Source organism: Brachyistius frenatus, unplaced genomic scaffold (genome assembly GCF_029030835.1).
Source record: "Brachyistius frenatus isolate BFR_SWC_R1_liver_20210118 unplaced genomic scaffold, ASM2903083v1 Contig_11, whole genome shotgun sequence".
Lineage (NCBI taxonomy): Eukaryota > Metazoa > Chordata > Actinopteri > Embiotocidae > Brachyistius > Brachyistius frenatus.
Window position 1 is genome coordinate 7,499,771 of NW_027210610.1, and position 70,059 is coordinate 7,569,829.

The 70,059-nt window shown below is 39.6% G+C and overlaps 7 protein-coding genes across 8 annotated transcripts in view; 4 read left to right on the plus strand and 3 right to left on the minus strand.

The window, feature by feature from the left end:
• Window positions 1–13,942: 13,942 nt before the first annotated feature.
• Window positions 13,943–21,179, minus strand: LOC138616738 (carbohydrate sulfotransferase 3-like). 2 transcript variants are annotated; one of them, XM_069691262.1, is made up of 3 exons: window positions 21,018–21,179; window positions 16,355–16,570; window positions 13,943–16,194 (listed from the first exon to the last, which is right to left on the minus strand). In XM_069691262.1, exons 2-3 carry the CDS (start codon window positions 16,432–16,434, stop codon window positions 14,976–14,978), a joined length of 1,299 nt encoding a protein of 432 aa, XP_069547363.1. In that variant the 5' UTR covers window positions 16,435–16,570; window positions 21,018–21,179; the 3' UTR covers window positions 13,943–14,975. The 2 variants fall into 2 exon arrangements, with proteins under 2 accessions (XP_069547363.1, XP_069547364.1); XM_069691263.1 differs by having other exon boundaries at window positions 21,009–21,179.
• Window positions 21,180–22,157: 978 nt separating this feature from the next.
• Window positions 22,158–27,150, plus strand: ghitm (growth hormone inducible transmembrane protein). Its single transcript, XM_069691903.1, has 9 exons — window positions 22,158–22,236; window positions 22,618–22,777; window positions 23,480–23,582; window positions 23,804–23,915; window positions 24,026–24,167; window positions 24,344–24,452; window positions 24,672–24,860; window positions 26,231–26,402; window positions 26,513–27,150. Exons 2-9 carry the CDS (start codon window positions 22,661–22,663, stop codon window positions 26,601–26,603), a joined length of 1,035 nt encoding a protein of 344 aa, XP_069548004.1. The 5' UTR covers window positions 22,158–22,236; window positions 22,618–22,660; the 3' UTR covers window positions 26,604–27,150.
• Window positions 27,151–30,720: 3,570 nt separating this feature from the next.
• Window positions 30,721–44,021, plus strand: LOC138617144 (cadherin-related family member 1a). The gene is made up of 17 exons (XM_069691904.1): window positions 30,721–31,161; window positions 31,615–31,710; window positions 32,084–32,229; window positions 32,318–32,368; window positions 32,780–32,869; window positions 33,030–33,116; window positions 34,331–34,447; window positions 35,390–35,533; window positions 35,625–35,703; window positions 35,855–35,955; window positions 36,070–36,273; window positions 36,705–36,857; window positions 37,137–37,301; window positions 37,991–38,058; window positions 38,972–39,200; window positions 40,142–40,396; window positions 42,368–44,021. Exons 1-17 carry the CDS (start codon window positions 31,101–31,103, stop codon window positions 42,908–42,910), a joined length of 2,589 nt encoding a protein of 862 aa, XP_069548005.1. The 5' UTR covers window positions 30,721–31,100; the 3' UTR covers window positions 42,911–44,021.
• A 2,294-nt stretch (window positions 44,022–46,315) lies between these two features.
• On the minus strand, window positions 46,316–48,432 carry LOC138616739 (leucine-rich repeat, immunoglobulin-like domain and transmembrane domain-containing protein 2). The gene is made up of 3 exons (XM_069691264.1): window positions 48,323–48,432; window positions 47,338–48,119; window positions 46,316–47,103 (listed from the first exon to the last, which is right to left on the minus strand). Exons 1-3 carry the CDS (start codon window positions 48,430–48,432, stop codon window positions 46,316–46,318), a joined length of 1,680 nt encoding a protein of 559 aa, XP_069547365.1.
• Window positions 48,433–50,204: 1,772 nt separating this feature from the next.
• Window positions 50,205–53,436, minus strand: lrit1b (leucine-rich repeat, immunoglobulin-like and transmembrane domains 1b). Its single transcript, XM_069691266.1, has 4 exons — window positions 53,315–53,436; window positions 52,508–52,968; window positions 51,928–52,233; window positions 50,205–51,788 (listed from the first exon to the last, which is right to left on the minus strand). Exons 1-4 carry the CDS (start codon window positions 53,434–53,436, stop codon window positions 50,722–50,724), a joined length of 1,956 nt encoding a protein of 651 aa, XP_069547367.1. The 3' UTR covers window positions 50,205–50,721.
• Window positions 53,437–59,181: 5,745 nt separating this feature from the next.
• rgrb (retinal G protein coupled receptor b) lies at window positions 59,182–63,537 on the plus strand. Its single transcript, XM_069691267.1, has 7 exons — window positions 59,182–59,534; window positions 59,892–60,048; window positions 60,643–60,764; window positions 61,571–61,724; window positions 61,884–62,001; window positions 62,629–62,741; window positions 63,081–63,537. Exons 1-7 carry the CDS (start codon window positions 59,459–59,461, stop codon window positions 63,217–63,219), a joined length of 879 nt encoding a protein of 292 aa, XP_069547368.1. The 5' UTR covers window positions 59,182–59,458; the 3' UTR covers window positions 63,220–63,537.
• A 5,853-nt stretch (window positions 63,538–69,390) lies between these two features.
• slc18a3b (solute carrier family 18 member 3b) overlaps window positions 69,391–70,059 on the plus strand; it is a 2,445-nt gene continuing 1,776 nt past the window's right edge. The window contains exon 1 of the mRNA XM_069691905.1: window positions 69,391–70,059. This exon is cut by the window's right edge and continues 1,776 nt beyond it. Coding sequence (XP_069548006.1) covers window positions 69,947–70,059 — 113 coding nt within the window. The 5' untranslated portion in view covers window positions 69,391–69,946.

A 70,059-nucleotide genomic window follows, 5' to 3' on the forward strand; every position in this document is an offset into this window, starting at 1 on the left:
GACAGAGATGACCGACCTTTACCAAAAATCCCCCTTGTAATTTGAGCTCAGTGTTGTTCCAGATGAATTAAGTGCGAGTCAATGATTAAGCTATGAATCTATCAGACACTTGGTATGGGAAAGTTTTCGGGAGGACCAGCTTGCCCCGGCTCAACAATCATTAAAACGTGCTGACAGCGATGGGAGAGCAAGTTCCCACTTTGATCCGATGACAGACCTGAGCTCAGCCCTAACGTCATCCTCCTGCTCTCTCACTCTGAGCTTCAGCCAGCAGACGCCTTCCACTCAAAATCTGGCAAATACACACTTAACATAACCCTCGTATGAAAAGTATTATGGCGTATGAAGTGCATAATCTAGTGACTGCACGGATAACTGTGTTGCTTTGCTCTTCCCATGCAGATTTGTTTGGGACACAAGGTAGCAAAATAAAAAGTACAGATATTGAGACCAGTTTGTTTTTCTCTGTATCTCTTTATTTGAATACTTTCAACATTCATTAAGATGTTATTATTTATTATTCAACATCTAACAGTCATGCTTATCAATATCTTTTTATTCATTGACTGTAAGCAGACTGTTATTCTCGTTGATCTTTTCTTTCTGTTCTTATTATCCAACTTATCAAGTTTGTATAAATAAAACAAATGTATTAATTATACACACATAGCTCTGAATACTGGCATCAAACAATTATTTGCCATTAGTAATGAAAATATAAAATTTTAGTCTGGCTTTGCTACATACGTTTGAACTCTGTCAAAGACAGAGGCAGAGTAAGAGAGAAGTTTCTGTGAAGTCTTTGCGTGTTTGTTTGTAGAAAACTTTATTGTTTCCTTTGAAAAGATTTATCAGCAGCCTGAATCGTTTCCTGGCTTGAGCCTCAGCAGTAGATGACAGTGGTGTAAGTCAGCGGTAAGCAGCTGCAAGCAGCTGCACTTGTGTAGAAATTAAGGTCTTCTGGTGCCCCCTAGGGGCACATAGAGGAGCTCGCAGACAGCTCTGTGCCTCATGAAAGACTTATTTGATGGCATCCTTTAACATACGAGTACAGTCATAATCAGGGAACAGAACTAAGGACAGCAGGGCGGATATTAGGGTCAGATTTTATGTGAGTATATTGCTCAAAACAATGCTATACTAACTGTATGTATGTAGTTACTTTAGTTTGTTTCAGTTAATACTGTCTATAATGCAGTAGTGAACATGAAATATTGTTTTCTGACTGCTTCTTTAAAGCTGGTTCTTTAACCGTCCGAAAAATAAATGTAATTGATATTCTAAAGACAATCACAACATCAGTTTAACAGTATGGCTTCTATTACTTATTTAGTCCAGCAGCAGAAAACAAGGCCCGAACAACAAGGCCATTGGTAAAAAAAAAAAAAAAAATCCTATTGAACCACAGTATGGAGCTTCAATTCACTGTAAAAAGACGAAACAGCAGAGTGCATTAGGACACAAAAATGCTCATAACATCTGTTTCCTTTGTGATACAAAGGATATCGCTTTGTAGCAAGCAATATGTGCCATCAGTGACTGGTGGAATAATATTTGTGTTCCCCCCTCAAACAGACACACTGTCACAGAAGCACTTGTCTACATTTTGTAGTTGCTTGAGGAAAATAATTGCCTTATCTGCAACTGTCAAAATGATGAATGCCCTGGAGAGCACCGAGAATTGACTGATGGAATTGGGGGAAAATCTAATCCCTGATCTGAACACTTTGTATAATACATTAACCCCTCTGGTACAATAGGCTGCACAGAAACAGATTTGTATAGACTTGTAGAAATAAATTCAACAGAGGCTAAAGGATCGATAAACGTCAGGAGTTATGGCCTCGTCTGTACCGAGTCAAAGGGAGCGTCATGAAAACATGAAGTGTATTAAGATGTATGCAGGAGTTGTCCAAGAGCAGATGCAAAAAAAAAAATAGATCATAATGCAAAAATATCTGCATTATATGCCACATATAAAAGTATAATTGATATGGATATTAGAAAGTTTTAGTGTCAGAGCAGCCAAGGTACATAAGAAACAAAGATGATCTATTATACCTTTAAACAGAATAAATAATAAAATAAAAGCTAAGAGTATTGGTAAAAAAAATTTTTTAAAGTACTCTTATAATATATAATATATATTGAATATACAAGTTATGTATAGTTTCTGTATTTTACCATGAAGTTTTAGTTCATAATTATTAACCGCATGAGACATGAGCACACATAAACATCAATCAGGTATTGATGGATTTCATGAGGAATAAAAAAAAAAAAAGTGACAGATGATTGACAGATTTCCAAAATACAAACAAACAAAAGAACTAGTTATCTCCAATAAATATGTATTTGCTAATAGCATAGAGATGTATACTTTATAGGTAGTACATATAGAAGCAAGATTCTTAAAATGAAAAGTTGAAGCAATTCAAAATCACAACCAACATAATCAATTTAATGTTCAGCGCAATGAATCGTGTTCCACTGTAATGTATGACGTCTGACAAGTCTCCCTTCAGTTGTTTATTTTTAATCACCATATGTTTGGAATCAATACAGCTTTGTAAAACAATATGTTCAAATTATGATCATACAATTATCACCCAGCCACAAATATGTCCTGCGCAAATTAAAACATTTTCACTAATAAGAAAAGGAAAAAGAAGACAATGTTTTACTACGAAACAAAGAAGCACAGCTGAATCTTTCTGCTTTTTAAAAAAAAAATTGTATCAAGGTGTCTGAATGCAATTTTATCTTAATCTGAATATGTGATGGTCAATGGCAAAGAAAATCTGAAGAATAAGAATTCAGTGCTATAAATGAGCACACTGTGATATGCACAGGAGAGAGATGAAATTATCTTGTACTCTTCCTCTAACGCTCCACGAGCAGCAGAGTGGAAATCTCACCCAGATAGGAAGGGATATCTCTCCTAATTAAAAACGATATTAACTTTTCATAACCTAATGTTCCTAAATGAAGTTTTCTAAAAAAAAAACGAATAGCTGGCGCCTACCTGTGAACGAGTTCTCCCTCTTTTTGGTCACACTTGGGTGAAATACATGATCCCCAATATTAGGAGAGAACATACCTGTAACAGGTTAATGACCTCACACTTTCCACACCATTTCACTTAGCGGGCCATGGCCAGGAAAAGCTAAACGCTTCACTCCCAGTTCACTGAATTATGAATTAGCCAAAAGGTGAGGTGATTAAAGATTCAACATTTCGTGGTTTGACCAATAGATGGTCTCCTCGCTGAGCTCTGGTGGGATCTTGTCAACCATTAGCTGAGAAGTGTCTTGATATCCATTACGGAGGGCATAAATATTGGAAGAGGAGAACAAATAATCCAGATATTACCAATCAAAGTGTTCAGAGAGATATTACTGTCTGCAATATAGATAAAAATCAACAGCACAATCTTCATCCATATACATTAATAAATTAATAACCCATTTGAAAGCATTGACTCACGAGGGCGTTAAATAATTTGTAATGAAATATGGGAAATGTTGTCTTTCTTGTCCAGTTACTTAAAAATGTTTAGTTTAAGAAATTCAGCAAATTTCTTAAAACGTTACCTTGAATTTCATCAGAACTAAAACTCACTGGTGTTTTCAAACCATCCAATGTGGCCGAGGCGTGTCAAACCTCTTCAGCCTTATCCGTCCTGTAACAAGCGATGACAGGTCACATGGCACAAACTGAGATGTCTGAATAATTTGAACAAATGCTAAATCATTGCAAAGCAGCCGGAGAGAGATCAGCAACATGAAAGTGAAGTGTTTGTGCTTCCCCAAGGCTCAGTGGCATCTGTTCTACATGTGTGCTGTAAAAAACATCCATGCTTCACTATATTAATCCCAATTAATTGTGCTTGTATTGGAGTAAATATTTGACTTTGAAGTGCTAAAGAGTTTATTCGGGTTCCTTTCCGCAAAGAAATCTATGTGTCTGTGTAGCACAGCATAATGGGATTTATTTATTCTTTAATTTTAACTTCAGAAACTCTTTTTGTAAAACCCCGGCCGCGTCCTTATGGCAAAACGTGTTTGTCCTAAGTACAAATCAACAGAATAAAAACAGGATCCTTAATTCTGTTGTAAATTGGAGAGTTGTGAGCCTAATTACGGTCTGTGGGTTCAGCCTGAGGCCACCAGGGAGAGCTGTGCCTGTTTCTCAGAGAGTCACTGGAACAAACCACTCCAGCAGTCTCAGCCTCACCATAAGGAAACTAATGATCATCCTGTCTGTCCAAATTACCTTTTCTTTCACGTGAAGCTCTACTATTGCTCCACATTTGACCCTGAACCACAAATAACGTCCCCGTGAGGAGTGGATGGAGATGCTGCTTTTTCTGCAATCGTGTAGCCCCTAAAACAACTTTTGATGTCTCAGATGTGATTTCATGAAGCGGAACACACTGTTTTTTAACCTGGCAAAGGAATTATGTACATGAAACCTCTGCAGGCTGTGAGGTTGTTGGGGTCTGTTGCTTCTACTGGCCATTAACTAGGGATTAGTGCTGGTGGGGCACACATCCCTTTGAAGAGGTAATTCCTCACACTTCCTTGCTATAGAAAATCAGGAAGCAATCATAGAAGAAACCATGCAGATGGTCCAGACAGGGAAGCCCATCACCATTTTTTTTTTTTTTTATTCAGTCACAATTAAGACCTGGAGTAGCTCCGGGCCATTGTGCAAACTTAGCACATCAGAAAATTCAAGGGGACATCAGCATTAGCAGGAAATGCTCCGAGCCCGTCACACAGTCATGCTTAAAAAGTGAAGCGGGGAAAGGCCAATAGTGAGATCAAATGTTTCTTCTTTTTTTTGTTTTGTTCTTTGTTTACAAGCTTGTGGAGTCATTCTAACTCAGCACAGCCCCTTCACAGTTTCCCATATATCTGTCAACACAATATACTTGAGCGTGTGCGAGGCTGTAAATTAGACTATAAAAGTTGTTGCAGAGGAGATCATCATGATGTCACATAGAGATGCTGAGAACTCAAGAAATATATACTGTATATGTTAGTAAGAGTGATGAATGGGAGTGAGTTATTGTGCAGCGGCTGGAAAAAGAACACGTTTTAGTTATTAGCGTTCTATATTGGAGACCTCTATTACTCTGCAGATATCTCAACAGGAAGCCAAGCCTTTTTTTATTTTTTTTAATTTTTTTGGACATACATTTTTAAAATATGTGAAAATGATGCGTGGGTTATATTTGAACTTTACACATTTCTTAACAGTAAAAACACTTTAATTTGCTTTGTGCGAAGAGGCCACACAAAACAGCAGGTTTGTGTTTGGTTACCTCTGGTGGTCCCTCTGGTAAATTGTTAGCATGTCGTCCAAGCCAACCGTACAGTGTTGTATATAGCTCTGAGGGTTTGTCGGCTCTTTCCGAGCTGTTTCTGTATTTTTGTTCTTAAATCACTGACTGTGTAAAACCAGGCACAGCTTAAATTGAAGGTTGGAGACTGCACTTGCATCTAAAGTTTGCACATAAACTGGGAGTTGTGATGCAGTTTTGAAGGGCCACAGTTGTGCTGTGGTGCCTGCAATGGGTGTTTACTCACTTTAGTTTGACGTGCAGTCAAAACACAAACATATGAATTATCACTTTTATGAGGTGCAGTTATTCCCTCACAGCTTTGGTTTCTCCCAGTGAGGAGTCTATAAAGACATTCACTCGGCCCACATTAGGTCTATTTTATCTCTGATTACGCCCTTTTAAAAATTAAAGAGAAACACTGATTGATACTTCAACAGTCTTTCCAGTATCTGGTGGTAAACTAACTGTAAAAGAGATGTCGCCAATGCAACCCTTAAAAAATAAACAAGATAATAAAAGCTAGAATGTTTGTACAAAAAAAGGACATTTACACTTTTATTATCAGTTTTGGTTTTTCTGTTTATTTGTAATCATGTTTGCCTACAGAAACCAACACAAATGTTGTTATTTATAATCAATGGCCCCTATATTATATTATATTATATTATATTATATTATATTATATTATATTACTTAAACTGTACCTTTTCATGTTTCAGTTCAAGTTTCCTTTCAGATGAAATAAATATAATTGAAATTGAAACCACGTTTTGTTGGGGGGGTCGCTAACTACTTCTGCATACTCACCGATTTCAACCATTCAAATTTTAAATTGTTCAACTCTTTCAGGACATTTATGCTAACATTCAACTTTTTTCAAACATTTCTCATTTTCAAAATATTAAGCATTTTTTAACGTATGTTAATGCATTTCTTTCTTTTTTTTCTTTGCTATGGCCAAGAACCGGGCCATAACGCAACATTTACAAAAACAATATATAATGCCAGTCAAAACATTTCAACATTTTAGTTTTTGTCATAAACAGCAACAGCATTCTTCATAAAGAATGTAGGTAAGATTGGAGGGATATAATTTAGAGTAAGGGATTTAATTTCCAAAACTTCTTTGTCATTTAGACTATCAGTAGTTGTAATGCCAATCCTTTCGTTCCAGTGTCTTTTTGTCCCATTAGTCACAGGTAGGGTTGAAGTTCTTATGCAGATCATTCAAATGAGTACCAGTCAAGTGTGGGCATGGGAACTGCCTTATCTTCCAGTGAGTAACTGGTCATTTACGAGCCATGTGGGAGTCCCCCCCGTGCCTTGTAGCTCCTCAATAGCACTTTGTTTAAATTTTAAATTTTTACATCAACTAATCACATATCTCGCAATTTATCATATGAGTTACATTTATTAATGCTTGGCAAGTGCTATAACAGCTTTAGGTAAATATACAATTATTTGACAAATCTGACATGTTGTCATCTCAGACCCTGCAGTGTATTTTAAACTATTTTTTTTCATGATATAAACTCTGAATAGAGGTGACAGTTTTCACCTTCTCATATCAACTGTACCAAATTCCCTTAATACAAGAAACTAAGTGTTCCATCATCTTCAAAGTTGAGCTTCAGCTCTTGGAAAAGTAAAGAGAGGTGTGTTACCCCCTCAGAGGGGGCCTCCTTCCTGCACAAACTCACCGAGTACCAAGGTGGTTGAAAGAGGGTAAATATGGGTAGGGAGAAGGGGCACTTGAACTTTTTATGGCCAAGGACCAAAAATGAAGTTCAGGGTGACTGAGGCTCAGGTGATGGAGAAAGTTAGCGATCCTTGGCTCCTTCTGTCCACATGTTGAAGTGTCCTTGAACAGTAAACTGAACCACAAATTGAACCTGATTATTGGTAACCTGGCAGCTATTGAACCAAGAATCATTATATTCTTAATGTTGAGAGTAACATGTAATGTAAATGTAAAGAGAGTAACACAAAAACCCTACAGTGTCTGTCATCACAAGATAAATGCTTTGAGTCCTACCACAGTGCTTCGCATCTGTCGTCAGGCATTAATGAAGGGTCCTGGCCTTACCACCTGCTCTGTGCATGCTAGTGCCACACAGATGTTTTTGTAGCTGGAGGGGACATCTTTCTGAGGCCAGCAGTGGTTGTCCTGTGTGGTATGTGCGGCACCCGTCCAGTTTGCCCTGCCTCTGTAATAATAATAATAATAATAATAACAGTATAAGTCTTCTCTGTTCTTTGTTGAAAAGTATGCACACCTGAGTCTGTCCTCAGAGGGACACGCAGGTGCACCGCAAAAAAAAAAAAAAAAGAAGAAGTTTTGACTCTGCTGCCCAACAAAGGTAGAGAGCACTAACTGTAGACAGTATCAGGCTGGATAGCAAACTGCTTAACAGGTCGCTTTTTGGGCTAATTATTTCCCACCATCAGTACCCCTACCTACAACATCATCATCCCCCTCAGCCCCTCTGGCATTCTGCCTTTGGATGCTGTTCACTACATACTCAAAGAAACAGCAGTATCCACAAACAAAGTTTATTTTGTCAACAGTCCTTTATATTTGGTATAAGAAACACATTTTTATTGTGACCAAATATAGCCTTTAGCACTGGAGTCACCTCAAGTGACATGATACACAGTCCTGGTAATGAAGTCATAGTTTTTCACTGATCAACAGGTGGCAGTAACACGCAGCAGTGTGCAAAGACAGGAAAGAAGAAAACCAGGAAACATGAATGCTGGTTTTAAAAAATATAAGGAAGAAAATGCTATTTGTCATATCTCACATATATTCTGGTGAGTAACACGAAATTTAAACGTAACTTTTGTCTGTTTACCAGAAAACTTCTGTGGGCCCCTTTAAATCTTGGTTGTCAATAGCTACAGCATGGAAGTCTTTAAAAAAAAAAAAAAAAAAAACAGTGTGATTCTTGTTATATTTTTGTTTTACGTAAATTCTAATAGAAATTATAAAGTAATGTTGCTGTAAACCAGCTTGACTTTAAAACGCAATCCAAAGACATAACTGGGATAAGAACAATGTGGTTACATATTGTAGGTGCCCTGTGCAGAGCGGAGCTCAATTTTTTGATAAAAATCTTGCAATAAAAGAAAGTAAATGTTAGCTCGCTTGAAGCCTTGGCCTCTTTAGAGAACGTGTTTTTCTCCAAGGGGAATTTTACCGGCACTTTATCTGCACCCACCAACCATATGAGACCACAGCCTTGTGCACTAGAAATAAAGCGGCTTTGTATAGGAGAAATGGCGGAGGCAAAGGTATGAAAATGTTTCCTTCCTGCTGCTGCAATCACAGTGAGTGGCCACTGTGGAAAAGGGCTGACTTATTTCCTCCCGTGTTGACTCCTCTCACGGTTTTACACAGTGTATATTTAGAGGAGACAGAGATAGAACAGGACAGAGGGAGAAGAAAACCATGAAGGGCTTTATTGTCTGTCTATGGTATGTCTCTATTTATTGTGTCATTGTTAGGAGAGGATCTGATTGGATGTCCAGGAAATACCTGCCCAGATTGTTGTCCAGACAGCATGTGGTTTGATTTCCTTTCGCCGTCACGTACATCTATTTAAATAGCTTTTTAAGTGCATGTTTGTAACATTAAGCTTGACAAATGACCATGTGGTCCTCATTTTTGCTCTTTTAGGAATTACGTGCTGGCCTGCTGTGGCATGGCACACAGGACAGGGGTGGGTTTAGTTATTTTAACTCTGTGGTTTTTGGTCAAATGTGGACATAAGCATATCATTAATACAGCACACAGCTTTATTTTTGTCACTGACCGATATTAAAAGTATCACAGTATAATAGATATAAATAAATCTATTTAATGTTTGCTATGACATTTCCAAAACATCCCACAATAGCGTGTCACAGTCTGTAATTATCATTCAGCTTATAATAAAAAATAAACTGTCTACATTGGCTATATAATTGATTCTTTGCTTCTGTAGCTTTTTTAAGAACAAATGCATGACAGGTGGGAATGAACGGCTACGATTCTGTTTCTCCACACGCTTTTCCTACATGTAAAAATGGACACTCTGTGCCTGCTTCCAGCGGCCATTCTGGTCCCCCGCACAAACATTTTTCAGCATCTTTATTGGATCCTTTCATCTGTGGCAGCCATGCAGTAGCATCACATGGTCGGTGCTCACATGGCATCTGTTACGTCAAAAAAGGAAGAGGCCTGTCATTACACTGCTGAGGCTGGAGATTAATCTAAAATTGGTAAATGCATCAGCACCACATCTTATGGGAAATGAGGAGATTTTGTGTTGATGCATAATTTTTCTCATTAGCCACCCCTGCACCTTCTGCTCCTTTTTAGCCCTTAACTGTAGTGCCTGTTTTGTTGTGACTATTGGTGGCAGTAGAAAAGGCACTTACTCTGTTTTTGGAGCAAAGCCAGCAGAGTGGGACAAATGGAGTGACCCATTCAGTGGCTCTAAATTTTTTTAAAGACCTCTTCGCTCTAGCTTGCTGCTTGACACAAAAGAGGGTATTGATAGAAAAGACTTGAAGCTTTGTGAGAAGGCAGTTCCTTCACGAACTTCAATTCAAAATGCAAATGGTGGCACCTACAGTGGGCCCATTTTATTTTAGCCATGTTGTATGTTAGTAACAAACAATAAAGACTTGGTTTAGATAATGCTGGTTTATATGGTATTTTGATGTAGACAAAATTGGAGGGACTTTAATTTAGCATTTCTTAGCAGCTCTATACAGTATTCAATAATGTAAATGTCCCTACAAATCTTGTTGTCTAACAGGAGCACAATGTTAAAGGCGTAGTGTAGTAAAGTGTAGTAAATACCAAAAAGTCTTTATTTTTCTGGCATGGTGGAAATTAATTTTGAGGTTATAAATTCTCTCAGAAAGGAACGTGAATCTGGGTTGGAAATTTATGATGGGTGTGTTTCCTCACAGAACAAAGAAACAGTAAGTAAATACGGGAATGACACCTATTCACTGAGAATCAGAGCAGCACTTTGTCATGTTGTTTTCTTTGCACCACCTGCTGACCTAACCCCCCCAGTATTTACTTTATCTCTCCCCTCACCCACAAAGACATTGTTTGCATTGCAGGGAGCTGACTGAAGCTAAATGCCAAGCTAGTTTGCCAAAACCATGAAATGTTGAAGTTGTGTTAAACCGTAACGGACATCTAAATTTAGACAGCGTGTAATGCTTTATGTTTTCTTGTGGGATTGGGTAGAAGGGTTGGCAGTGCTGTGCATAAATACTGAGGTCATAATCAAAATGATAAAGGGTGTTCCAGTAAAAACAAATCTAAACAATATAAAACCAAGTCGGGAAGTCAAATTCTTTTATTGTATTTGGACAGAAAATCCCTGGTGTTTATCACCCGTCACATGACCTACGATACTCTAATCAAATGTTTTTGTGACCAGAGATCAGTCAACTACAGGCCAACAAATACAAAGTGGTCACAGCATGACCACAAATTTGCTTGGCTCTTTATACGAATTCACATTTTTCTTAAGATGTTTGATTTTTTTAGATTCTTTTTAACAGCAGATTTTTAGCAAATACCTCAGAAAGAAAAAAAAAAATCAAGACTTTATTGTTTTTAAAAGTGGGCACTGCATTTTTTTGAGCAACCACATTCATCAGAATTATTGTTATTTTGTTTCTTTATGCATTTTGGTGGCTGTAATGGTCAGACAGCTTGAACCTCTTCCCACTTTTCACATGTTTTGCAGAGTCTAAATCGAGAGAAAATGGGCATCCATTTCCGTTCTGTCAAAGGCTTTTACGCTGTGGTCAACCGCAATGGAGTCCTTATGAAAAAGGAAAAGTTTAAAAGGGTGTCATATCTACAATATTTAAAAAAAACAATTACTGAATAGTTTTGTGAGACATGATAGAAATACATTGTTTGACGAAACAGTTGCAAAGTTATCACTGCCGGATGATCACAAGGACTAAAAATAACCTGTATGTAGATACTTTAAGTCTATGCTGTTACAGTCACTGGTGTATTTCGACACAGCTTTTAGAAACTTTGTTGAGGGTACACACTTCTGTGCAACTCTGCAAAAGAACGCAAACCACCTCAGATCTTTGATGTCTGTGCATGAAAAAAAATTTACAGCACTCATAAATCCCCAGGTTACCATTTCCTGTTTAAACGCAGAATTAGAAAAATGGCTGGCTTTAATAACATAGAGACAGTTTGCACACTTTTGATCTATTGTCAATAAATGCCAACATATATAATGTTTTGATTTTTATTTGAAACTGTGGGATTTTGGCCAAGAAGTGCTTACTACGCAAAGTTTACCACAGAGCTTAATGCAACGTCTGCTGATACGCTGGAAAACTGCCCATGTGGATTTTATGTAGAGTTGGAAAATTGTCAAAGATGAGTGAAACGTCAATATTAGGGACCTTTCCAATACGTCAGCTTTACATGACAGATAAAACTGTTTAATTTGTCTCCACAGTCTTGTACAGTGAAATTCTTTCCACACTCCCTGCACTGTCACTCATTATCACAGGCAGCAACCTGAGTTTTATGAATTGCATTCCTCAGTGTGAGATCATTTGCAAGAGTATTTCGATTTATGTCTCCTCCTCCACAATCATTATCGCCTACAACAGTACAGTTTTATATGTAGCTCTCAGACATGTCTGAATTACCTCAATTTTGTGTCTGGTTATTCCAGATCTTACGGCACGCTATCATTCGCAACTCCTCGGCTCAGGCTGTTTTGCATATTTCAAACCCCTCACGGTTGATGTGGCAAAACACCATATAACAGAGCCACACCCTCGTGGCTACCTAAATACTCTCATTTTACTGCTGAGCAGGGGTCTGAGAAGGCTTTAATTCAGTGGAAAGTGGTTATTCTATATTTGCCCCAACCCTACAGTGACTCCACCCTCCACACGTCCCACATAAAGCCACTCCAGTATGAGAGTTTATGAATGCTGAACCTCTCCTCATTAGGTTTGGTTAGGTTTGCAGCAGACCTGGCAACACTTGTTTCAAAAAATAGAACAACCACCTTAACCAGACAATAATCTGTTGATACGAGTGAATTTACTTTTAATTTGCTGAGGTGGCACAGCTCAGCCGTGTGTGAAAGCATGGATGGACAAATTTGAAGACAACAAAGTCACTATTTTGTGTAAAAAGAGAATAAAGTTAGAAAGAGAGAAAGACTGCGTTAACGACTGCCTCTCTGCATTTCTGTAAGCGGGTGGGGTCAGGTGGACCAAAATGACTTGGACCACATGATATGTAAAGTTGGTAATTACTAGGTTGGGAGACTTAAATAGCCGGCCCGCAGTGGTAAACACACAAGAAGTCGAGTCAGCTGCCTCGGCAGTTTCCTTCCTTCATGGCCTCCTGAGTGACAAACCCGTATTTGTGTCGAACGCTTAAACATTGGGTTAGATCGGACAACAAAGACACAAAAATAGAGAGGAAATCAGAGAACGGTTGTGTTTCGCAACTGAAACTATGTAATTAACAGTGAATATTTGATTGACAGATTTTTTTTCTTTCGATTTCTGTTTTCTTTCGATTTGCATATTTGTTGTACAGTAGGCCTTTTTTTTTTTCTTCCTATCTATAACCTTTTATGAGAAGTTGAACTGTTAATGGATCAGACAATAGGAGCACAAATTATAGAACTGCTCTGACTTGAGGAGAAATGCTACTGACTGTATTTTCCTTTAGCTCCTCCATGATGTTTTCTTTTAAGTAAAATGTCTCCATAACAATTGTATAGCTTGTTATCAAGTTTGGTATCCTTGGTAAACCTTGCTTCCCATGGATATCTGTACCATGCATGATCCTACTGCCTTTGGTCCCTTAACTTATGGCTTTACCATGAAACTATCACCTTTTAATACACACATTTATGTCCCCCTCAGGATAAACAATGGCTTTAACTTTTCATGTAGTGCCCACATCAGGTGAAAATTTCAGATAGTTAAATCATTTGTTTTATGACCAAATGACGATGGTGGACAAAGCACCACTGTATCAAAGTCCAGACTCTTCAGTGTTCAGACTTTGAAGGTGTCAGGGAGGAATCAGTTTAAATGTTGTCATTTTTGGAACTCAAGCAAAGCAAATATTTTCTGAAGGATATTTCGGAGTGAGCGAGTCTTCTTGTGCTCATGTTTCCTCTTTGCAAATTTAGTTTTCTACATTGGTATACAGCCTGTATGTACAAGCAAACCCACTCTAAAACTGAATGAAGTATGATTCATGCAGGAGAACTGTTTCCTTGAATTGTATTAACAGGTGTTTAGTTTATTTTAAGCCACCTGTATTTCTCTCACATTGATCTGCCACATTTGCTTCTTGTGACATTATTATTGTTTAGCTACTGCCTGGTTGACAAAATGGGCTATGCTCATGCTCAATATGCTATTGTCAGCTGAATGTAAAACTGTTACATTCAATGATTTGTAAACTAAATTTAGATAATTCAATGATTTTTTTAAAAACAAATTTTGTAATGGATGCGATATAGTCGTGTCAAAAGTGTACCCTCCTCAAAAATGAAATATTCTACAGTCAGTGCAAAAAATGGTTTATTGCAACAAACAAAATTCAAAAAGAACAGACTCAACATCAGCAAATGGTCTGGCAGGCCAGAGTATCAGGTTCTCTGATTATCACCAGCCAAGAGACTTGTGTCAACGGACTTTGACCTGCCGCCAAATTTTGCACAATCCTGCAAACCAGCTGCAGTTGGAATGTTAGCATACAGTAGCAGTGTAAACATGTTTTACGTGATGGGTCCTTACAGTCCTGAAGACAACTTCAAACAACGCTTGGCCAAATTGCAAACATGAATGTACAACAAACAACAATATAGGTGTGCATAAAAAATAAAAAATAAAAACCTGCAGAGGGGCAAAGAACCTGTGGAGCACATTCAGACTTGGAGTCATAATGACCTTTTAGCAAAGTGAAGAAATAAATAAATTAGCATGGGACATTATCACTAAATCTCAAGAAAAAGAAATTCCCTGGCAAGACAGCTATTTCTTCTGAAGGCCATGAGTATTGCTATACAAAGCAGTTCCTCTTTTTTTGGCCACATTTCTTTGGTACAAAAGCAGCTTTTGTTGCTAACTCAGGAGTGACTGGACGAAAACAACTAATGGAGCTTCCTGGAAGTGTTTTAAACAGCTCATTATTGTTCACAAACCCACAGCTATCTCCCTTTGGATGTTCCTATATTAGCAAAGGAATTAAATATGGGACGGGCTTGCAGGATGAGCCAACAGCACTGTTTATGTTGGACAGAGAAAATAGTGTGAAGTGCAACAAGTTCTTGTTTTCCCCATGCTATTCCCATATGTAAAGTTACATTATAATTCCAAACACTTTTGCTTCAACACTTAGAAGCTTTCTGCTCCACAATCCATTTTCTTCATTAAACTATTTTAAATAGTAAAAAAAAACTTTAAATAGCACGCTATCAGAAAAAAATATAGCTCTGTATCAGGATAAAAGATCCTAATAAATATAATTCAATGTGGAGTTTTTAAGAGGTTGATTTTTCCTGCATCAGGGTTTAGAGTTCATGACCGTTAAAGTCTATAAAACGTTGAACACTTTATCCTCAATTAGACTAACAGACTTATCTGTGAGCATCTCTTCGCTGCTCACAAATTTGTACCCAAAAAGCTTCAGTGTTGGTCCACAAACTCTCTGTACAACTTGTGCTATCTTGAACGGCAGACTGAACCTCCATTTCTCGACTTGTTCGGAGGAGTTTTTCTGCGTAGAGTACACACCACTGGTCTCCTTAGAAGCCTGCGTGTTCTTCAGGATCCAGGATTTCACTTGTGGAGTGAAGGGGATTCCAGTAAACTTGTACATCTCCGTCGCCTTCCTCATGGGGAACCGAGCGATGTCCTCGTACCGCACCAGCATGTAACGCCGGCGCAGCCACGGCGGCTGTCTGAGGCCGACCTCGGCAGACATCCTGATGTTGTCGCAGTTCCCTTTCAGCTTCCTCACCTCGTCATCATCGATGGGCACATCACCGCCCATGGACCACTCTTTCCAGTTCTTGTATTTGGCTGCAAAGGCCACCATGCGTGAGGCCAGTACAGCTCGAGGATCTCGAACCAGCTGAATGAATTTGACGTCGAGGCGTGGGTCCTCAGCCAGAGGACGGAGAGTCTCGAGCTGGCGTACCCTCACTGACTTGATGGCTCTGTGCTCCTTCTGGAGGCAGGACTCAGACGCCATGGTCAGGTTCAGGGGCCCACAGCGTCTGCTCCTGCAGTGATATCTTTCAAAAACCCCTTTGATAAAGGGGCTGCAGACAGACTCCTCACACAGGGAGCTGCTGGACTCCCTGCGGAAGAGGGCTGTGGTGATGTGGTCCACAGGGAGAGGGTCAATGAAGCTTTCCAGCAGGGAGAAGTCGCACAATAAGAGCTGCTGGAGCACATCCCGGTACGCCTTAGCTGCCGCTGTCGCATTGGTGCCTCCGGTATCCAGAGTCAACATCTTCTCCACGTGCCACAGTGGCTCGAATAGGTAAAACATGTTGTCGCCCTGCTGGTTGAAAAACTCGCCCACAAACGAGGAGCCTGTCCTGGTGGTGGCCAACAGGAGAATGTGTTTCCTGCCCCTCGTCATCACCTCTTGGTGCTCGCTGTAGTTCTCCAGGCGCCGCTTCATCAACATGAAGTCCATCTTGTGTGAAGGGAAGGAACCATTGTGTTTCAGCAGCATGTGGGAGAAGCCACTGGGCTGTAGAGGAGTCTGGGGGGTCTGCTTTAAGGCAAGCTTATCTGACACCCTGAAAGTGTGAGAGGAAACATAGCCTTGTTGGTTAAACTCGACACCTGCAGCAATTTTGGTTGCTCAAGGAGTTTTAATATCAGTTTAAGGCTCGAAAAAGAAAAGAAAACTGCTGGAAGTCACAAAAGCTGTTCCAATGATGACTGAAATGGACTTACCTTGAGATAATGTTGTTTTCTTTCTCGATGATAACAAGTGCCACAAAAAAGACGATGGATATTGTGTATTTGATCCTCATTCTTGGATGTAGCTGTGCCAGGATATGTTCTTACAGACTGCTTCTTAATAGGTTCTGCCAATCTCGCACGCCTCCAGTTGCCTTCTTAAAGAGCCTTCCAGTTATTTGTATTCCCCGCTGTAGGCAATGTTTCATCCTGTAAATGAAATGAACATCAACCTGTCAGTTACACATTTTACACATCGGAGGACAGCTACGAGCAGCTGTTTTGTCTCAATTGTTTCTGTTAGAAGACTTTTTGTTATTTGTTTTAACAACTCATGAAAATGGGGAAGCTGACATGAGTGTTGGAAATGTAAAAGTGCCCCGTCATAGAAGTGATCGCACAAAGCCTCTTCTCTTTCTTAAGACTCCCTCCTCGGTTAGTAAAGTGTACAAAGCATTTCTGTATTATATTCTGCAAAAATAAGATGGAGGCATTTACTAAGAGGAAAAATTATCCTATTTTAGGAAGATAAGAATAGAAAATAGCTGAGTGTTTTACCCTGGAATCTAAGCCAGTCTTTGCCAAGAGGAAGTCCTTGTTATCTTTAAGTGCACCGGTGCATTTTAGGAACATGCCCACCCACCATGCAAGACTGTGGGCTGGTGCACGTAGATAAACTGTGTTTATAAGTTAGTTTGTTGAAGCTACTTTAGAAAATGAGCAAAAAAACAACTGTGAGGGCACAATGAAATATGAAAGACAGACTGCAATGAAGCGCAATTTTGTCCATTAAACAGGAATTCCACAACTGCAAAGCTACTTGCCAAAAAAACTTAAAAGAGTTTACTGGCTTGGAGCGATTTATCCTTTACCTCCCACAAATTATAGGTAACAGCAGCCTGATGTCCCAACTACCAGCTGCTCCTCCATGTCAACTCTGACAGGATATCTTGAACAGAGGCCCTCAGTGGCCAGAGCTGCTGGTAGCTTTTGTGCGTGCGAGTGACACATGTCCGAAAGCGAAGAGGTGTAACAGTGCAGTGATAACATTGAAGGGGAAAGCCTTTTTGTCACATAGCCATAAATTATAGTGTGGTGAGCTTGGAGGTCATTACTTGTAGAAGTCTGTAGAGGACAGGCAGTGGGTAGTCATAGCAAGATAAGGGTGGATTTAATGGTGCCTATTTGTGAATAGCTTGCACATTCCTGAAAGATTAATATTAGTTCACTTTTAGGATAATGGCAGCTTGAATCAGATCCCTGACTAATCTTCTGATTTTAGCATAATCCTGCCTACCTTGTCTGCCTCTGAATGGGTCAATAACACAGCCAGAGTAAATGAGACAGCCTCCAACCTGAGGAAATGTGCAGAGCATCATCAAGCTGCTGCTATTAATCGGCACAGCCACAAGCAACAGACCAACCTTTTCACTTAACTGCATCCAACTATGTTTAATACTAAACACGCCAGACTGTGTGGGAAAGTCCCGATATGTCACCACATTTTTTCTGAATTCTGGTGAGCTTTAAAGTTTCTCTGTACGACATCTGGAGGTCCGGGTATCACGTCCTGTTGCGACCTCTGTCCTGGGCCAGTTTTGAGCACAGAAGACGGTCCAAACGACTGCAGTCTAAACACAGGGAATGGTTGGACACTGCCTGTGAAATTCTCTGAGTGGGAACGGGAAGTTTACAGCTCCAATAGAGCCCTGTTGACGTGGAACGCCGTGTAATGAAAAGGTGAACAGCCTGTCTACTGAAGCACGTTTTCACTGAGGGGAAAAGTCAGCTCTGTCTTGCACCACCCTGCCGCATGCCACAGCCACAAAGGTCTCTTTACACAGGAGTGACTCTAAACCCCCCTTCTGGGTTGAGATGCAGAACATAAACTCACAGGTCATGCACACGTCACAGGGTCAGTGACTAAGCTCCTGGATGTTACAAGTCATGTAGAACTGGTCAGATGTTGACTACACCAAAGGAAATTACCACACACCACACACGCACAGTGGTCGTTTTCCATTGAGCAAATACAGTCACAGTTTGTCTGAGTAAACCAACACCAGATCTGAGCGCATGTACAGTCATAGTACATCATATGTGTGTCTGGGCTGTCTTTTTAAATGTACCTGAACAAATTATGACAAACATCCAAAAAAAAATGTGGCCAAATGAATAAGACATGAGTGGATGGTTATTGACAAAGATTTAAAGCACTCTCTTTAGAACACTGTATTTTTGAGTGTGTAGTTCTTCACATATATGATATCAAATAAACAATAAATATTCTACATCAACAATTCATCAGGAAAATAAGTAGTCTGATGTTTTGTCATTTATATGGTAAATTAGATGTACACCAATTATCTCAGCTTACTGCATCTGCTGTGTAAAGTAAAAAAAAAGAAGAAAGAAACACATGAGCTGACATTCTTGAATATTCACAAACCACTGAGGCATATGACACATTTGATCATCTGCTCATAACAAAACCGCCACTGCACCATTTATCATCTCGTTATAAATGCTTTTAATAGCTGCCTCTTATTTAATGTAAATCTTATGTGAAGACAAATTAAACACCAGCCACACAAACCCATTCTGCTGGAGACTATATTGCAAATGTACATCATGGTATAGATGTAGTAGTAGTAGATGTATAGTAGATAAAGGATTTTTTTTTTTAATTTTATTTACTCTTTGCAATACAGTGTGATGATTACAAAACAATGATAATGTGTGTCTTATATATATGAGAAACAGACTAGAAAATACAAGATTTTTTACATTTTCATCAATGATGGCATCCATCTTCATAATATTTCTGGGTGTAGTAAGTCATTGTAGGAAGTTCTATAAACACCAAAGAAACATTATTGTTAAGTACTGTAAACTAAATTTTACTCCACTCTATTTATTTGGTAACTGCAGTAACTTGGGACTTTTCAAATTAAGATTTTGCCTAGGAAACCACATAAACAATGTATAAAAGAAGATTTTCTGTCAATGAAACTAGATAATTGGTCAGAGTGGCTCATTAAAATACTTATAGTTTGTTATTCAGAGGATTAGCCAAACACAGACATTCACATCTGGTTATTTGATCTCTAAACCGTTTCTGTATTTACTTGCATAAAGTATTAATATCTGGGCATTTCGGAGGTGTGTACCTTGGCCACTTACAGGGAAATTAAGGTGGGCTGTGGTCAATCATTATCTATTTGTTAGGGAAGTTGGATTTTTGTCGGTTTCAGCTAGAGTTACTGTTGCTATGCTTACCAACAGTTTAATGAGTCCAGTGCTGTGTTCGGATTGTCCACTACAGTCTCGTACAGGTATAGTGGGCAAGTCCAAACACAGCCCAGGTCTTGATTTTAAGTTGTCACCAATTGCTACTAATTAATGAGGTCGGGCTAGAAACATTGGATAATAAACTGTTTATTTAGTATGCTGTCAGTCGCGGTGTGGGAGAGGCCAGTGGTGGAAGAAGTATTCAGATTCTTTACTTAAGTAAAATTACTAATTCAGCAGTGAGAAAATACTCCCTTGCGAGTCCTGTAGATATTAGAAGCAAAATATAGTTAAACTATTGAATTCAAGATACTAATTTTGTCCCTGTGACTGATATTTTATTGTAAGCAGCATGTTTCTGTTGCAGCTGTTGGAGTTTGGTGTCCCTAGTTTGAACCAGGGACATCAGATAAAATGGGTCATGTTTGGACTTTTTCTCAAATCAGTTGATTTTCAGGGAGATATTGGATCATTTGAACATTGTTAGTTCAGAGTGAAAATCACTATTTGGGGCAGCTGTTAAAATGCTTTTTGTAAGTCATCAGAGGCCAAAAAGATTGAAACCATTGGTTTAATATTTAATAATGTGTTGTATTTTAAAAGCTTGTCATATTATCCATTGTGTCAAATTTTCATCTTAAAAGTAAACCTGTCAAATAAGTATGTTATTTCCTTCCATGAAATGCTCAACATTCTACTTCAAATTTTACTTAAGTAAAGTATTGAGTAAATATACTTACTTACTTTCCACTACTGGTGGAAGCAGCCATAACTGGTTAAGGATAAGGGTAAGCCAGGGGAAAGGTAAGAGGAGACATCTCACTTCTCCAAGAATGTATACCCTAAGCAACTTCACTGTTGCTTAGGGTGTATGGTATGCAACAAGTTCAATTGTAGGGGAGATTCATGATTGTTGATCACATTGTTTGAGTGTAATGATTTTGCACTTGGACAGTTGGATGTAGAGGTCATGCAGCACATTTACAAGCCAAAAAGGCATACATGCACTGCATTATAATTCCAGAGCAGTGATTTGAATTCACTGTAAAACACAAAAACTGTGGAGGAAAATGTGAGTCTTCTAATAAGGTTAGGTCTCTGAGATCATGTGCTGTATGTAAAGGTCTCAAAGACAAACTGAAATCATGCCTTCTTGATTACAAAAAAAGACCCTTAAGGAAAAGTCACAAGTGATTTATTTGTAGTGGCTTTGTTCTGCTGGTATTACTAAAGTTTTAATTACGTTTTTTTTTAATTCATTAAAGTTTAACAATCCTGCCTTGTTATGTTGTAAGTTTGGTTCTGGTAATCTGTTTAGTATCATTTAAATATGTAAAGGAACAGATTGTCCACTCACCATACCCACCATTATGATGAGCTGGGGTATCTGAAGGCGTCCCGCTTTTCATCCGTGAAGTCAGCCGTCGTCAAAGAGCGACTCCGGAGAGAAAGTAATTCCATTACTTCCCCAAAACCACCTCACTTGTGAGATAGATAACAATCCAATCCAGGAGATGTAGCCGGACTAGTTTCACTGAGTAAACCCAGTCGATCAGATGGAATCATGTTTGAGGAGGCTGCAGGTCAGGCTGCCCGGCGAGCTGAATGACAAGTCTATTCAACAGTTGCGACTCACTGAACCACAACTTTGGTCCAAAGGAGCGGAGCTTCAGGCAGGAGGCGCACTGCCACGGCCCTTCACTGACTCTCTGTTGAACCGGGGGCAAAACAAACTTCGGACACATAAACCATATAATAAACTATGCGGGGCTGAACAGCGGGGTGCTGGCCTAAAACCTCCATTAGATGTTGCCGTTTTAGGGGCCAATTTGAGGTTTTAGTAGTTACTGATGTAGTCACAACAAAAGGGTGAGCACTCCACCTAGTGGTGAAAAGAACAATGTGCGTCTCAATTTCTGTACCCATAGACCAGGTGGATTAAAAATACATGATCGCAAAGCACTCCTATTTTAATGTCATGTTGTGTGTTATATTGTATGCCAGTGGTTGTAGGTTAATGATGTTGAACTTTATTTATATACCAATTTTACTTATTTATAGCACACGAATTAGACTACAAAGTGTTTTATTAGAAAAATACAGAAATCCAAATCAAATAACAATAACCCTAAACCTTTGTGTAAAATTAGGTCTCAAGAAGTAACATGCATCCGGCATCTGAAATTATGAGTAACTTTACAATGTTATGAATAATGAAAACATTGACAGGAGTCATTCTGAATTATTTTCCACATTGAATACTTTCCTGATGAAACACGTTTTACTTTATACGTATTTAAGCAACACATTAATTTGCAAGGCTTCGCTTTTAAAGGTGTATTTTTACTTGCAGATGTTTTTATTTGAAATCGGATCCCGGGACCTTTTTCTTTTTTTTTTTGCATTTTTACGGGATTATAAAACGCTCGCTTGAGTTTGAACTACAATTCCCATCAGATCTGTCGCGTGATGATGACGTCCAAAGTGGGACCTTTCGCGAAGGTTGAAAAAAAAACAAAAAAACAATTGCGTCAGAAACTTGCGCACTTCTTTCCGGAAAGGTGCACGACGAGCTTAGCTGCGCGGTATGTAACGTTTACTCACCGTTAAGTGTATTATAGTGAGTATTCATGTCACACTATTAATGTGGATAGTTAATTCATGCGGTTGGACGTTTTACTGTAATAATGGAGGGCTCATTGACGACGCAGCTAACTGCTAACTAAGCGTGTGTTTAGCCGTCAGCTAACTCGGTTATACGAACCTTCAATGTTATGACATTCAACGTTTTATCTATTTACTGAATTGTCTTTGTTGTTGCTACATTACTGCAACTGTAGCAAAGCACTCGCTGTCACCGCAACAATGTGACGTTTGTTTAGTGCAGCAGATGGACATTTTGGATATTTATTAAGGCGACAGAGTCACAACAATATATCACAAGATGCTCTGTTTTGTCTTTTCAGGTTGATAACGGGACAATAAATTAAAAAAAAAAAAAAAAAAAAAATGACCATGTTGGTGGCGAGGCTGACATGCCTGAGGAGTCTCCCGCTCGCCGGGCTCCGTCCCGGGCTGACACAGGGCTCTTCTGCCCTGAGATCACCGCTGCTCAGGCCCCAGCAGGTGACGGAAAACACCTTCCCCCCCTCCCCCTCCCCCTTCCTGCAATTTAAGTTATTTCTACTACTTGTACTAAGATTAGACTAAGTTAGAAGAAACTCTTATTCAAATTTGAGTCACCTCAGCCCCACTAAGCTTGTTTTACAGTACATCCAAAATCGGTGGTTTTCTGTTCCTTTTCAGTCAGACATATGTTGGTCTCGATCATGCATGCTTCTCCTTTGGCTGATTTAAAGACAAGAACTCGTGAATACAAATAGACAAAGCGTGGGGGAAAAAAAGAAAAAAGAAAGGAGTTGTTATATAAACAGGATCAGGATACCGATAGCTCGGATTTTATTATTCGCCTCAACCAGGTGCCTCAGTGGGAACGAAGTAACTTCACGGTGCCTAAATACTCAGACCGACTGACCTCGTGATTCCAGCATCCGATATGTTTGCATCAATTCAGTGGTCTCGTACAAGGCTAAAACACTGATCAGTGATTAGTGGTAGTTCGTGTAGTTGCACCCGACCTGATGTTTGATAAATATTTGTTATGATTAAATGATAAAAAGCCATTTGTTAAATACAACTCCCTGCGTACTCCCTGATTGTTTTCAGTTTTGATTGATAAGGCCAAGTGTGAAATCCCAGCTCTTAAACAACAATTCCAGGTTTGTGTAAAGTTTTTTTTTCTCTTCCCCCCCCCCCCCCTTTCATCAGGGTTTTTCCTCAAAGGCCAGATTTGGGTTCCGCCGTGCGAAGACAACCAAAGACCAGCTCAAAGAAGCAGCTTTTGAGCCAGCAACAGATACTTTCATCAAAAGTAAGAGCTATGATACATACCACTTATTTTGAGTTGTACTTACTGTTACACAAGTCTTGTGTTTTCCACCTTCCCAAGCAGACAGCTCAAGTGATTTGAGCCCTGCTGTAATGATAAACTGCGTGATTACTGTTCGGTTTCCCAATTATTTTTTTTTAGAGTACAAAAAAAAAAATCAAATAAAATGATTCTTAAAGGATTTTTTTTTATTTTGTCCCTAGTTGACAGCATGGGAAGAATGGTTTTGGCTGGAGGTGCAGCAGTTGGCCTTGGAGCGCTGTGCTACTATGGACTTGGCATGTCCAATGAAATCGGTGCCCTTGAGAAGTCAATGTGAGGAGCAGCTTTTTAGTACCGACAGCTCTTTAATGTCATTTTGAATCCCGGATAAGTAGAAACATGTGTTTCCTACTATCTAAAGGCCCCCTTTCCTCTCCGTGCAGGATCTGGCCTCAGTATGTTAAAGACAGGATCCACTCCACCTACATGTATTTTGCCGGCAGTATTGGACTGACAGCTCTTTCAGCTGTAGCTGTGAGCAGGACCCCGGCACTCATGGGTCTGATGATGAGAGGGTCCTGGCTGGTAAGCTTTATAACTCAAATGGATCCAACAGATCCTTACAGCATTGTAACTTGCATTTTAGATAAACCTGAACACCTTGGAGCTGGTGCAGTAATACGAAGTATAGTGGCTCTGATGTATTTAACATTTTCAGATGAATTCATTAATACGAATGTTTACTGTTTGTTCTAATCCAGGCAATTGGGGCAACTTTTGCGGCTATGATTGGTGCCGGCATGCTGGTCAGGTCCATTTCATATGAGCAGAGCCCAATGCCCAAACACCTCGCCTGGATGCTCCATGCAGGTATGCAAGTTAAAGTCTTGTAAAAATGAAATATTCTCTTATGTCGTCCTGTTATTTCTGCTATGTAGTTGCCACCATTGGCCACTAGGGGGCAGTCATATCGAGGCTCAGAGTAAACAGCTGCTGTGGTCTTTAAACCTCTACAGTGTATGGCACCAATCTGTTCTTGTTGTTTTGAAATTGACATTGAGTTGTCCTTTTGTTGTACTTATTGATAAGGTGTGATGGGTGCGGTCATCGCCCCCCTTACTCTCCTGGGAGGGCCTTTGATGATGAGGGCCGCCTGGTACACAGCAGGCATCGTGGGAGGTCTGTCCACTGTGGCCATGTGTGCTCCAAGTGAGAAGTTCCTCAATATGGGAGGGCCTTTGGCTGTCGGCTTTGGAGTGGTGTTTGCCTCCTCTATTGGTAAGTACCGTACAATTTCAGCTCATAAACCGTCTCGGCAACCTCAAGTAACAGTGAACAAGTGGGTGTTCAGACTGTCGGGTTGGGTCCATTTTTCAATGCCATCATCCATCGCCGAAGGGCTGACAGTTGTCACGATGGGAGCCTGGTATTACGATCCCCATGTAAATAAGTAAATGCACAGGTATTTCAAAAATGGATGCGTCCTTGCTCACTCAAGCCTCCATCCATGCGCCCACCGTAAGCAATATATGATGTATTTCACCTCTCTAAATGTCTGAAAATACTTCTGTGAGTTTGTAATTCACGACCTGAACCGCAACCGGATGGGTTCAGGCTCAGATTATTTACTTATTCTAGCAGGTTTAGGAGAGTCAGGTCGTGCACTGCAGTGGATAAATGAACTCTGCAGGGGAGCGGGGACGTGTGTCCAAAATGACGCGAGGTAAACCCAAAGGAAAAATAAAACCTAAACCCAAAGAAGCCTTCGGGGAAGCAAGCGTCACGTAGACGGCTTGTGCTTTTATTCAGTGAACAGCTGCTTTGTCGCTCCCACTTCAGTTTATAGACTAATGTCTGTAATATTCATAGACTAATGTCAAGTGTACATAAACTGCAAGTTTTCCATTTGCAGTACAACAGATGACACTCAAAATATAGAAGTGTGATCACCTCGGTGAAATGTCACCAAGTCAAGTGGCATGATATGTTCTTGGTGAATGCACATTGTTTCATTAAATGCCTCATAAAAGACTAAAGGGAAATATTAAATGCCAGCTATTGGCTTTTTTTTAATATATTTTTTTTTAACATGATTATGTCCCCGTAGTCTAGTGCCACGTGAGAAACATCATTTCTTCCTAAATATAGAACAAATGAGTAAATCGCACTGAAAGTGTTTGTTTTCACACAACCAAACCAAGTGATTAATGCAAATATTTCTTTCTTGTCGTCACACAATAACAGAATAAAGCGGTGAAGAAAAATGGAACAGTAACGATGACACATCAGATAGTGAAATAACATTTACAAAAACTGTAAAAATTGTGGATGGATGTTATTTAACCCTTTCCAAAACAAAACAGAAAAGCTTTAGTGTGAGGACAATTTGTTTTGGTGTACAATTCAACAAATCTACAGGATGAGTTTTGCTGCAGTTATGGGGGGGGGAAAAAAAAAAGCTTTAGCACTTATGACCAAGTACCATTTCTGTGGTGGCTCACTGTCTGATCACATCTGTTTTTCAAAATCAAGCACTGAGCCGAGCAGCTGAATGCAGCTAAACTATTGATTATCACAAGATGACCAGCAAATGATTTATTTACGTCCGTCTGTTAGCTTTCTCACAGCAAATGTTCTGTCTTTCTCAGGATCCATGTTCCTGCCGCCCACCTCGGCGTTCGGAGCAGGCCTGTACTCGATTGCCGTCTACGGAGGCCTGGTCCTGTTCAGCATGTTCCTCCTCTATGACACGCAGAAGGTCATCAAGCGAGCGGAGACGCACCCGCTCTACGGCGTCCAGAAATACGACCCCATTAATGCGTGAGTCGCTCTGGGAATTAAAGTCCACTTCTTCCTTTTTGCCGCACAGTTCTGTTGTTACTTTTAACATCGTGTGGATCTCATTCCATGTATTTCTATTGCTCTTCCAGGTGTATGGGGATTTACATGGACACAATTAATATTTTCATGAGGCTGGTGATGATCCTGGGCGGCGGCGGCGGCGGCGGCAGAAGGAAGTAAAACACCAGCACGAGTTCAGCTGCAGTTTTAAGCTCTGAATAAAGTCATGTTCGTTACTAAGCAGCATACACCAGGTGTTATCTTTTAGAGACCGCTCTTATGTAACTGGTAGATCAAGGCTTTGCGGGGTTTGCACTCTGTGGTGCATGTTTGCCAGTCCATGTAAAGGATACAAATTATTGTACATTGTTAACACGGAGACGGAGCTCTTACCTTGATTTTGGAAGTATCCTGGGGTCACAGATTAATTAAATCACCTTTGTATTGTTCTTTATGTTTTCTATTTATTTGTACTCGCTGGTGTTTCTGTTTTGAAAAATATTTAAAAGTTCCAAAAGTATAGTAACAGAAATGTCACATATGTCTGTCGTAGACTGGCATTCACAGGACAGAAAATGACTATGCTTTATGTTTCTTGCTTCAGAAATTCGCCGATGTTGCACTTCTGCGATGAGTTCAAAGGTTCATATACATTAGTTCATATAGTTCTGCAAAAAATACAGTAATTTCAACAGTGGGATCACTTAATAAAATAAGTCAAAAATGATGTTTGCTGTTGTTGTAGATTTTGGAGGGTGAGCCAACATGATACCCGATACAGACCTTTTCACAGAAGACATTATGTTGTGTACCTGTAGGAAAACAACAGGTCTTGTATGATATTATTAATGACAGTTGAATTCTCTTTAGATGCTTCAGTTCCAGGCTCTAGGTATTGTTCATGCCGACATACCCACAGAGAAATGTTCCCATTCTTAGCGTTCACCCTAACAGTGACAAGGAACAGATAACCGTAGTGCTATTAAATTAAACCTGTTTTTATCCATCTTATTATTCCCTGTTAGTTATTACTTAAGATACATCATGAAAATGATGTGGTCCCCAAAAGTATTAGGACAGTTCCAACTATTCGTAAAAGTCCATGATTGTTCATTAGGTTATTTTATATATAAGATAATATGATCAATTATAATGTTAAATACGTATTTGATCCACAGAAAAACACATTAATCCCAGTTAACCACGGCATAAAATTGTCATCCTCTAATTTTGTCAGTATTTTTTTTGCAAGTTCATGTTGGGCGAGCAATGTTTGGAAAGTAGGGGATTTTTTTTTTATAACAGTGGGTGACTCTGCCTTGTTAATAAATTCTTAACCATCTGGCACTTATTAAATTAAATTTGCCAAACCTTTTAACTGAACGTTACAAGTGGGCTCGGTGACCATCAAAACCGCTGACATCGAAATAACCAGAGCTGTTGCTCAGATTAGTTGTTGTGAGTCGCGGTGTAAACTTTAGTTCTTAACCTCTCCCCGCTGCCACCAAATCCTCCCAAACTGACTTAACTTTAACATTCGTTATCCACACTCTTAGCGGTTCGGAGCAGCCTGGGGGGACTGGCGGGGTCCACCTTGTATTTCGGTGTAAACAGAGTCGGTGTGTAGCAGCAGATGACAAAGGCTTAGCCTAGTAATCCTCTTGTCCACCATCTGGCTCCTCCTCTAGAATTAAACCTTCAAACCAGGGCACTTGCAACAGATGCTAACATCTGTAAATGTGCAGGTGCCTCATTAAAGCATGTACACGTGGAGCGCCCAGCTGCCAGGCGGTGTTTTAAATCTCTCGGATCATGCTCATGTTTAGGACGCGTATGATTCATATATAGCGTGTACTGAAAAAAAATCCTGCAGATGGGAGGGTTAAAGAGGGCGGTAATGGATGAGACTGGCCAAAGCTTCAGCATGCGGAGATCTGCCATCACTGGGGATAACAGTTGCCCTCTGTGAGTCATTTTCAGATTGATGACCAATATTTGGTTAGGGTCCAAGGTTTTCACTGCCTAAAATAAGCTGGAGGCTGTCTGTGTGTGTGTCTGTATGTCTGTGTCTCTGTGTGTGTGTGTGTGTGTGTGTGTGTGTGTGTGTGTGTGTGTGTGTGTGTGAGTCAGAGAGGGAGGGACGCTAACAAATTCAGTGGACAATAAATCTGCCTTTTGTGTTATAGCTTCACCACTTCAACCCACAATACTATAAGAACTCAGACTTCACAAAGACTTTGTTGAGCTGTTTCCATATTTGTCATATTTCCTGTATTCTGTACAGTTCTTGTTTTTAAAAAAAAAATTACATTTAGCTGCATTAGCAGCGCATTGTAAGGATGGCTTACGCTCGATATATTGGTCTATACTCATCCTCTCAACAAATTGACACATCTTGCACACAGTGCATATATTTTGGTTCTCCAACTATGTATCTAAATGACTTTAAAAGAAGTCAGGGAGGTTTCTATGTTCTCAGGGTTGTAAGTTCCCAAAGTTCCATGTTCTCAGGGCTCTTGGTGCCAAGGGTTCTATGTTCCCAAGGCCCTATGTTCGTAGGGTCCTTTGTTCTCAGGTTCCTACGTTCTCAGGGTCCTGTGTCCCATGGCTCTATGTTTCCAGGGTTCTAAGTTCCCAAGGTCCTATCTCTTAGAGTCCTCTGCTCTCAAGGTCCTATGTTCTCAGCTTCCTACATTCCCAGAGTCCGAAGTTCCCAAGTTTCTATTTCCTCAGGATCTAAAGTTCTAAAGATCCTACAATATATCCCCAGGGTCCTAAGTCCCCAAAGTCCTACAGTATGTTCCCAGGGTCTTAAATTCCTGAGGTCCTCGCTTCCCAAGGTCCTATCTTCCCCGATTCAATCCGAACCCACAATAGCCCATGTCATATTGAGTGAAAAGAGAGCCGTGGAACATTTTTCCAGGTTCCCGTTATGTCCTATAGAGAGCTGGGGAACCTGGGTTCCTAATATTGACCATTTAAACATGAGGTACTTTGGACCCTGGGAGCCCTCTGACTTCTTCCATAGCACAACCACGAGGGTCACCTTTGTGTTTTTTAGGGAAATATTTCTACAACTACTGAATAGATTACCATAAAATTTAGTTTAGACATTTATGTTCCCCTCAAGATGACTTGCAAGAACTTTTACGAATACTTCAGATGCAGGTCTATTGGCCAAGTGTGTTTACGCTTGTTTAGGGGGAGAACATACGTAAAGCAAAAGATAAGCGAGACATAAACACACAACCGATATAACAAGCAAAGAGGTGTGAAAGAACGCCACTCTAAAAGGTGACATCTTGGTTAATGTTTACTTCGAGTGCATGAGTACATTTTTCTGATGCCGTTGTTCTTGTAATATCTTGAATGCAGGAGATCTACTTGAAAATCTGCATTTTTATGTTCCCACAGTTCTTCCAAGTACATGTTTTTTTCTGCCTTAAATGTTTAGCATTCAGCCAGAGACTATTTTCATACCTGTGAACACAGGAAGCACTCGCTCCTCTCAATTAATATGTACAGTGAACACACTTTACTGAAATGGCAGTCAAGCGTTCACTCGTCTGACAGCTGCTTGTAAATGGATCTATTGTTTTTTTTTTTGTTAAAATATAAAAGGTGCAAAGCGCTGCCACTGCCAAAGTGGAAGTTGTGTTCCAAAAAAAAAAAGTATGACATTTCTGTCTCATGACTGTCATCATGGGGGCAAGATCAAACGTTCATTTTTTTTTTTTTTTTTTATCAGATAAGCCGTGTTTTTTTGGTTTTTTTTGGCCTGTAGCTCTCATATTATTTGCTGTGTTTTGGCTTTGACTTGTTTAAGCTGCCGGTGATTCATACCAGGATGATGTCTCACAGGTTTAGACATTTGGTGGCAAACAACATCTGCAGCATGACATACCTTCATTAAGATTAATTACAAATATAAAGTAGGCTTGCAGCTTTTAAAATGTTAAATCAAACAATACAGGCTGATAAGAAAAACATCCCTGTGTGCCACCTTTTGTGCACCTGAGGCGTAATGATTGGCAGGTCACTTTGGTTTCCTGGTGAAAGTGATGTGTGAAAGCCTCTTGGAAATAAGTGCATCAGAGATTCACAAGTGCAGCTCAGGCTTGTGTTGGTCATTGAGCTGCCAGAGAAAGTGTCCACAGGAGGCTTAGGCTATTGGGACTCACTGTATGTGACTAATGAGTTCTTTGAAACCCTTTAAAACACCGGGGACCGGAGCCAAATGTGACATGTGTCTCAAAAACAAATGTGTAGCACAGAATCAGAGCGGGTATTTCAGTGTGTCGTTTGAGGTAATACTGAGAGCATCACTGATTTTCAAAAGTCTATTTTTTTTTTTTTTATCTCGCAGGAAATTATGGATGCGGTCCCTCGTGTAAATCGTCAGGTGTGCCGAGATGTGATGATCACGCCACGTTGTGTAAAAACCTGAACTCTCTCCACGTGCGGTTTTTCAGGAGAAATCAGTGCGAGAGCGGAGCGGTAGAAGATGTCTGCGAAGGGGAAGGGATGCGTCACTGGATTAGTGCCTGAGAATCCGTCCCAGCCTCTCCTCTCCTGAGCCTGCTGAGACGCCTCCAGAAGGGCAAGGCACTCATTGCTTCGCTTTCCCTCCAACCAAGCCTTCCACATGGTCCAGCCAAGCCTTACCTCCCCGCCAGGATGAAGAAAGAAAAGAAAACGCACGCTTTACTGTTTCTCCTCCTGCTCCGCGTTACTTTGGGTAAGGCTTTGCTTTTCTTTTATCGTCTGTGTGTGTGGGTTAAGACTTCTTGCCTTGCTCTTAGCTGGTTAATCCTCTAACGCACGTCCATCTTAGTGTGGACTCTACATGCCGCTTGTACTTCATTCATGTCTGTGTGTAGTTACCTTTTTCTTTGCATTTTAACACTGCAACCTAAAATGCAAATATATTGATGATTCATCTTTATTTCTCCCTCCTGCTTTTGATTCCCGCCCTTTTTTAGCAAGTGAGTGCAACAGTTCTCAGTTATAATGAATGTAAACATTTCTATTGAAAATTCATCAAAGTGTAAATGTGTGCATGTTATTTATGTGACATTTTGTTTGCATTTTACTTTGTATTAAGTAGCATTCTAATACGTTAGGTCATTGTTTTATTATTTTGACTTCTGCTCAAATAACTTGGTGCGTGTTTTTCTGTTTTGTCATAAAGGGCAATCAGACTACGCTCCATATTTTTATGATAATGGACCCAGCAGTACAAATGGAAATATGGCCTTGTTCAGCGTCTCTGAGGATACACCTGTTGGTAAGTCTCACTTGCGGTTTGATAATGATTTTAACGGTGATAGATTTGGGAACATCTCGGTGCGAGATGTTGTTCAGCGTAGTTAAAGGTGTGCGTAAGTGCCGAGGTGTGATAAAGCGATCACACGTGGTTTTCAGGCTCGAGCTAATCACTGTAAAACCTTCTGGATTGTGACGTACACCGAGACTTACGGGAAGAAAACAATATGGGCGTTAGCTCATCAACAAACGTGCTGCTTGCATGGAATAACAAACCCTGACAAATGAAACAAAAGGCTTTTGCACCTTTGATGCGTGATTTTAACGACAATAGAAATGTCCTGGTTTTCCTGCGTTTGATAGTTTGTTGTCTGTGTCTCTTTTTTCTCTCACAGGAATGCAGATCTATATCCTGAACGGCACAGATCCGGAGGGGGATCCGGTACGGTACGGTCTGACTTTTGAAAAGGGCGCCAAAGAATATTTTAGGGTGGACCCCAAATTAGGAAACGTGACTCTGATTCAGGAGCTCGACAGAGAGGTGAGCCTCTTAATGAAGACTCTTGTTCTGAGTGCAAAAAACAACAACAATCTGACTCAAACTGACAATAACATTCTCGTTTTCATAGGAACAAGATGAAATCTCGGTGCTCGTGAGCATAACGGATGGTCGCAATAAAGTACGTTTTTTTTTATTGATTATATGATATATTTTTGTTTATACTGTATTGTCGTTAATGCATTGCCGGTTTCATAACCCCCAATCTCTAATATTTCTACAGTCATATTATAAAACTATCATTTCATTTTAAAATCAAATAAAACAAAACTCTCGGAAAGAAAAAGAGACACAAAAAAAACATAGATATGTGAAAAACATATATCTCCTCCAAATTAAGAACCACACAGAATGAAAACAATGCTTACACTCTGTGCTCACGAAACAAAAACATGTAAATATGCATAGAATATTTTTCTGACTCCTTGGTTGATTATTTATCTCTGGAAAAGGTTGTTGTCTTGAAATAAATTCTCTTTAATGCAGATGTTTTTATTTACATTTTGAGAATTTGTTTTCTTGTCGCTCTCAGGTTGTTGAGACAGTGAGAGTGTTTGTCATGGACACCAATGACGAAACACCTGAATTTCAAAACCTGCCTTTCATCATTGATATTCCAGAGGTATGCAGTAGTATATTAAATAAATACACGTGATATAATTTGATTAAAAGTGTAAAGGCCTTCTAGATGTACTGTCAACAACACCTAACTCTCAAACAAGTGATGGTAATTAAGACTAACGTGAGTTTAAATGTTATCAAATCTCCGGTTTCTGTTGCAGGACACAGCTCCAGGAAGTAGCATCTACAGAGTCCAAGCAGTGGATAAAGACATGGGCTCGGGAGGCAGTGTTTCGTACTATCTACAGGTAATTTGACAGCTTCATTGTTATGTAGATGAAGCACAGCTGCGACCCTGGCAACTTAAAAAGATGGGACATTGAGCACTGAATGAAATATGCTTTTGAAACTGAATTAAAGGCTGCCAAGGCTACCACTGACTTTCAGGAACAAACTGTAGGCTTTGTGTTGAATTTTAAACGTTACATCTAAATTCATTTTTTTTGGTGGAAAGAGTTTTTCATGTGCACCTAATTCAAATTCACAATCCTTCCAGAACCAAGTATCTCCCAAAACGTTCACGCTTTTGTCTTGTATTTCTCGGACTACTGCATCTATCTTTACAGAAAAAGCCCGTCTCTAAAACGCATCGGCTCGGTTTTTCCAGCAACACGTGCACGGAAAAGTGACCTAATGTAAATTAGGCTAGTTAAAGCGATTTTAGCCCCATTGCACATGGCATCCAGCTGTATTCAGCGTTAATTATAAGACCTTTCACTAATCACATACAGAGTTATTTATAGCTTCTATTTATAGCCGCACACATCTTCTGACCTTTTAACTCTAACACCCTGAAATCGGCCAAGAGGTTTATCTTTAGTTCTCAGCTCAGTTATTTAAAAGTGTTAACAATAATTTCTTTTGACAATATCCTGTTATTTTTTTCTTTTTACTTCGGACTTTATTTGCTGCTTTTCTGTTGTTTGATTCCATTTAACTTTGTAATTAATTTAATTTTTTTTTTTTTAAAAGTATTATTACGACTGCACCATTAATATCTACATAGTGATACTGTTTATGTGTGGTATGGCCCTAGCACTTAGAGGGTAGACAGGAGGTTGAGCTGACATCATGAGAGCTGTGCTGCCATGTGGAGGGAGGAAAAGGGCATTTGAGTGATGGGACAGTATGTGGAGGGAAAGATTAATCTCATACCAGAGAGCAGTCTGGAAATGGTGTTACTTTAGTGGATTAAATTTCAATTACATTTGAGCGAGGCATTCAAGGCTTAATGGGGGGGGCTTAGGTTTGGTCCGGGCCAGCAGCTGACAGCACAGTAGCCGTTACTGTTCATGTTTCAACTGTGAGATAAAACTATCCTAAAAAGCTAAGGTTGAAGGGAAGCAGGTTGAGAGTTAATGCTGGTCGGAAACATCTCTGATGTCAGCTCGATGGCTCTTTCTTGTTAAATTAAAGTAAAAAGAAAACACTGATAACTGTGTGAATCTTTATATTTCATCAGACATCCCCGTTCACCAAGTTCACCATTGACGGACACAGCGGGATCCTTAGAGTCAAACCTGGAGAGACTTTGGACTATGAGACCACGCCGACACATTTTGTGACAGTAGTTGCAAAGGTGAGAGGTCACCGTCGCTCTTTTATTGCTGGGTTTGTGCCCAAAATACAAATGAACTTTGCTTGTGGATTTCTTCAGTCCTCAAGGCATGCGTATTTGCCATTGATTGCATTTAAATTCCATAAAATCTGGGAATTAACACAAATATGTGGCAAGATCAAATTTTCTTTAGCATAAATCAAATCTTAGCAGAGAAATTACATGGAATATAAAAATTACTAGAGTTTCTCAATAACCCCAAAGACCTCTCACGTAGAGCTTTTGACACATTTATTCTGATGGTTTTATAAATAAAAGCTGTTGGAAGGTTTTAATGAGCTCGTGTGATGAAGCGTTGAAAGTGTTGCTCCCAAAGTGAGTGTCATCTTCTCTCTGAGTAATACTGTAATGGATGCATCACTGGATTGCTTAGCCTCCGCTCTGTGTGTCTCTGTAAACAACACACAGTAGATAAGGCCACTGAAACACCTGTCTTAAATGGCATTTGGTAAATAACACATCAGATACTTTTAAGTTAAATTTATGATCAAATTCGCACTGATGCAAATAAAAATGACAGTTTCCACTGCTCCCAATTATTTTCAATTTGACTGGAAAGTGTGTCTTTAGAGGTGAATGTCCTAATTTTAACCAGATATCTAATGTTCCTGATAAAATCCTCCTAAACCCTGCACGTTTTGAATTTTAACGAATTACGTGCTGCCCATATTTCATTTGATTTTGTTTTCTGATACTATCATGTTGTTAACAGAAATGAATCTTAGCAGTAAGTAATTTCAACATTTAATTGATTAAGAGAGTTAAAAAAAAATACTTGTGGTTAAATTACATTTTAAAGGCAGATCATATTTTTTTGGGGATAAAAGTGTCAACTTAAGGTGTTGCTAAGTAACCTTTATAAAAGGGGTTGACACTGCTCTCTGCCTTTGTTTGTTTCCTCAGGATGGAGGTGGAAAGTACAAGGGAAAGCACCAGGTGTTGACCTCCACAGCCACCATAACAATCAATGTTATCGATGCCCAGGACATGCCTCCATGCTTTGTAGGAACTCCATACTTTGGTTACATCTACGAAGTCTCAGTTCCTGTAAGTCTTTGTCTCGTCCTCAGCAGCGAAGTCCATTATCTTTTGACTTTTATTTACATGCAGTAAATATATATTCTTTTTTTAATTACAGGGTTCTGAAATATTCACAGTGTATGCTAAAGATGGTGATCAAGGCAATCCTAACCCCATACATTATTCGTTTGTGAATGGTAAGACCTAAAAACAAGAAATAAGTGCCATTTTGAGCTGTTTGTTGTTTCAATGAAGGTGTACAACCTCGTTTACTCTTTTTCGACCGTGATGTTAACATTATGATCGGACTCCAAGCACATCTGCAGCATGTCTGTCTTCATCTTTCAGGTAGTGATGGCGTGTTTGACATAAATAGTACCAGTGGGTGCATCACCCTGACGACCCATCCCTCTCTGCTGAAAAATGAATTATATGAAATTAAAGTCCAGGTAAAACTCTTCTCCCACTTAAGTTTTTCGAGTTACTCTCATTACACTCATCTCTTATGAATATATTTACTGTTACTGCTGAACGTGTTGATCAATGTCAATTTATAATCCCAGGCGTCTGAGCTCGGGCCGAACAATCAACTTCTGGACTACGACGTTACCACGGTGACGGTCCGGGTGGTGGATCTCAACAACCATCCTCCGACTTTTTACGGAGAAAATGGACCGCAGACCAGGTTCGAGGTCACCATGTATGAGCATCCGCCTGCAGGGGAAATCCTCCGAGGCTTTAAGATCACAGTCAATGACTCCGATCAGGTAGATTTATTCACAAATTATTTCACGTCTCATTGATCTCTTGTTTTAGTCCTCAGGGTTTAGGCTGAGCGTAGTTTGGTGTTACTCTGCAATAACTCTGACAAAAGCAGTTGTCTCAGAATTTAGTTTGTTACTCTGCTCACAAATACATTTGATCTCTCAAGACTACATTGCATAAATGTGACAATATTTTAAAATGTTTAGGAAACCTGTTCATAATTGAAAATGAAGATGTTACTCAGTATTCTGTCAGGTTTATTCTCTCCATCCTCCCTCAGTGACTCATGTTAACATCAACTGACACATTTTCTCACTTTTTTTTTCAATCCATCGTGGTTTGCGGAAGTCATCTTGAGTCCGATTGAAGCCACTGTTTTAAAAAAATATATATATATTCTACTTCATCTTTGTATTCTGCTGCCTATTTTTAGGGAGCAAATGCTAAATTTAAGCTGAGGCTAGTCGGGCCGAGCCGAGTTCTTCGGGTGGTTCCCCAGACGGTCCTGAATGAAGCACAGGTGACCATCATTGTGGAAGATACATCTGGCATCGACTATGAAAAGGGAGCAACCCTCACTTTTAAGGTCAGACTTCATAAAGGACAACAAACCGTTGTTATTGTATATATATTTTATCTGACAGCTGGATTACCATTCAATTTGAATGCAGACGTGCTACATATGAAACATAAAATGTAAAAGTGTATATGAAAAATGTTCGCATGTTTTCTTCATGGGAATTCCAGTCTCACAGAGCTGCAGGAGTGGTTGCAGACTATTTTTCCCGTTTCTCTATAAACTAATGGATTAATTGACTAAACGTTTCAGCACTGATTTAATCACTTTACTTGCGTCTCTCTGCAGCTGCTGGCAGTGGAGATTGACACACCTGAGCGGTTCAGTGCTACCGCTGACATCCTGATCAACCTGCTGGACACAAACGACAACATCCCCAAATTCACGTCCGAGTATTACATCGCCAGGGTCCCAGAGAACTCTTCTGGAGGCTCCAGCGTTGTGTCTGTAACCGTGAGTCAATCACCATTAAACTCGGCTCCAACCCAACCAAAGTGATTATATAATCCATCAATCCTCCAATAAATGCATATTACTCAGGGCGGCTCATTAGATGAAAGCCGGTAGGTGCCAGACCAAAAAAAAAAAAGCTTATGCACTCCTGTTTTTTTTGTTGTTGTTGTTTTTTTGTTTTTTTAATTATTCCTTAGTATGAAATTCAGTATCTCCATGTCATACTCTGGCATATGCTCCATGTTTTTCCTTAGCGAGATGGATTATTACTAGAAACATTGGAGCGTCTGTGTCTCACTTTCCATCGTACTGCATGTACCCTGCAGCCAGGCAATATGTCCAATAGGCAGTGTGAAGTCAAAAGCTTAATTTTGCTCCAAGGTTAATCATGCTGACCCAAACCTACATCCCACTTTACGCAGTAAGAGAATCATACATGAGCTTAAGGCTCTAGCTGGTTATCCACAACCAGCTGTAGTAAAGAAAAAAAAAAAAAAAAAAAAAGAGTAGTGGACCACATTTAGACACCTTGTTTTTTTTAGTTTTTTTTTTTTTTAACACCACCATGTAACTATATAAAAGTTAATGAATCATGTATCAGGTAAATAATCTTGATTACAAAGTGCACACTTTTTTGTTTGTGTTATAAACATCGGGCTCATAATCTGTACTCTTGTTTTTTCCTCCAGGCAAATGATCCAGATTCAGGGCCTTGGGGTGAAGTCAAATACACGATTTATGGATCAGGATCCGATTTGTAAGTAAAAACCGTTCAGTCCTGCCAGTTTAGGTTCAGTCTGATCTGATTTTTAACCCCTGCATTTCCACAAAAGACTGAAAAGCTATTTTAAAGGTATGACTCATGAGTGCTGAGAGTGTCAGAGTGTTCGGTAAACTCAGCCAACAGGACACCAGTCTTGATTAATCTTTACCTTTTGATGGAAGAGGTAGCAGGAAACCAGTTTGATTGGCCCCTCTGCTGCACAAATAACTCGCTCTAAAATGGCTGCAAGATGCTGGCTAATCTCCTAATTGGATTGGATGGGTTAAAAATAGACAGCCTGGGCCATCTCACATAGGCAGAGCCAATTAACATGCAATGTGACAGCTGGAGCCACAGAAACGGCAGCTTTGAAAAGCAAGGCAGCATGCAGTGAAGGAAAAGTGAGAATTTATGCTCGTCTGCAGGCAGAGACCTGAGTTAATTGTGTGAAAGTTATCAGTTTCACTGCAACTTGTGAATTTTCACAGCGGAAAACAAGATGGAAAAATCGGCTGAATAAAATGACAGCAAGACCTGTTTTGAACTATAGAGCACTGTTGAGTACTTCACATTCGTTAAAGCTCCTACATGTGGATATTAATGTGATTATCATTGCAGTTACTCAAAAAATAACACAATTCGTGAAAAATTGAATTTGTCTGTCAGGTACTAGGGGGTGTATCGGTATTGCCACATTATCTATTTTTAGTACAAACACTGGAAAGTCCAAAAATCTCAAATTCTACACACAAAATCTTTGAAATAAAAAACTATTTTGTGATGTAAATATCACCTTTTTTTTTTTTCTTTCTGTAAACTGTGAAGTTCCCGTTTTAGAAACGCCTGTTGGGATGACACGGATTGGACCTTTGTGCTTGTGACTCACACTGTCTGATCTGAACTGCAGGTTTGCAATCAACCTGTCATCAGGCCTCATCACCACCCAGCCCTGGACCAGCCTGGATGCAGAGTTCCGGTCCAAATACAACTTTTACGTCAAGGCTGAGGACTCGGAGGGGAAGTACTCCCTGGCTGAAGTATTCATTACCGTCCTCGACATGAACGACCACTCGCCAGAGTTTGATGACAAACTCATGGAGAAGACCATGATCATCGGCACACTTGTCAAAATAGAGGTACATTATGCTGCATCATTTTCCACTTGTACTGAAAATCTATTTCTAAATGATTAGATGAAGCTGTTTGTAATCACATATTGACATTTAGAGACTGTTGTATTGTAATTAGTCGATTGAACAATTTATGCGAATTGTTTCATGGTTTCAGAAACAGTAACATATTTCCAAATATTCATGATTACAGCCTCTTCAGTTTCAACTTTTTTTTATTGTTGTTGTAAACTGAATATTTTGGACTAGACATTTGAAATAGGGACGTTCAGCTCTGTGAAATTGTGATGGGCATTTTTGGACCATTGCTTTGAGTTTCATAGAATTAATTGAAAAACAATGATAGTAAATGAGTCTTTCATTACAAAATGACTCTTGCAGTCCTACATTGTATGGAAGTCAAGGACCGCCTGTTAAGGATTAGAAATTCAGTTGCAGTTTATGTGCACATCATATACAACAAAAATGACACATTATTCTTATTGACAGCTCATTAAAATCCCAAAATGAACTGAAAAGTGTGTCTTGGTGTCCAAAGCCTGATCATAATCCTGAGCTCCACTTTTATTCAAAAACTATTGTGATAACATGAGCCTCATCAATATACTGGACGACATGTTCCATCTTGATAATGAACACAACCACTACATGAATATTGAGTCAAGCCCACATTAAACTGCAGTAAAACCTAAACAGTGCACCAAGTGTATATTTGTGACCCATCTTTAAAGATTTAATTCTGCAGTGGGAAGAAACGGGCTTCAGAAAGTACTGAGAGATAAACTGTAGTCTTGCTGATAAAAATGATCTCGTGGCCCTTTTTGTAATTTACAAAGCAAATATTGATTTTCTCATTAAATAAGACCACTTGATATTGGCAGTCTATTGTCCAGGTCATTGAATCCCAAATATGTGAGTATTTAAACCTATGTTCTTTTTTTTAACAGGCAGTGGATGAAGACGCGGAGTCTCCAAACAACGTCATCGAGTACTCCATCATGACAGCCGATCCTGACAACGCATTTGACATCAACGCCAACACCGGGGAGATCCAGCTGAAGCCCTACATCAAGTCCATGGAGATTGTGCAGAACATCACCAGGCTGAAGGACTGCAAGTGGTCTCTGGTGATCCAAGCCCGGGACCGAGGCTCTCCGTCCTTCAGCACGACAACCGTTGTCAATATCGACATCACAGAGGCGGTAAGACTTAGCTCTAGCTCGCAGCATGCTCACAGTGCTTCCTGTTCCAAGCCTCAGCTGTAGATCTACGCAGTTTAACATCAGACAATAGGCATTATTGTCATGCTACTGCTATCCTTGTTTCAGCCTGTCACATTTCACTGACCTCATCTAATTTGAAGGATAACACTGCCGTTTTGTTATGCTTTATTAAAGAAAAGAACCCACAATTAATTTATCCCATGAACAAGTCATGTCTGTGTTGTCACAGCCCAATAAAACTAATCCTCCGTTGTTGCCCAAAAGCTATTAAAAGGTACAATAACTTAATTTTGGGGCCACATATTAATTTGTTTTAGCAAATAAATGTGACAGTATTATCAAACCAACAAGTCCTCCAACCCAACAACTACGTAGGTCGGCAGTTCCCACCCTCAAATACGACCGACAGGAGGGTTTCTTTAGCGCCCCCGATTAGGATTAGGCACAAAATCCACTTGGTGAGGTTTAGGGAAAGATAATAGTTGGATTTAAAATGATCACTTGAACCGTCAGCTGTTGTATCGAACCAATCTTTTAACCCACCTCCTCCTATCAAGGAAAAACTAGCATTATATACGTCAGATGAACTGCGTCACTTCTCCGGGACAACTGCGAGTCATAATAAGCTGCTCCCACAAAATACTTATGGTGTCGGTTTTTTTTTGTTTTTTTAGAGGACAGTCTCCAGCAAACACTTGTATGCTGTACACAATAAAAGGATATGGAGCAACATTAGCGTTCATTTAGAGCTGTCTGTTTCTGTCTGCTTGCTCTTTCTAAAGGTCATCTATTTTGCAGCTCTAAATGTAAATTATGAAAGGGTCGTTTCTCCATGAAGCACATGGCTGTAGCTACACATGATATTTGTTTGGATGATAAACAGTTTTTGGTATGTCATATTTTAAATATGGACATGAATTACAAATGAACAGCACTATTATCCTTTAAGTTAGTCATTTACATGAATTCATATTTTTCATATTTTTCATGTTTTTACCTTACTTTCATTCAGTCACTCTTCATGATGACCGTTTTTGTTTGTGTTGTGTATCGTGCTTTTCAGATCAAAGGTCGAATTATTACACACTTCATGGGCCTCAGCAAGCGTCCGCTGACTATTTTCGGAATTTTTTTCAGCGTTGTCATGACCCTCATTTTACTAACAGTCTGCATATCAACAGTCCTGTACTGTAACGCGGTAAAAAGGTCCCGAATCAACCCTGAGAGTAACTATATTAAAGTGATCCGCAGAGCCAAGTGAGAAATAACTGATACCTCTACTTAAAAATATGTTTACTGACTGGCTATCGTCTGTAAAAGAGTACTTGAGCACATTTAAAGAAATACTGTCACAATCCCAAAATTTTTTTTTTTTTTATTATTTGAATTTGTTTTATTTTTTGAATGGAGAAAATACTACATACAATATTGTCTAAATATGTAGTTTTACATATATATAATGTTGACTACTTTACTAATACTGCCAAAATACTTCTTTTTTTTTTTTCTACTGACTCAGTAGATTTGGCTATCAAACTAACTAAGATGGAGCCTTTTACTTTATTTAAACCCATTTTAAACCTGGATTGGTTCACTTAATCTTCATTTTTCTCCCACAAACATGCACTTCACTGTCATTGTCTCATGAACTGTCATCCTCCATGTTCATCAGTCAAAGAGAAATCCTCATGCGCCGCACTGCCAGACGCATTCCCAACAACACTGTCGTGCTTAGTTCATAGCTTTGCATCAGCTGTCCCGTACTGTAGGAGAGAGGAAGACAGGTGTTTGAGTGTGAGTGTGAGAGCAGTAGGTTGTTAGTAGTTATGTTGTTTGGGCCTCCTCTGCCAGTGCTTTGCACATCCATCTCTCGTGCTTGCATGCTTTGGAGAAATGCTGGGTCAAGGTTTGGATTCAGATTCAAACTATTTAATTTATGCTCTTTTACAGACTCCTCTCAAGGGGCACATGGCGGCCTTTTTAATGAAAAGTAGGGACAATCCTTTGAAAGCACTAGGCATGGTCACTGTTATCATTACTGTAATGGTAGGAGTGACTGTCTTAATCTCTACGGCTATGTACATGCGCAACTCAAAGTCCAACAGGATCATGCCGGCACGTCGTATTATTAAGAGGCGACCCATGAACCAGGAGCCCTGGACCTTCAAGATGCCCGTTATCACATTCGTCAGCCCCGCAGATAAGTTTCTCATCAGAGACCCAGAGGGAGATCCCCAGCAAGGCACCAGCAGCCCCCGGTCAAAGCCTCCACCCCCTGTTGCTCCGTGTCTGCCCCCTCCGCCTCCATCCAACACACGGTCCAGCGAGAGGCCCCGAGCAGTCCCAACAATATCTGGCACGCTGGCCTCCAAAGGCTCCAAGAAAGCAAAATCTAGCCGCCGCAAAGAGGGAAACATCAGCTCTGCATTAGTGTCAGAGTTGAAAATGAGGCTGGAGCAGAAGATCCATGAGAACAACCAAGGTTATTATTAATTCAGTCACACAAGCGTCTTGTTTACGGTTGCCCGGTTCATCTTAACTCATCTCACCTGAGCTCCCATGTGGTGATCTGGAAGGACGGGCCTACCTTTAGTTTATTCCTTGAGTGAACAGTATAACAGGACAGTTTACAGATACTCTGGTCCTACGACGCGATATTGAAGAAATGGGCTGCACTGCATCCTCCGCTGACCTGTTTGAGTAAAGAGAAGAGAGAGTTCCTGGTGTAGACAATTCACCACACTGCCATCTTGAGGAGGTTTACATCATCCTCACAGAAGGGAACACCACTGTAAATTGCCCGGGAAGAGGATTACTAAGACTTACTGTGTATCCATAGGTTGCATAACTTCCTGAAAAGTGTTATGTTCAGGACCCTGGGAGATTTTCAACACAAAGTTTTCTTGCTCACTGGAGCATGAAGTTGAATGACACAGTCATGAAAAAAACAAAAAACACCTGCTTATTATGAAGTGCTAAAGGACCCGTGTGTTAATATTTTTACTGTGTTACATCAGCCGCTTCAAAGCTGAGAAGTTGCTCTTTTGTATGTTTACAATGTGCCACTGTAGGTTTTCACAGTAAGATGAGCTTGCTTTTATTTATTTAAGTGAGTAATTCTAGAAAAAAATGCTTTTATATAAATGTACATGGGTCCATTGAATTATTTTCAGTGTATATTCATATATATATGATAAGATTCCCAGTGTATCTTGCAGCAGTAAATAACATTAAATATTATCTTATTCCACTAGAGAGATAATCAAAATGTGTCGTTTCCTTGAAATTTTCGAGCTCACATTTCCCTGTATATAACGTGCTCGGACATTTCCTTTATAGATATAGATATTTAAATGTAGACTCTGTGTCAAACATTTTAGCGTCCACACAGTGTTACGTTACTCTTCAATGCCTTCAAATGTAGGCAAACCAAATGTCCTCGCTGTTATAATGATCTTGTATCTGACTCTATCTTAACTTATAACTATTCAAAATAAGCTGAGATAAACTATCTTAAACATAAATTACACTTGCCTGGTCCTTTGAAGTAACATATTTGTACCGTCTTTGTACTGTCTTGATTTTGAATAAATATTTGAAAATGTTTTGGCCGGAGCTCCATTTTTTTTTCCAGATGCTCGTAGTTTAATTCAGTTTAGTTTATCTGTTCTATTTTTTATTTTTATTTTATTTTTTTTGTAGTTTTGTTCAATATTATTTGATTAATGTAAGACTTTAATAAGGACAAATACTTAAAATCACTCAAGTGAGAACAGCATACAGGACACAGATGTAAACATCGTGGTAAATCAAAGGCCACCTGTATTAATAATTAGTAATCTACGAAAAATCTGTTTTAATTTAATACCCACTGCTGTGCTTAGTTGTAAGTATTTGTAGTTACTTTATACTTCGACTTCCCTACTTTTCAGGCACAAACATTGTACTTTTTTCTCCACTATATTTATCTGACAGGAGATTTTGCATAATACGTAGCTTACACATGCTGTAATAATACAGCCCAGTATCACACCAAAGGGTGTAATACACAGTCAGTCCACTAAAGGGTACCATGTCAGTGTCACGTTTGTCTCGCATAGGCATGAAAAAGACGCTTATTTTAAACATAATCTTTACCTAATCCTACCAAAGCAGTTTTAGTGCCTAAACCCCAGATGCTTTTTTCACACCTAGGCGAGGCAGAACATGACACAGCATCCTCCAGTGGACTGACGGGTGTCTTACATCCTTTGGTGAGGTACTGGGTTGCTTAATATGATGCATAAAGCTAGCCTGGTGGGGAATTTATGGGTCTGGGTACACTCCATAGAGAATCGTTTGCAATTGTTCTTGAGTGAATTTTTTTGTAAACTTTTAGAGCAGCTTTAAACAATCGAAATGCGCTGAAACTCAACCTCCGCTACGGCTACATTTATACAAAAAACACTTGACTTCAATGTCATCGCACTTAAAAGCCGACACTAGTCTCTGATTGGTCCGCCCTTCAGAGTGGCTAAACGAATGTATTCTTCTTTTCTCCTCTGTTCATAATTTCTGGACCACCTACATTTATTGTGTGATCATTTTGAGGGATCTGAGCCCTAGCTTCAGAACTACAGGGCTTAACTACCTAAGTGTGCACTAAGTAGTTCAAACTGGTTTCACCTCCACCGGCTACAGTTTATAAAATCTACCGATGTCATATATACTATAAAAATTTAAAAAAAACTTTCACTTGTAATTAAATATTTTTACTTAACAAAAGGGCCTGACTTCTCAAATCCTTACACCTATTTGAATAGTTGATATACTCATGTTTAATAGTAATTAACAGTTTTAAATGTATAAGTTATATCTGTTAAAGTAATAATATCTAATCAATGACAGAAAGACTCCACTGTGGTTTTGACGCACTAAACATAATTTAAATATGTTACGCTTTCGCTCTGTTTGTCTGCACAATTGCACTGCAGACACAGTAAGCTGAGAGCCGTCATTAAATGGAAATATCATGTCCTGCTGATCAAGATTCAGCTGGAAAATAACTTTAATCTGCTTAGCAGTGTATGTATAAATGCACGGGAAAACTCTGCTTATGTAACAAATCCTCTGAGTGATTGTGCTGAAAAATCTAAGTATGTCTCAGCATTTGTCTTTGACGTCCCTTTAATCCACATTAAAAACACAATCTCATTCCGATACAAGGGAGCAAATCTGCAATATGTAAAAAGAAAACAATAAAAAAAAAAATTAAAAAAAGACTTTTTTTTTTTTCAACACAATAACAATGATCATTAAACCGTCACACAAGCTACTCAGTTCTGATTTAGCCTGGTGACGCGAGAAATATTTAGCAAGTGTATGCGAACATTTATAGATACATTTTCAAAATTTAAAAGTGCATATGCAGTATGCAGTATGAAAAAATTGTGAAGAAAGTGACTGAAAGAAAAATGCATATTAGCACAGATAATAACAAACTTTCCCTGCAACAAGGAAGAAAGGCATCATTTCAAGCTGGTAGCTCATATATATATATTTACACTCCAAGCCCCAGTTTGTGCCTCTCGTGTAACATTATAGTCACAGAATTGCAATAAGAAACACATTTTAAAACAATAAGCTTATTATTATTATTATTATTATTATTATTGTTATTACATATGTAATTTCTGGCTTCTTGGGAAGAAGGTTGATTTTATGTAGATGGTCAAAACAGTCTGTGAGGATTCAGGAAATAACCTCATGATCTTGGATATTTATTACAATACAGGGAGGTTAGCTTTGTGACTCAGATGTAAAATTAATACACGAGAGGCCCAAACTGGTGCTACGCTAGAAACAAATATTTATTTATTTTTACAAATATACATGTATGTACAGTTCTTGACTTTGGTGCTAGTACAGGTGAGCTGCACTTCCTCCTTTGCCCTTATTCTCAGACTTCCGCCCGTTTTTGGGCTTCTCCTCCGAGTCCCTGCACAGGGCTTCGTCGCTGGCCGCCTGCAGGCTGTCGAAGGTTCCCTGCCTCTCCATCCCCTGCAGGTTCTCTCCATGCATCCTGCGCCTCTTCCACAGATCCACGCAGCGCTCCACGCAGCCGAACCTGGCGTCCGTGGTGCACGCATACATGCCGGCCGGCACGGACAGCACCATGGCGCACACGATGACTACGATGTGGATGAGCCGCTCTCTTTGCTCCATCTCACTAATGTCGCTTCCCGTCACAAACACAATGCACTGGCCTTCCCTCGGTGGGTGATTCTTCAGCGTCACACACACCTCGTATTTGGTGACAGGAAGCAGATCACTGACTGAGTAGCTGTTGATGCCCGGGCCGATGTAGATCATCTCCTTCTTGGGTGAATTGTATTTGCCAAAGTGGATGGTGAACCAGGTTTCTGTAGGGTTGTCTGTTTCTGCATACCACTCCAGGGTGATGCCGTAAACTGTCTGCTTGGCGATGCGGACGTCGATGTTGGCATTCTCATCAGAAGACAGCATGGGGACGGGTGGAGGCAGGGGAGCGGAGGAATTGGAGGAGGTGATGTTGAGTGTAATGTTAACAGAGGAGTTGCCTATAAAGTTGTTGGCTATGCAGGTGTAGAGTCCTCGGTCTGCCAGGTTAAGGGAGGGGATCACCAGCTGGGAGGTGATGGTCTCCTCATCTATGTGAGTCTCTGTAGCTGCAGGGATGAAATAGAGAATCAGAGTGTATTGCATTTAAAGGCTCGTTTATCTCGTAAAGACATGGGAAGGTGACCCTTAATATCAGTATTACAAAAGTATGGTTCCCGGATCATAAAACCCTGCAGCCTGAAAGTTGAAGACACACCTCAGTGAGTGCAACCACAGCGGGTTCACAGCGGTTTAATGGATCACAGTGATAAAAAAAAAAAAAAAAAAAAAAAAAATCTTACCAGCAAATCCTTTTATAATCTTCAGACCGTACATCCAATGAATGGTTGGGCCTGGCCTGGCCTTGACTAAGCATGTGAGTGTTGCATTTGCTCCAAGAAGTAAAGTGATGTTCGTCTCTGGGGCAGAGGCCGCTGGCTTCATGCATGTTTTTAGCTGGATCTCGTGGAAAAACTTGTCCGCTTTGGAGGCGGGGCCTGAGCATGCCAAATACGAGTTCATCAGGATGATGGGAGGGCTGACCGCCCTGATGAATTCAACAAAGCCCTTGAGGCGGCAATCGCATAACCAGGGATTGTCATGCAGCCCCAAAACCACATTGGACACCAGGCCTTCTTTCCCCCATGCTTTCTCTGCAGTTTGGTAAAGAGGCCAGTTAATGAAGACTTCTTTCGATATGACACTAAGCTGATTGAAGGATAAATCTAAGTAGGTCAGTGCAGTCAAGTGTCTCAGAGCATGTTCCGGCAGCACATCCAGTCGATTGTGCTTCAGGTCCAAAATCTTGAGTTTCGGTGTGTCCTGGAACGCCGTCCACGGCACCGAGGTCAGCTTGTTCCCCTGTAGCCTCAGTTCAGTCAGGTTGGCGAGCCCCTCCAGGCTTTTGATGTTCATCAGGGTGACCTCATTGAAATTCAGCCAGAGGAACTCCAAGGTACTAACTTGAGAGAAAGATCGTCGCGGTAACTCAGTCAGGTGGCAGTTTTCAATTCGGATTTTAGTGAAATTATCCGGGATGCCCTCTGGGATTTGTCCCATGGAGGTTTCCATACATAGTAAAGACCTAGAATGGTCGATGACAAATGTTATGTTAAGTGGAGCTAATGACAAATTTATATCTGATATACTATATAAAGATATTCTTGTAGTACCAGTTGCTTTTGTAAAAAATTATGAATAGTGTTTGTCCAAAGGTTTCTGACCACTTTGGCTACTAGGTTACTTTTAGAGCAACACAAAATAACCTAAATTTAAAAGTTCACTCACCTGCCCGAGTTATCATCTGTACAGGAGCAACCGAACAGACAAGTTGATGATCCAGAGGTGATGAGATAAAATACCAAAGTGATGCGTAATGCAGCAGACAACTTGTCCATGTTCCTGGACCAGCATGCGAAATAGGCCTGCGAGGGCAAGACATGCTAATGGCCTGCATGGAAGAAAGCCTATTACCTCAATCTCCTTTGACGTAACACTTTAAGACACCTGTGAGACACAGGAGATGTATTTATAGCAATGGTCCACTTGGTCTTGAAAACACTGACAGATCTGCTCAAAAGCGCACAAATGTTGCTCAATCGAAAGTTTTGTCAAATTATGTTTGAGTGTGTTGCAGTTTTTTCTTTTTGGGATATGAGACTTTGCATCAACTAATTGAATTAATTCGTCCCCCACCAAAAAGAAGTAGCATCGACATGACAGGAGGCCCATTTGTATTAAGTGGGCCGGAGTCCGTCAGGCTTAGCAGCAATGAGAGGGAGCGCTGCAGAGAGACAGGGACAGATGTCTGAAAAGGACTGTAATCTGACCTCAATAATCTGAACACTGGGTGACTCTCAGGTTGTTAAAGGCCAAATCATCATAAAAAAAACAAGTGTGATAATAGACAATATCCACAAACTTTCAATGTTTTCCTTTAATTCCCAAGTTTGAAATTAAGCATGTATTAATTATTCACTTTTGTTAGTTTCCTCACAGTCTCCCTTACGGGAAAAACATGGATTTACCATGTTTTCCACATAGGACACATGTGAAGTATTACATATGATGACAAGTATTGCACATGTTTTACCACGTGACAACATACGATAACATAGGGAAAATACGTACAATGTTTTCGCATCTACATGGACTTCACACATTACACCATGAATTGCCGAGATGTGCCGATTTGTGGATCGATTCCTACTGAAATCAAAGATGATTTCCAGACAGACAAGAAAACAGTATCTGAAATAACTCGGGATTAGCACACTGCGCAGCGCTCCCAATCATACAGGTCTGACTGTGATAGTAGACCAGCACCGATGTATTCGTTTCCCACTGGAGTTCAGAAAGTTGTATTCAAATGAAATATATTTGTTCAGTCCTTCACATACTTGAGGCCCAACATGTAATCTGCATAGCATATGTTGTGTTTATATTTTTTTTTTTAAATGTTATACTCTAAATAGACATATGAACATTTCAGACTACCTCTCAGTATTAATAATGTGTCTAACTCAAGCATACTCTTTTCCTCACATTTTGTTTGTCAGGATCTGGTCACCTTACTCCCACTATGTACCTCCTCTCCTCTTTTTCTATTGAATATCTGTCTTATGTTGCTCGTTTTTGATCTACATTGACTGGCCACACCAACCTGCCCAGTGTCTATTGTCTCTCTATGCTGTTCTTTTCTCTCTCCGCTCCCCCCTCACCCCAACTGGTTGAGGAAGGCGACCCCCCACCTCTGAGCCTGGTTCTGTCGACCCTACTATATAAAGTGCCTGTCATCTCAGGCACTTTCTGGTTCTATATAAATGAAATTGAATTGAAATTAATCGAGCTCACCCCTCCACTACTTCCATGGGGTTTTACAAAACATTATTAGTTTTGGTGCTACCTCAAATTAGCCATATGTTGCACTACAGCTGCTTTCATTTTTCAGCAATCTGCTTAAATATTTATGTTCATTAAATAAGACTTGTTAAGGCATATAACAAAATCTCTCCTTCAGTCAAGATGAATATTGATTTATTAAAAAAAATTCTATTCCGAGAAAAAAAGAAAAGCGTTTTTAGGCATGTATCAATATAAAAAAATATTTATTTATTTTCATACCATACATACATACACATATATTTAAGGTTACAAATATTTACACGTTATAAAATTAACAGTATTTTAGGTTTTTGATCCAACAGTAAACCTGGCACGTTAACATCGTGCTGACATACAAAATAGACTAAATAGACTGCTGGTGCTCTAAATACTTTCTGTTTTAAATTAAGAGTTCAACACAGTGCAGAGGTTACATCTTGGAAAGAAAATTAAAAAAAATAGATTGGGTTTAAAAGAGTTTAGGGCATCCAGACATTTTTCTCCGCAAAACAAAAACTTTAAAACAGCATCATGAATTAAAAAAAAGGTTTTTTTTTACACATTTACACTATGTAATTATTAAAACTGTATATTTTCCCTTTTTTGCTGTCCACCAAATGAATGGCAGCTTTTATTCCCACAAGGCTGTAAAATAACTTTGTATCCAATGTTAACAGACCTGTCAGTGTCCTCTGAAGACCCCTTAAAAGAGGATTGTTTGTGACTTTAGGGTCTCTGTGCACACATCACAGGCCGTTAGAAAACGAGGCGCATCCTCTGGAAATTGAGGCGTACGTTTGGTTTCAGCAGAAGTACTCGTTAGGTGGCCCCTCAGTCCTGACTGTGGCCCCTGAGTCAACACTAGACCTCGCTGAGAGCAGCCTGTTGGATTCGTCGGGATTCATCCGGGTCAGATACTCGCCTTCCATCCCTTTAGTTTTCCCCGCAGGGCTGAGGGTCTCAAACGTGACGTACGAGTCCTGCATTTCCTTGGATTGTCTCCCCAGCAGCTTTTTGTAGCGTTTCTTTATCGCCCCGCAGCACACGATCAGCGTCAGGGGGACAGCAATCACGCACGCAACCGTTATCACCACCACATTAATGAGCTTCTGAGTGCCACTGGCGCTGGCTGCCTCATCGGTTGAGAAAATTACACACTGCTCCTTTTTCGGGATCAGGCCTTTGACGCAAACACAAGCGATGTACTTTGTCTTGGGCACCAGCCCCTCAACAGTGACCCGGTTCTTTCCAGCGCCCACATTGATCCGGCGCATGTCTCTCTCACCAAATACAGCATATAGGACACTAAATTCGGTAGTGTTTGTGGCAGTAGGCGCTCGCCAGTTTAGAGAGACGGTGTGGTCAGTGTCTCCAATAACCTTCACCGAACGCACTACCCTTTTCTCCGGAGCTTGTTGTAAGGATGAGGCATTGGCCGCTAAGTTACTCAAAGCGTTCGGTCCCACTTCCACCGGCCTCTGAGCGTTTGCCACTTTGCCTCGTCCCTCAGAGGCACCGTCAGAGATGCTGTAGCTCTCGATCTCGTATTTCCCAGTCACACCTTTGCCGTTAAGAGGTTCAATGATGGGCTGGGCGGCCGCGGTGGTCGGTGGAGGAACATATCTGGCAATAAGTTTTTCCTGGTATGCCGCTCTTCCGATGCCACCGGGTTTCTTCCCTCTTCTCTTCGAAACACCACCACCTGCTTCCTCTGACCGGATGGAATCTGTGATCACCAGGGAGATGATGGCGTCTGCGGTGCCCACAAAGTTGGAAGCTTTGCACACATATTTCCCAGAATCTCGGTAGGAGACCGCAGGCACGCTCAGAATCGACCATATGATCCCTTCCTTTGAAATCTCTTGCTGGACTGAAAAAGCAAGAACACCCACGGAGTTAAGCAGATTGCCACAAAAAGAACGACTTTAATCTCATTGACACTTTGACTCGGACAGAAATAGACACCGTTCTAATTTAAGCACATCTGGAATTAGTTCAGCAGAACTTACCAGTGCCGTTCATTTTCTTGCCGTCAGCGCGGCTCCAGGACAGCTCGGGGATGGGGACTCCAACTGTGCCGCAGCGCAACAGGACGTTGTTGCCCAGTGAGCTCCGGACACGAGCCACGGCCGTGTGCACCCGAGGGCCCTGGCACCTCTGCAGCTCCGCATCGCTGAACAAGACCCCCGACAGGCTCTCCGGATCGGCGCACCTCAGCCGGGTGTCGATGAGAGCCACGGATGATGAGGGGGATTTCTGAAACTGGACCAGATCGTACAGTCTGCAGTCGCACAGCCATGCGTTGTCATGGAGACCTGTAGAGGAAAACAAGAGTGACAAAGTGCTGTCGGTGAAACGAAAAACTGATTTTTAATTATGCTTCTGTAATGAGCCATTTTAAGACCAAGAAGCTGTTGATAAAATAAAAAGACTTAGTCTGACAAGTTGACACACTGCACACAATAACTATAATTAGACTAATCCCTAACTCAGCTTTAAATGCTGCTGGTGTCGATAAGTGTCTCTCATGCAAGGCAGCTTAAAAAGAATACTTTTCAGTTTCCTAAAACGCCAAAGCTTTATCCTCACCAAGAATTAGTTTGGAGGAATCAGAGTCTTGGGAAGGCTTCACACTCAGCCACATTGTGAGAACGTCAGCAGGAATGGTGGTCAGACTGTTGCTGGATAAATCCAGATAGGTGATGTTCTTTATGTACACGGTGGCCTCAGCCAGGATGGTGGAGATCTTGTTGTTGTGCAAGTCGAGGAGCCTCAGAATGGGCATGTCGGTCAGAGACTCCCAGGGGAAGGAGGTGAGGGAGTTCCCGTCCAGCCTGAGCTCATCTAGGTTGTAGAGACCCTTGAAACTGTCCGTGCTCAGAGAGTTCAGCGAATTGAAAGACATGCAGAGAAACTCCAGATTGTTGAGGTAGTGGAAGTTGTCGCTGGAAATCCGTGTGATTGCTGTCTTCTCTATACGCAGCTTTGATGTGTCAGTGGGGAAATTTGGAGGGATCAAAGTAATCTCTGGATCATTGCAAAGCACACTCCTGCAAGAATGAAATAACAATTTATAACATGACATTTAGCAGTAACAGCATTAGAACCACCATCAAATTTGATGGGGTTGTAAAAGTGCATTTATATAACAAAACGCATTTTATTCCTCCATTTCGTAGCTCTATATAAAAGAAATCTATAATATGGTTTGAGAAAAACGTAGTGTACTATTGTTCCGTAACAAGCAAAGGAGATTAAAAAGCAACTCCAAGTTAATCCTCCACTATAGAGTGACTGAATAGAGGAAAGCTGCGGTGAAAATCAATTTGGCACGCAGAAGATAATAAAACACGTGTGCTGAGAGTAAAATAAATGTTATAATTTAAATGAATTTACCTTGCTTTGGATCCGTCGCTTAATTTGTGGAAGAAGCAGCTGCATTGAGCAGGACATGAACTGCTCATCAGAGGAAGAAAAACTAAAGCCAAACAAAAAGCAGCAGTAAAATGTCGACTCATTTTTGTCCTGCACGCAACTAAACCCTATGCAACTAAACTACGATTTAAAAAAAAAAAAAGAAAAAAAAAGAAAACAGGCGCTGCTATTTGGTCTAACGGGACGTCGTATGCATCGTGCCGGTTTGCAGGCTCAGCTCCACACTGCTCCGACTGGTCTGAATCCTGAGATAAAAAGGATAGGCAGGGATTAGTGGGGGACTTGGGTTATTTTCATTCACACGATTAGGCTGCTGCTTCCTGGAAGCTGATAGGCTGCATAGTTTCTCACTTCAATTCTCCAAGAAATACTTTACAATAGTTGATTGGTTTGATTGACTATTCAAACTGTGAACAACAGTCCTTAAATGAAGCGGAGGCTGCAGGAAAGGTGGATATCTACCATACCGCTCTTTTTCATGTTGCCTCGAAAATTTAATAAACAAAAACTAATTATTTGACTATTTGTTTTAATGCTGCAATATTTTTACAATTTTGTTTCAGTATTACTCTCGTCAAGGCTTGTTACCCCACAATAACTGCACCATTAGTAACCAAAACCAAACAAACAAAGATAGACAGATTACAGCTTTGATATGAAAGCACAAACGTTTATATTTATTTGTGTTTTTGTTTCAATGTTTGCATGTCCTCAAACTTGGTCACTTTTTGACTTTGTCTATAAAATGTTTAAAACGTTGAGAGAATTACATAATGGCTTTAATTTAGCAATAATCTTCCACTAGATGGCAGTGGAGAGTTGTTCCAGGTGTACAACGTATTGTGTTACTCTCGTTATTAGATCCAAATCTCCAACCTCAGGAATAAATGTTGACCACACTTATATCCCTGTCCAGGTGCAGAGGTTTAAAGAGGTTGTCCAGCGGAATTTCAAATCCTTTAATCCAGTCATCACTTTGTGTCTCTTATTAATACAGCTTTGTTCCATTTCTTTCAGAAGGGCTGTCCCAGACAGGAAAACATCCAGCCCCGCCCCTGTCCCAACCTTTCCCCTTGTGACATCATCCTGGAACAGATGTGGAAGGTGCTGCATTCAAAAAGGCATTTCTATCTGGTGAGATTTTTTTGCAAGCATAAATGTTCTCCTAATGAAAAGGTGTTAAAATTCAAACATTTGGAGGAAGTGAAATCATGAACAAAGGAGGTTACAAAGGGATATAAAAACTTGTAAAAGTTGGATCCCTAGTTAATGAAAACTTGCTGTTTATAACATTTTGAAAACACGAAAACTTCTGCTATGCTATGACATTTTTTTTTTACATTTTGAAGGACACTCTATAGAGTATGAAGCTTTCATGACATTTTGGAGGACACTCTATAGAGTATGAAGTTTTTATGACATTTTGGAGGACACTATAGAGTATGAAGTTTTTATGACATTTTGGAGGACATACTACACTGACATTTTCATGACATTTTGGAACACATGCTAAAACAAGACATTTTTATGACATTTTGGACAGAATACTATAAGACAGGACTTTTATTTCATATTTTGGACGACATGCTATAGTATGACTTTTTTTCCACGTTTTGGATGACATGCTATAGTATGACTTTGCATTGTTGTCCAAAATATGAAATAAAAGTCATACCATCGGTTAGTGCTGGTGCCTCAGGTCCAAACAATGTAATGTTGACTAAAGTATAAAATGAACTCATACAATAGCATGCAATTGAAAAATAAAATAAAATGAATTCCCAACAATTTCTAATTTTTCACTTTTTTTCATATTTTGGACGACATGCTATAATATGACTTTTTTCACATTTTTGACGACATACTATAGTCTTAAGTATTTTTTAATTTTTTTGGCCGAAAAAAAACATCATACCATAATGTGACTTTTTTGTGAGTTTTTGGATGAAGAAAAAGTATGACGTTTTGGCCAGAAAAAAAGCATCACACTATAGTATGACTTTTAGGCCAAATACAGACATTGGTTTCAATTGGACTTGAACCTACAACCTTCTGACTGTGAGGCAGCAGCATTTACCACTGCACCACTGTGCCTGTGTTGGTATATACTAGGTTTTTTTTTCTATTTTATTTAACAACAGGCCATAGTATAACTTTAAAATATTTGGGATGAAAGACATTCATGCTGTAGTCTGACTTCTTCATATTTTAGATAAAATATTATCCCTTAAGTATTTTTGGGATGAAAAATCCAGCTGGAATTGAACCCATGACCTTCTCAATGGGAGGCAGCATCACTAACCACTGTACCCCTGTGCCTTCAGTAGAACACAAAAGGTTGGGTTTTTTTTCTTCATTTTATTTATACTATAGTATGACGTTTTTTTCTTCATATTTTAGATGAGATACTGTAGTCTTAAGTATTTTTTTTTAAATTTGGCTGAAAAAAAACGTCATACGTTTGACGTACGTATGACTTTTTTGTGATTTTTTTTTTTTGGATGAAGAAAAAGTATACTATAGTATGACGTTTTGGACAACATACTATGGTATGACTTTTTCTTCATATTTTAGATGACATACTTTAGTCTCAAGTATTTTGAATTTTTTTGGCTGGAAAAAAAAAACGTCATACTATAGTATGATTTTTTTTGTGATTTTTTTTTTTGGATGAAGAAAAAGTTAAGTATTTTAAATTTTTATGATATTTCGCACGACATGCTATAGCATGACTTTTTTTTATGATATTTCGCACGACATGCTATAGAATGACCTTTTTTTTTTACATTTTGGACATTTTCGTATAATGTGTGTAGATTTCCATGTTATCCACATATTTTCCCCATTTTATCATATGTTGCAACATGTGACACGTGTCACACGTGGAAAACTCGGGAAACTAATGTTTTTCCTATAAGTGTAGTTACTTTTACAACTGTATCATGCTAAATGTTGGAGGTGAATCAAAAAAGAAGAGTAGAATTAGATTATTCCAAACTAAATTTTTGTGCAAACAAAGCAGATATTTTCCAAAAAGAAAACACTCAAGTAAAGGACCAGCATCTGGAAATAGTACTTCAATTAACCGACTTAACTGCTTAGAATTTCTTTGTAGTTTGATAGAAATAAACTTTTTTTCTTTTTTTTGCTCTTTGTCATCTTGCTCCTGGTTTCCAGAGTGTTTTGGTCCAAATCGAATATCAACAGTGAAACCTTTGTTTCATTGCAAAACCAACAGATTATGTCGGAGTAATTAACTATTTGCCAATGGACTAATGTTTAACCGCTGAAAATGTGAAAGAACTTTGGAAAAAAACATTACAGACATGTTATTCAGGTGAGCTTTAGCTGTGGGTTTTATTTAGCTAGAAATGATGAATAGCCTCACGCTGAAATGATGTTAACTAGGAAGTGAAATGAAACTTCCTCAGGTTTAGATTATTTCTTATAGCCCGTGCCTCCGTGTTCTCTGTTGGTTCAGAATCGGCTGTTATTTCATCACATTCAGCTGCAGTAGATTAACAGATTGTGTTATTGAATCTTTTTCATTGCTGCTATGTTCCTGCATGGCGTCACGCCGCTCCCCTCGGCTTCTAACAAACACTTTTATACTCCTCTTGTTGGGGTTGAAGGCAGCAGACAAATATTCTGACACTCAAATCAGATGCTCCAAATTGTTGATTTATCCAAGACGTCAACATTTCTGTCGTGCCATGTGTCACAGCAGCAGATGCAGAGTTCAACATCGAATTTGCAGCTCTTTTTTTTTTTTTTTGCTGAGTGTGAGGAAGTCTGTAACGCTGGGTGGAGCTTTCAGCCAGGACAATATGGGCAGTTTTAGAAAAGGGTATTAGAAGTCCATTGGGACACATCATTACTTCATAGTTAATGAGTTTGTGGTAATCTGTGGGCAGATTAGTGGTGCAATCAGACTCTGGCCAAATGTTATATTTTAAAAGGTTGCTGCGAGAGCCAAAGGTTACTTCTCTGCTGTCCTAATTGTTTTCACGGTTATTTTGACCAACAGATAAATGAATAAAGTCCTGATGCTTTTACTGACGAGTTCAATTGACTTTTTACACCTTACGTGGCTCATAAAAGAAAACCTTTTTAGCTGTCTGTGTGAGTATTTGATCAAAAAAAAAAAAAAAAAAAAAGACTCGTAATTCACCAGTTTGAACCCTCAGTGGAAGTAAACTTAAAAGTTCACGAACTTTGTACAGATGTTGCAGTGGTCGAAGCACTTGTATCGCTCCCAGTTAAGCTTGTTTAACACACAAACTTCACGTGATGATTCAGAAAAAAACGTCGTAGTCCATCACGGGGCAAAGTAGACTTGTCAAATCCAACAGAGCACAGCGAGTATAAAAAGGAAGCGGAGGAAGCTCCAAAAGTGCAGTTATGTGCAGGTGTTTGCAAAGTCATGACTGCGTGTTAATGTTAGCAGTTAGAGTGAAAGAGGGAAGGTGAAACATTCTGCACGTCGGTCCAAGAAAGTTTTGCTTTGTTCCCAACCCAACGCATTGCACATGAAGTTGTACCAGGATGTAGCCTAATGTTTAAAAGCAGGGACAGACAGACTGTGTAGACAGTTTTTAGAAGTTTCTTTTATGACAGTAAAAGTCTCAGGTTTCCTGATGCTGAAGTTTCTTGTACACAGAACTATTGTGCTGAGAAAAAGGCAGTTTCAATGCTCCCAAATATCAAAACCTACCTGACAACTTGCCCTTTCCATTTCAAACTCTAGCCCTCTTCTTTTTTTAATACGCATACCATATACAGACATCTAGATATGTATGCAATTTGAATACTCCAAATTGCAAATAGCCAATTACAACAAAGGCATTTAAAGATATTTAAGGGGGAAAAAAATGTAATTTATAGTAAAAAAAAATTTGGAGACTTTAATGGATAAATGAAGAGTCATCTTTTAAGTATTTTCTATTTCAAGTCAAGTCAGTTGTATTTATATAAACAAGGCCAAAATCACAAATACGCCTATACATTCATAGGACGCCCTCCATCCTTAGACTCTTCATCTGGATAAGAAGCTTCTCCACCCAAAACCCTGTTTAAGGTGGAAACTTCAGGAAGAGCAGCAGCAGAGGGATTCCTCTAAACGGTCGGCCAGACATGCAATAAATGCTACAACATTGAAATAACTTCGTAGCCTATCAAGGCTTCACGTCGTGATTGCTCATATTTTGTAATATCAGTCAACTCAGCACAACTGTAAAAATGTGCGTGAGATGCATACAGCCATTATAATAGCTAACTGTGGAGACAAAATTCAAATCCTGTCTTCAGTTATTCATGCAAAAGGTTCATTTAAATAATACATCCCTCTTTTTCTGTGACAAACTGCATATAAAGTTGTTGTTTTTTTGTTTGACACTGTTCATTTGGTTACGTCAAGTCCACGAACAACTTTTATGAGGAGATCTGTTCTTGAACTTCTTTTGTTTGGAATTTGCCCCTCATTAACATTAGACAGATCAAAAATACATGTTCTTTCAAAAAGCCACAAAAACTAAATTAAATGAATCTCACGTGTGTGTTTCTGTTGTTGCTGAACCTTAAATTGTGGCTGTTTTTAAATGGGATTTTTTTTTTCTTTTTCTGTCCTTTTCTGTTCTATTGATAGTGTTGCTTTTTATTTGTTTATTTTCCAAAGACTAGCGACCACTTTTGTAAACTCGTAGATCCAAATAAAAAAATTTAAAAAAAAAGTAATGAGGTCATCGCATCTGAAATGCAGCCGGTCTGTTAAGACAACATTTCCCATGTTTCCATTTTCTTCCCTTATCACCAGCAAAAGCTGAACTAAGTACACCAGAAGAAGGGGAGTTTGATCTCTCCGCTGAACGGCGCAGAAAACGCGCAAACATTCTGCGACCAGAAACTTTGGAGGAAGTGTGCTCGTTAGGACATTCTTCGGGGGATTTCAAAAGGGTTTTTGTTTTTTTTACTAAGATTAGTCCCTTTATGCTTTTTCACGTGAAAGAGCCTTTATAAGGCGTCAGTAGGTCAGCGACGGTGGTTCGTGACGGAGCGGGACTTCTGTGTCTTTTTGTGCAAAGTGACATTTTTTTTTTGCATTTTAACATGGCAGCGTATACGTTACCAGAAGGATTCACGGAGTTTGATATGTTTACATTTGGCACAGCACTTCTTGTCGGGGGTAAGTGGACCACGCGTTACGGCAGGTGACGTTACTGAGAATTAAAGGGACAGTTCACTCTAAAACGAAATGTCCAGCTACCGAAAAAAAAACATCCTAAATTCTGCAGATTTTTTTTTTTTTTTTCTCAGTAAAATGAATGATTTCAATTTTCTAGCATTACAAGTTTACACCCTCCATACCAAAATGACTCAAAAGATATTTTAAATATTTTCCTTTATGTTTGCAACTTTTTGGGCTATAAAGTTTAGGATAAAAAAAAAACATTGTGATTGGACCAGACTGGTTACAGATGTTATGAAATGAGACGCCTGATATTAAAGGGTAAATCTCTTTCTTCATTGTTTTCACTTTCAGGCCTGCTCGGATTCTTCCTCAATGCCATCAGTATCGTGTCTTATCTCTCAGTGAAGGAGATGAGAAATCCCAGTAACTTCTTCGTGTTCAATCTTGCTCTGGCCGACCTCAGTTTGAATATCAATGGACTCACAGCTGCGTATGCCAGCTATGTCAGGTATCAAACAGAAGACACACGCTTTATTCATTCCTTCCCCTTTTGTCATGTGTGGGTACTACATTTCTTTACCGATTTAAACAGAAGTGTCCAGTGTTCGACATTACCCAGCTAAAGCTAAATAAGCCTACTGGTTTCATAATCCAGTCAAATCCACAATCCACTTTATTCAGTGTGAAAAGTTCACATTTCACAAGCAAATCTGATGGAAGTTATTAAACAGGGTGCTTCTAACACTGTAAATTAAAGGCAGTGTGAAGGAAAAAGTAAAGCGGCATTAGTTTCCTGTTTTTTAAAAACTTTTATTTAATCAGTAATCTCATTGCTTTTTGAGTAAAGCAGGGAAAAAGGTAATCAAACATAGCCAGACAAACAAAATCCCGTTTGTGGTGGTGTGCTTGTGTGCTTGAGTATTTCTCCAGTGTTCTGTACAGTGTGTATGTATTGTGTATACTGTAATTAGCACACAATTACTGAACAAATGGCACCATGTAAGTTTACAGCCTGATATATAACAGTGTTTATGTTACTTGAGTAAAGGCGACATTCCTCTGCATTGTTTGAGAATGACTCAAGTTTCTTTGTCTTCTTGAGGAACTGGCCGTTTGGTCAAGAGGGTTGTGAGTATCACGCTTTCCAGGGGATGATATCGGTCCTCGCGTCCATCAGTTTCATGGCTGCAGTCGCTTGGGACAGATATCACCAGTACTGCACCAGTGAGTACAACCAATGAACAGTACTGCACCCGTGAGTACAACCAATGACCAGTACTGCACCAGTGATTACAGTCAAATTCAATCTGATGCCCAGAAGAGTTCTTAAAACATAATTACATCATTTTCTATTGTTTGGTTTAAGATGCTATAATCAGTCTATTTGGGTAAAATGACGACATGTTATATCGTAATTTCTGCCCAGTAATAAATAAACAAACAAACCAGCTAGTGAACCTGGTAGAGCATTCAGCAGATGAAAAGCCCAATAGAAGAGTTAAAAATGGGGTAAAATTTAAACTTGAATTTAATCTGGTGGCTAAAACCATGAGTCTGAATGCATGCCAATGTTACTCTATGTTGGCTGTATATACTAACACGTTAATATGTATGTATCAACTTTATAAGGTGATAATACGTCAGTGTTGTGTTTACATGCACTGCTCTCAAGGGTCTAACAATTTAATACAGTTTAAGACATATTTTAAATTAACTATTTATAGTAAACCACATTAAACCCTTCTCATTATCAGTATTACACAAACTGGATGATAGTTATTGAAGGTGTTTGGAAAATAATTTGACTCCATTTGTATATGATCTTAACACTCAGAACTTTCTTTGAAGCTTTATTCTTAAGAGGTTTAATCGTAAAAGAAAAAAAGAAAAGGACAATTTCAGATTCTGTCACACCTGCTGGTGTTTGTAGTGAAAACCAAACAAAATCAAATCAAACTTGTTTTCTTTTTAAATCGTTATCAAACGTCTTCCCACATCCTTGAGACATCCAGCATGTTTTTATTCTGCAGGACAGAAGCTCTTCTGGAGCACGGCTCTGACGATGACCAGCATCATCTGGATTCTCTCCATCTTCTGGGCTGCTGTCCCTCTGATGGGATGGGGCGTCTATGACTTTGAGCCCATGAGGACCTGCTGCACGCTGGACTACACCAGAGGAGACAGGTGGACAAATAGAAACGTAGCAACGACGCTAATCAGCTTCCTGTCGTTTGTCAGTGTAACGTCTGCAGCGGGCACTGTTTAAGAGATGCTTTCAGAAGCAGCAGCTGCATCAAGCATTTTCACAACTGTTGACCATGTTCGATGTGATTTTTCAAACAGGGACTTTATCACCTACATGCTAACCCTGGTGCTGCTCTACCTGACGTTCCCAGCTGTCACCATGTTGTCGTGTTATGACGCCATCCACAAACATTTCAAGAAGCTTCACCAATACAGGGTAAACGTGCTGCAACTCATCTCTAAATCCACTGTCGCCGTTTGACCCCTTTTCACCTGCGGTCTGCGCGTCGGCATGTGAATGTTTGTGTCGGCGTCGAGTTTGAACAAATATCTTGTTGATTACTGGTGAAAAGTACAAAAGACTGCGATCAACAGGGGAAAGAGAACATCAGATATTTTGTCGGAAATGTGATGATTGGGAGGCGAACTGTTTCCCAAGTTTTTATGCTAAGCTATGTAGTTTTATATCTAGCACTCAGAAAGGAATATCTATCTTCTCATCTCAGTCCCGGCTAAAAAGTAAACAAGTCTAATTAGCCAACTTAGTCTTTTAAAAGTATCATAAGTTGGATGGCAGATAAGAAACTCGGGTATGGCTGTGGGTTTGTTTTGTTTCCATCCATAATCATATTAGACTCCAACCCTGTGTGGGCCACACACGCTTTTCACCATGAGATGACCAAAGGCGTGTAGCCAGTCTGTCTGCTTCTTCAGCATGACTACCAGATGATGAGCAGAACTCGCATTATTAAACCAAACATGTTTGCATCTGTTTATCGTTCGTGCTATGTCATGGAAATTCAATAATCCACTTTGTAACATGTAATGAACTTGTATTTTCTAGTTTAACACCAATCTGCCCTTGAGGATCATGCTGATGTGCTGGGGCCCCTACGTCCTCATGTGTATCTACGCCTGCTTTGAGAACGTGAAGGTCGTATCTCCGAAGCTAAGAATGGGGAGTGCTCATTTTGTTTATTAAAATCTACCACTTTGCTCTCGTCATAATTACTATAACCACTAGAGGTCACCGATGGAAACACTGGTCATTTTAACCCTCTAAAACAATCAGCCAGTTGTTGTTCTCTAGTGAAGTAGGGCTGGTTTCCTGTTTGAAGTTTACTATAGTGATGTCACCATGGTCCTGTGTTAATTACTTTGTTGAGTACAATATTTTTGTAACTGGTAAAAAAAAAAAGATAGGTCCTGTTTGAAGAGTTTTGGCTAAGTTCAAATAAACTCCCAACGATCCTTTAAGTATCAAAAAAATGATGAAGATGTTTGTTTTCTCTTGCAGGTGCTTCCAGTTCTTGCAAAGACAAATCCTATCTTCAATGCCCTCCTCTACTCATTTGGAAATGAGTTCTACCGAGGTGGCGTTTGGCACTTCCTCACCGGACAGAAGATTGTTGAACCAGTTCTTAAGAAGAAATAATTTTAAAAAAACTAAAAAAAACTCAACAGGCTCTGGCAAAAATCCAAAAACCATCATCTGATCTTAAGATACGTCCTTCACACTCACATCCTAAGATGTTGTAAAGTTAACACCACCAAGCCTTTTAGATGTCTGTACAGCTTTGTTATTTTCATACCATGGTGACATGAATGAAACTCAGCACAGTCTCTCCACCACACCTAATGAGGGGTTTATGTACATTTACAAAATGTGCTGCGGGTAGTTTATCCGATTTAACGTTTGCATTGCTCCGATCCTCCGTCTGTTCACTCACAATAAACGCAGTTGTTTCCGTTCTTCTAATGTCCGTGTTAAAAACCATTCGATAACCGAGCTGCTGTACGTAAGATGGCTTTTTTTCTACTCGTGACCAGAGTCCTCGGAAGCACTTTTATAACAAGGCTGTTTCAAGCACTTACTAAACCGATTAATGGATTGTGTGTGTTTCAATAGACTGGTGGCAGTGATGTAACATCTATATATAGTATGGACGCATTCATTGTGTTCGCCTGAGGCAACGTGAACTTTACCACATTTTCTACTCAGCGGACCATTGAAATTCATTCAACTGATAAATAATTAGGGAGGTAAATGTTGTCGTTTTATTTAAATCTCACACTACCTAACTTCCAGATAAATTTGATTGTGTATTCATGCTCAGATTTATTTAACTTACTTACTTTGCACTTTGCTCAGAAACAGATGCAGAAGCCTTTCTAGTCAAGAGGAATTGCAGACTACAGTCATTTATTTTCAGGCACATTGTAAAGACATGCTGTGTTCCACATGGTGCACTTGCGTGATAAAACTCATTATTTTGAGTGCACGAGTGCGTTCAAGTGGTGCACTACAAGTACAGGGAATATGCACTCAAAACGGTCCAAAAAAGAAGTGTGAAACGTTGGACCTTTTTCCGCCCTAAACGGTCGCCATCTCGGCTACGTAGAGGAAGGGGTGGGACCGCCTACGTAGAGATTTTTCAAATTAAGGCCTCTGAGAAAGCTGCAGTTGTTTCTGAACACCGAACAAAAGTGTTTCTTTTTCACTACTGCTTCTGGACAGAAGCCATCAGTGTGTTTGAGTGTTTTATGCAGAGGGCACGACAACACATTAATTTCTGGGTAAAATAATTAAAGCTGGAGATGTTTTGGCAGGTGGTGTATTCGCATGCTGCGGTTTTTTTTCCCCGGCCGGTGCAGAACAGCAGTGAGAGATTTGAAACGGCACTAACCTGTCGAAATTCCTGCATTTCACAAGTCGGAGTCCGAACATGCAAGAGCACTATTAGTAAGTATGCTAAGAGAAGTGTGCCATATGGAACACTGCATTAATTAACTGTTAGAATAAAGAAATCAAACCAGTAAAACCTTAAGATAAACATTTTTTTTAAAAAGTAGGCAGGTGGTTAGACAGCTATTTATAACATTTAATCCCTGCTGATTTGGCAGAACTCTAACATTGCTATTTGCTCTTGATTACATGCCACATGTACAAGTGTTTGAGGAGCAGCAAGGGCACGGAGAAGAAATAACTCCAGCAGCGTGGCCTCTGAGCTGAACTCATCCGTCCCAAAAATAAGCCAGAGTGAGACAAAGCCTCTGTCACACTAACTTCACTCTCTTGTCAACAGTTCAGTCGTCAGCAGGTGAAATCCCCTCATCATCAATGGCTGCCTGTCTCTGCGGAGGTGGTGTCCATCATAATGAGCAACAGTCATGCAGTAAGAGAGTCCCGAAATAACACTGCTGGCTGCTTAAATTAGAAGAATAAGCCGCTGCATTCAACCCTCGACTTACAGCGTTCGCAGACAGCCACAGCTGAAGGCATCCCTTAAAGTTGATAAGAGCACTTGTAATCAAGGGATTATCGGTCAGGAGGGAAAGACGCTAAATCCTCAAAGTATGAAATCAGTAGTTTGGTTTTTAAAATGTAGTTGGAGACGAGTCTGAATCAATGCATAAATCTTAACAATTTGATTCCAGTTCGAGTTATCCATTTGAAATCAAAGCAAGTAAACATATAAATTAACGTATTTCAAATTAAAACACATTAGGTGGGGATGCTGACATCAGTCAGTCCACCACTTTTGATCCGCCACTGAGGTCTTTAGACAAATATAGGATGGACTACTGATATTGGTTCCCAGAATCCCACTAGCGTTGGTGATCCTCCAACTCCAGCGCCACCTTTAGATTTTAGTGAAATGACGCTCAGGATGAATTTTTATCTTTTTTTTTTTTTAGGCCCTGAACAGTCATCTACTGCCAAATTCACTTAGAAAAATACTATAAAAGACCAAGCTGTATAAAGAAAATTCTATTCAAATGTAAGTAGACAACTAAATATAACAAGAAGTAAAACCAGGTAAGATGTATAAATAGACAATTAAATAAATACATAAAATGCCATTAAAGGCCCGTCTAAAAAGATAGGTCTTGAGTTTTATCAATATCAACACTTTCTACACCCTAAATTTAAAAAAAAAAAAAAAACAGCTTAAAGTAAGATGTAAAGCTGAAGTTAGGGGGAGAAAAAGAGATGACAAACTCCACTCATTAGCACAGATTAAAATATTGTGCATAAACATGCCTTCCTCAAAACTACTGCTCTTCATTCACCTGAGATGATGGAGGCTTTTCACAGGAAAGACTGCAGAATCCAACAGATTAGCAACAAATTCTTGGAAACAATTGTCCCTTTGACTGATGGCTGATTACAATATAGTGTGTGTGGACTGGGGGGTCTAATTCAGTCAGAGCTGCATAGGAAGCAGTAGAAATAGAAGCTGACAGGAAGCTCACAGGAGGACAGGAGATCAACATGTCACAGACAGATATAGCCTCTCTGAGCTTTCGTCCAACGCATTGTACAAACACGTAAATCTGACTACAACACTTTGCAGTATTGAGTCTGAGATCCTCCCACAAGGTAAGCACAAAGTATCTGTCCTTACTCAAACACACGTGGGCTCAGCTATGCGACATGTTAAGAGAGGTTTAGTCAGTCAGAGTCAGAGTTTCACCTTAGGAGCCTCAGGACACGAGGTCACAGGAGCGAATTTATAAACACAGAGGCTATGAGTTTCCTCAGGGTCTCAGAAACACTGTGACAAGTGAAACACACTGAATATCAGCAAATAATGATTTAGTCAATTGTTTTGAATTCTTAATTTTAGCGCGCTATAAAAATGAAGGCAGAACAAGAGAAATAATCACTCATTTAAATGATTTAATACTGATATAGTAGTGAATTGGAACAGGTCAGCTCATCTTGAAACAGGAACACTGAAACACATATTTTCATTAGGGAGATGTTAAAATGAGCTTTAAGAATTCACCATGTTATTTGTGTTATAAGATTCTTCCTCAGCACAAAAGGTTTTTTTAATAACCTTTTTATATATATATATTTATATATATATTTATATATATCAAGCACCTCGAGATTGCTCTCTTGCATGATTGTTTGTCAAATGAAATCCCAAGATGATCTCATACTAATTATCTTTGCTTATACTTGTGCTACACTATCCTTCAGAAATGGCAACTGTAATTCCAATGTGAATGGTACAAACATACATAAAACAACTCGGCAATATATCTTAGGTTTATTAATTCCAAACTCTCAACTTGTACAGTTTGTTTTAAAATAAGGATGATGATTTAAGAGCACCTGATCTTATAAAATGCACAAGATCGGCTGCTGAGAAACAATCTGAGCAGGAGAAAGTACAGAGGTCAACTGAGGGAAAACACTGTTTGCACAATCTCCCGAGTTACTGATCAGCCAAGCAAAAGTGCTGGATGTATATATTAAAGGATACTTAAATAACGAGTGTGTTTACTCGTGTTAAAAAAAAAAAAAAAGAGAGAGAGAGAGACAAGGTCAAAGGTCAAAGGTCACAGCTACTTATTGAGGTCAGAGGAGCTCATTCTTTAAACATTATACATCAGAGTCCACAGGTCAGATTGTATCACAGAGGGGAAGGAGATGTGTCACATCATGAAACAAACACGATCTGAAGCTTGGTTATGTGTTACATAATGCTGTATCTGTTCATAAATCACAATGGTTTCTAGGTCATCGATGTTAACTGAGATTTAGATTTTATTGCACCACAGACGGGGTCAACGACGCGACATGTCTCCTGTGAAAATCATTTCTCAAGGATTGGATCATATTTACGTCACCAGATGTCTCTACAACCTTTGTCCTCGTCTCGTTCATTAAACCTCTCTGCTGTATTGTCTTCATGTCAGCGGCCAAGCAGCCATCCAAGATTCAAAGCACTCTTGACTCCGCCAAGTTACGATGATAAATTATCAGAGATTATCTATGTAGTCGCATATCTGCAATGTCACTCATATTATCTGTACTTTTTTTTGTGTGAAAAGTGTAGCATGCCTTCAGTATGAGACTATAATATACAGAGTGTTTATGTAATGGCTGCTGCAGTGCCAGGCCTCTCTCATTAGTGAAATTGGGCAGTTATTTCAAGTGGTGTGTTAATCCTCCTTTTGGTGTATTAATGTTGCCTTTTTCAGTTTTAAATAATCCACTGAACACACCACTGAGTCTACTGTCTGCTGAGAGGATCCTCCAATATGCTGTTACTGTACAAAATTCTACAACAGAAATGCTGCAACAATTCATATTAACTGGAAAATGAGGCCAAATTTAAACATGGATTGTTTGTCTTAAAGAATTTTTTTTGTCGTTAGTCGCAGCAGCAGTAATGGTCGTAGCATGACCCGAAAAGGCCAAACTTTATTTTTGTATTTGAGGAGACAAATACCAAAAGAGTTTGATGTGCAGGTAAACATTTCCACAAATAAACTGATTGCAATTAAGAATATAGGCCTGTTAAATTGTGTTCTAAGTTAAACAAACATTATATTATTTTGATTTAGTTCACTTTAATTGAGATTTTTTTGTTTTTTTGTTTCTGTCTTGTGTCTGAGAGCGGAGGCTCCTGTCCTGTGTTTTGGCTTTTAGTGTGTTACTCGTTTTACAGTTAACTCATGGATTGCATGTTTGTTATTATTTGTCAGTCTTTACTGCCCTCTAGTGGCAAAAAGTGAGAGCTCTGGCTAAGACAAATATATAAATAAACAAATATCTTTTCTATTTTTAACAGGAGGCTGGATTTTTTTTGTTTCTTCTTCTTCTTCTTCTTTTACAAAAAAAAAATAAAACAAACTAATCTGAAATAGCAATATAACTGCAGGGGACAGAATCTGTGTATTTTTTTTTAAATAATAAAACATCTGTAAAACATTTCATTTTAAACGATATGGGTCACACTACGAGGATTCACTGATTGTAATCACGTAAATAATTCAGTTATTTTATTACTGAAGAGCACCCAGTGTACTGAAGGTACAGCAACGATTTCCATGGTTCTTGCATGCACCTATATATTTGCACCACAAGGTGTCGCCGGTGTCTGAATGAATCTGCACACTGTCCGTCCTGTTCCACTTACGAGCTGCATGCAGTAGTCTTTCATGTAAATACAGTTTTACTGTTACAGTTATTATCTTGTTGGGGGGGGGGGGGGGGGGTTTGGGATACGTTTTAAGAAGATAATAAACTGTAGGACTATTTTACTTTCAGAAAACCTTTTTGTCAACAATCTGCCCAAAGCCTGTCTGTTCAGCTGCTGCAGTGGTGGGTCAATGATTTCGTGTCCGCCATACCGGGTCTTTTGTCGAACAGAAAATCTAAGATTTGAACTACAAACTTTTCCTGAAGCAGCGACACATTTACTGACTTGAATAATGTTTAAAATATGTGGAGACTTTGTGGCAAATAGTCTGTTTTGTTATTTTATTTTATGTTTTTGGTATTTAGATTTTTCTTCAGAGGAGTCTCTGTGTGCTATATGAGTTTATTGTTTTTATTTTATGTTAACTTTTGTGAAAAGATTCATAAACTCATGTGCATAAGTACACGTAAAATATGATTTTGTTTTTTTTGTTTGTCAATTACACCAAAGTCAAGAGCCACATACTAAGAAGAAAGAGTGTCGGGTTTTTTTTTTCATCCCCGCTCTTGTGGTGCCCACTGGCTCTCATTGGTTGAAGTGATTGCTGCCATGGTTGGGAATTAACATAAAGGAGGCAAGTGGCGAAGGGATCCACTTGGGGGGCAAGCTGGTGATGCGTCATAGCTCTTGGTGAAAAGGGGAGACAAAAAAGGACAAAAATAGCGCCGAATCTGCGGGTTAATGTGCACCAATGGCCACGAAGTCACTCGTGGTCTCAGAGCAGAGCGCAAAAGTGCCACAGGTGATGGGAGGTATGAGCACAGCGATGAGAGAGTTTGAGCGTCGTGTTTGTTGCAAATAAGTAACAAAACATCTTCAACCTAAACTTTGCAATGTAAGAATAGTGTCCGAAACCTCTGCAAGGTGCAGAAATTCTACGCTTTCACCACGTCACTTCTCGGGAGATCATGAAACAACATCGGATGTGGCAGAGCCGAGGACAAGCCGAGGAAGCTGAGGAGAGCCATCTTCACCGATGAAGCAGCCGAGTTCCTCTGCGCCTCTCCCTTTACGCACAGGCGAGGTGAGGACGGAGAGCATTACATCAATGTAGAGAAAACACCAATGAGTCATCCGAGGTGTTGAAAGCTCGGCAGCAGACGGGAGAAGCACAACCACAATTTTGAATCGAAAATTCATACCAAAAAAAAGCACACCATGGATGGAGAAGGAGGATCGTCCGGGCTGGCCAAATCAGCCGCGTTAAAACTGTCCGAGATGGGCGAAAGAACCAAGAAGTTGGGCACCGCCATGAGGGATCCTCACGGGCA

Excerpts from the sequence above, each read along its gene's own strand:
- ghitm (XM_069691903.1), top strand. The coding sequence starts at position 22,661 with ATGACCATGTTGGTGGCGAGGCTGACATGCCTGAGGAGTCTCCCGCTC. Across the intron at positions 23,583-23,803 it reads AACAGATACTTTCATCAAAA|TTGACAGCATGGGAAGAATG; the intron begins GTAAGAGCTATG and ends TTTTGTCCCTAG. Across the intron at positions 24,453-24,671 it reads CGCCTGGATGCTCCATGCAG|GTGTGATGGGTGCGGTCATC; the intron begins GTATGCAAGTTA and ends CTTATTGATAAG.
- lrit1b (XM_069691266.1), bottom strand. The coding sequence starts at position 53,436 with ATGAGTCGACATTTTACTGCTGCTTTTTGTTTGGCTTTAGTTTTTCTT. Across the intron at positions 52,969-53,314 it reads AGCGACGGATCCAAAGCAAG|GAGTGTGCTTTGCAATGATC; the intron begins GTAAATTCATTT and ends TCATTCTTGCAG. Across the intron at positions 52,234-52,507 it reads TTCCTCCAAACTAATTCTTG|GTCTCCATGACAACGCATGG; the intron begins GTGAGGATAAAG and ends TTTCCTCTACAG.
- LOC138616739 (XM_069691264.1), bottom strand. The coding sequence starts at position 48,432 with ATGGACAAGTTGTCTGCTGCATTACGCATCACTTTGGTATTTTATCTC. Across the intron at positions 48,120-48,322 it reads ACAGATGATAACTCGGGCAG|GTCTTTACTATGTATGGAAA; the intron begins GTGAGTGAACTT and ends CGACCATTCTAG. Across the intron at positions 47,104-47,337 it reads GATTATAAAAGGATTTGCTG|CTACAGAGACTCACATAGAT; the intron begins GTAAGATTTTTT and ends TCATCCCTGCAG.
- LOC138616738 (XM_069691262.1), bottom strand. The coding sequence starts at position 16,434 with ATGAGGATCAAATACACAATATCCATCGTCTTTTTTGTGGCACTTGTT. Across the intron at positions 16,195-16,354 it reads GAAAACAACATTATCTCAAG|GGTGTCAGATAAGCTTGCCT; the intron begins GTAAGTCCATTT and ends TCACACTTTCAG.
- LOC138617144 (XM_069691904.1), top strand. The coding sequence starts at position 31,101 with ATGAAGAAAGAAAAGAAAACGCACGCTTTACTGTTTCTCCTCCTGCTC. Across the intron at positions 35,534-35,624 it reads TCTACGAAGTCTCAGTTCCT|GGTTCTGAAATATTCACAGT; the intron begins GTAAGTCTTTGT and ends TTTTAATTACAG. Across the intron at positions 36,858-37,136 it reads GAGCAACCCTCACTTTTAAG|CTGCTGGCAGTGGAGATTGA; the intron begins GTCAGACTTCAT and ends GTCTCTCTGCAG.
- rgrb (XM_069691267.1), top strand. The coding sequence starts at position 59,459 with ATGGCAGCGTATACGTTACCAGAAGGATTCACGGAGTTTGATATGTTT. Across the intron at positions 61,725-61,883 it reads GACTACACCAGAGGAGACAG|GGACTTTATCACCTACATGC; the intron begins GTGGACAAATAG and ends TTTTTCAAACAG. Across the intron at positions 62,742-63,080 it reads GTATCTCCGAAGCTAAGAAT|GGTGCTTCCAGTTCTTGCAA; the intron begins GGGGAGTGCTCA and ends TTTTCTCTTGCA.